The sequence below is a fragment of the Nicotiana tabacum genome, chromosome 12, assembly GCF_000715075.1.
Source record: "Nicotiana tabacum cultivar K326 chromosome 12, ASM71507v2, whole genome shotgun sequence".
In the NCBI taxonomy this organism is placed as follows: domain Eukaryota; kingdom Viridiplantae; phylum Streptophyta; class Magnoliopsida; order Solanales; family Solanaceae; genus Nicotiana; species Nicotiana tabacum.
Genome location: NC_134091.1, coordinates 72291138 through 72363226, shown reverse-complemented (window position 1 = coordinate 72363226; position 72089 = coordinate 72291138). Strand labels below are relative to the sequence as shown.

Sequence of the window (72089 nt, the reverse complement as noted above, 5' to 3'; positions counted from 1 at the left end):
AAAAGTGTGGTCGAAACTTGCAAAAACTAAAGGCCCATACAGAAGAAAAGGAGAATAAGAGCTTCTTTTGATAAATAGGAGACAACCACCTATTTTTCAGGTGGAATGAGGGAAATCGGGGAATTATTGGCTGAAAAGTTTGTTTCCATGGAGGAAAAATTTGCAAGAATGAGGGAAGAAGTGAATGCTAAAATTGATGGTGTAGTAAATAGGTTGATGAAGAAATTGGATAGGCTGGAGAATCTTATAATGCAGGAGATGATATATAGTACAACCACGACTTGGGCTCTAGCAAATTTTACGCAAAGAATGGCTCGACAATGGAATTACAATGAGCCAACAACTTTTCCACCATTTGAATTCGTAGATCCGTCTACTTGCCCGATACCAAAATGGTACTCACTTGCAGATTTGGAAGCTATGACGGGCATAGAAAACTCGAAACTACCCCCTCACACAGATAGAGAAAATCCACCACCACCTACTGCCCTTGTTGTATCCGATCATAGCAGCGAAACCTTCTTCAATATCCACCCCTAACTGCTGTTTTTTCAATATCCTCTATGTGATGACCCGATAAGTCATCTAGAGTTTTAAACTTTAATTCTATATTTCGAAGCCTCCAATAGCTTCTTTAGGCCTTCCCCGAAGGCTTCGTATTTGCGATAGTTTATAAACAATTGTGGGGTTCGCAATTGCGAACCCCAGGTTGATTGTGACATTTATGCCTGATCAAAATCTGAGTCAGACGGGATTTTCTCTCATTCTTCAAATTTTTAAATTTAGAAACCCTAGAGGCGATTTTTCCAAGAGTTCTTCTTCCCGTGACGTATTTATCACTGTATGGTGAGATTGAGAGTAAAAGCACGAATGATGATGTCGTGTCATTATTACTGTTTCATGGTGAGGCTGAGAATAAAAGCACGAAGGGTGATGCCATGCAGCTTTATTCATTATGTTTTGTTCATTTTGTTGGTTGAAGGTTTATTGACTGATTCTTGTTATCATCTCCTGCTATAGTTACCGTATGTTGTACCCCTTTCGCTTGTCCCCTCCCAATTGTACTTGTTAATTCTTTATCTGTTGTTATTTTGTACGTATATTTCTGTCTGTGTAGGTTTAATTTATGTAGGTGTCCTATCATAGCCTCGTCAACACCTCGTCGAAGTTAGGCTCGACACTTATGAAGTACATTGGGTCGGTTGTACTCATACTACACTCTGCACTTCTTATGAAGATTTAGGTACTGGTGACAGCTGTCCGTGAGGCGTACCAGCTCGGATTGGCATTTGGAGACTCGAGGTAGATCTGCTGGCGTCCGCAGACCTTGAAGTCCCCTTCCATTTCCCCTATTTACTGTTCTTTTCATTCGAGACAGTGGTATTTATTTCAAACCCTATTTTGTAGAGATTCTAGAAGCTCGTGAACTTGTGACTCCAGATCCGGGTTGTACTTAGATATTATTGGTTCTATGTCATTTATATTTCGTTTTAGTTTCTCTTCGGCTTAATTGGTTTTACTTAATTGAATCGATTAAAAATTGGCTTAAAGATCCTCTAACGTTGGCTTGCCTAGCAAGTGAAATGTTAGGCGCCATCACGGCTCCGAAGGTGGAAATTTTGGGTCGTGACAAGTTGGTATCAGAGCACTAGGTTACTTAGGTCTCACGAGTTACGAGCAAGCTTAGTAGAGTCTGAAGGATCGGTACGGAGAAGTCTGTACTTATCTTTCAGGGGCTATGAAGTTTAGGAACAAATATCACTTCTATTCTTCTCTGTCGTGCAATTTTATTCTATCATTGCTGATTGGACTCTTCTATTTTTGTCCTCCCGCATATGGCAAGAACATGTGTTACATCTTTAGTTGGAAAGCAACTGGAGCCCCCAGTGCCCCCTGTACGACTGGGGACAGAGGTCGAGGCCGAGGTCACGCCAGAGGTCGAGGCCGAGGTCGCGCCAGAGGCCGAGGCAGAGCTCATCCCAAAGCTCGAGCACTAGCACCAGCAGTGGAGCCTCAGGTGGATTTGGATGAGGAGGTTCCAGCTCAGACTGTACCTGTTGGACCAGCTCCGGTCCCGGAGGGGTTCATCGCCACCCCAGTGCTTCAGGACGCTCTAGTCCGTTTGGTAGGCCTTATGGAGAGTGTGGCCCAAGCCGGTGCATTTCTTGTGGCACCATCCGTCTCTTAGGCTGGGAGAGGAGTACAGACTCCCACTACTCACACTCCGGAGCAGATGGCTCCCCAGTATCAGTCTCCAATAGCCCCGCCAGTTGGGGTAGTTCAGCAAGTTATTGCGGTACAGGCAGGTGATAGGCCCTCCATGTCTTCTGAGGGCTTATTGAAATTGGACAAGTTCACAAAGCTCTTCCCAGTTCACTTCAGTGGTGCATCTTCTAAGGACCCATAGGATTATCTTGACCGCTGCCATGAGGTGCTGTGGAACATGTGTATAGTTGAGACCAATGGGGTTGATTTTGCTGTATTTCAGATGACGGGTTCCGCCAAGAGGTGGTGGAGAGATTACATGTTGATCAGACCAGCTGGGTCGCCTACACTTACTTGGGAGCAGTTCTCACAGCTATTTCTAGAGAAGTTTCTCCCTATCACTTTGAGAGAGGAATACCGCAGGCAGTTCGAGCGTCTCCAACAGGGCAGTATGACTATTACTCAGTACGAGACTCATTTTCTGGATCTAGCCCGTCATGATCTCCTTCTGCTTCCTACTGAGAGAGAGAGGGTGAGGAGGTTATTGATGGAATCACTCACACTATCAGGCTACAGATTGCCAAAGAGACCAGGAGTGAGATTTTCTTTCAGACGGCTACTAATGTTGCTAGGCGGATCGAGGTGGTTCTTGCCTAGGAGAGGGGGCAGTGGTCTGATAAGAGGCCTCGTCATTGCGGTGGGTTCAGTGGTGCCTCGTCGGGAGGCAGGGGTACTTTTGGTAGAGGCCATCCTCCTATGCCGTATCATTCAGTGCTCCAGGCATCTCACAGTGCTTTAGGTGATTGCGGCCCTCATATGTCTCATCCCGATTAGCTAGCCTATAGTGCACCCCCAGCTCCTATTAGTGCTCCTCCGCTCCAGAGTTTTCAGGGTGGTTACTCAGGTCAATAGGTTCAGTTTTAGGGTCAGTTTTAGGGTCAGCAGTCACAACAACCGAGGTCATGTTATACTTGTGGTGACCCGAGGCATATTGCTAGATTTTTCCCTTTGGCACTGGGCAACTCACAGCAGCAGGGTTCTCGTTCTATGGTTCCGGCACCGGTTGCTTCACCGCCTGCTCAGGCAGCTAGAGGTAGGGTTCAGGCTGTTAGAGGTCGAGTTTAGGCCGTTAGAGGTGGAGGCCAGCCAGTTAGAGGTCGTCCCAAAGACGTGGTTTAGAGTAGTGGGGGCCAGCCCCGATGTTATGCTTTCCCAGCCAGGCCTGAGGCTGATTCATCTGACGCTGTTATCAAAGGTATTGTTTCAGTTTTCCATAGGGATGTTGCAGTTCTATTTGATCCGAACTCTACTTATTCCTACGTGTCATCCTACTTTGCTTCATATCTGGTTGTGCCTCGTGATTCTTTGAGTGTTCATGTGTATGTGTCTACACCTGTGGGAGATTCTATTGTTGTAGATCGTGTCTATAGTTCAGGTGTGGTTACCATTGGGAGTATCGAGACTAGCATAGATCTCCTACTTCTTGATATGGTTGATTTTGATGTCATCTTGGGTATGGATTGGCTGTCACCTTATCATGCTATATTGGATTGTCACTCTAAGACGGTGACCTTAGCCTTGCCGGGGTTGCCCCGATTAAAGTGGAGGGGGACTCATGGCCATTCTACCAGCAGGGTTATCTCTTATGTGAAGGCTCGACATATGTTCGAGAAGGGGTGTCTAGCTTATTTGGCTTATGTCCGCGATTCTAGTGCGGAGGTTCCTTCCATGGATTCAGTACCAGTTGTTCGTGAGTTTCCAGAGGTGTTTCCTGCAGATCTACCGGGGATGCCACCCAACAGATATATTGACTTCTGTATTGATTTGGCTCCAGGCACTCATCCTATTTCCATTCTGCCATACCGTATGGCCCTGCTAGAGTTAAAAGAATTGAAGGAGCAGTTGCAAGATTTGCTTGATAAGGGCTTCATTAGACCTAGTGTCTCGCCCTGAGGTTCTCCTGTGTTGTTCGTGAAGAAGAAAGATGGATCGATGAGGATGTGCATAGACTATCAGTAGTTGAACATAGTCACCATCAAGAACAAGTATCCATTGCCGAGGATTGATGACTTTTTTGATCATCTTTAGGGTGCCAAGGTGTTTTCGAAGATTGATTTGTGGTCTGGCTACCATTAGTTGAGGATTAGGGCATCCGATGTTCCTAAGACAGCTTTTCAGACTCGATATGGGCATTATGAGTTTCTAGTGATGTCATTTGGGCTGACAAATACTCCAACAACATTTATGGATTTGATGAACCGAGTGTTCAAGCCCTATCTGGATTCTTTCGTCATTGTGTTTATTGATGATATCTTGATCTATTCCCGCAGTCAAGAGGAGCACGAGCAGCATCTTCGGATTGTACTTCCGACTCTGAGGGATAGCCAATTGTATGCCAAGTTTTCAAAGTGCGATTTTTGGTTGGACTCGGTCACTTTCTTGGGGCACGTAGTATCGACAGAGGGGATTCAGGTTGATTCTAAGAAGATTGAGGCAGTTCAGAACTGTCCTAGACCCACTTTAGCTATGGAGATCCGGATTTTCTTGGGTTTGATAGGTTATTACCGTCGGTTTGTGGAGGAGTTTTCATCTATAGCAGCCCCATTGGCGAGATTGACCCAGAAGGGTGCCCCATTCAGATGGTCAGACGAGTGTGAGGCGAGCTTCCAGAAGCTCAAGACTGCTTTGACTACAACACCAGTGTTGGTGTTGCCCACAGGTTCAGGATCTTATACGGTATATTGTGATGCATCTCGTGTTGGGCACGAAATAGTATTGATGCAGGATGGCAGGGTGATCGCATATGCGCAGCGGCAGTTGAAGGTCCATGAGAAGAATTACCATGTTCACGATCTAGAGCTGGCAGTCATTGTTCATGCGTTGAAGATCTGGAGGCATTACCTTTACGGCGTGTCGTGCGATGTTTTCACGGATCATCAGAGTAAACAGTATTTGTTCAAGCAAAAGGATCTCAATTTGAGGCAGAGGAGGTGGTTGGAGCTATTGAAAGACTATGATATTACCATCTTGTATCACCCTAGGAAGGCTAATGTGGTGGCTGATGCCTTGAATAGAAAGGCAGCGAGTATGGGCAGCCTTGCGTACATTCTAGTCGGTGAGAAACTGCTTTCATCAGATGTTCAGGCTTTGGCCAATCAGTTCGTGAGGTTGGATATTTCAGATCCCAGTCGTGTTCTAGCTTGTACAGTCGCTCGGTCTTCTTTGTTTGAGCGCATCAGGGAGCGGAACTATGATGACCCTCATTTGCTTGTCCTTAGGGACACAGTACGGCACGGTAGTGCCAAGCAGGTTACGGTTGGAGATGACGGAGTTTTGAGGATGTAGGGTCGTATTTGTGTGCCTAATGTAGATGGACTTCGTGAGTTGATTCTTGAGGAGGCCCACAGTTCCCGGTATCCAGGTGCCGCCAAAATGTATCAAGATTTGCGGCAACATTATTGGTGGAGGATAATGAAGAAGGATATAGTTGCTTATGTATCTCGGTATTTAAATTGTCAGGAAGTAAAGTGTGAGCATCAGAGACCTAGTGGTTTGCTCCAGAAGTTAGAGATTCCTAAGTGGAAGTGGGAGCGTATCACTATGGATTTTGTTGTTGGACTTCCACGGACTCAGAGGAAGTTCGATGCGGTATGGGTTATTGTGGACAGGCTGACCAAGTCAGTGCATTTCATTCCTGTGGCAGTTACCTATTAGTCAGAGCGATCTATCATTTCGGATCGAGGTACGCAGTTCACCTCGCACTTCTGGAGAGCGGTACAACGTAAGTTGGGCACGCAGGTTGAGTTGAGCACATCATTTCATCCTCAGACAGACGGACAGTTCGAGTGCACTATTCAGATATTGGAGGATATGCTCTGTGTTTGTGTTATAGATTTTGGGGGTTCTTGGGATCAATTCTTGCCACTTGCGGAGTTTGCCTATAATAACAGCTACCAGTGGAGCATTCAGATGGCACCCTATGAGGCATTATACAGGAGGCGGTGCCGATCGCCAGTTGGATGGTTCGAGCCGGGGGAGGCTCGATTTTTGGGTACAGATTTGGTACAGGATGCCTTGGATAAGGTCAAGATTATTCAGGATCGACTTCGCACAGCTCAGTCTAGGCAGAAGAGTTATGCCGACCGTAGAGTTTGTGATATTGCATTCATGGTCGGAGAGAGAGTATTGCTTTGGGTTCCACCCATGAAGGGTGTGATGAGGTTCGGAAAGAAGGGCAAGTTGAGCCCTAGGTACATCGGACCCTTTAAGATTCTGGAGAGAGTGGGTGAGGTGGCGTACAGGCTCACATTACCACCTAGTTTATCATCAGTCCATCTGGTGTTCCATGTGTCCATGCTCCGGAAGTATCATAGTGATCCATCCCATGTGTTAGACTTCAGGTCAGTCCAATTGGACAAGGATTTGACTTATGAGAAGGAGTCGGTGGCTATTCTAGCCCGACAGGTTCGACAGTTGAGATCTAAGAGTTATCCTTCAGTTCGAGTGCAGTAGAGAGGTCAGCCCGTCGAGGAAGCTACTTGGGAGTCTGAGTCGGACATGCGAAGTAGATATCCACACCTTTTCACTAGTCCAGGTACTTTTCTATGTTTGTTCGAGGACGAACGGTTGTTTTAGAGGTAGAGAATATGATGACCCAATAGGTCATCTAGAGTTTTAAACCTTAATTCTGTGTTTCGAAGCCTCCAATAGCTTATTTATGCCTTCCTCAATTTGTGTGCGCAGTCCGGGTATTTTTTTTCCGGAAGGCTTTTATGTTAAAAGTTGATAAAACATGAAATTTTGCTTTACAAATCCATTTAAATTAACTTCGATCAATATTTTGAGCAAATGGACCCGGATCCATGTTTTGACGGTCCTCGTGGGTCCGTATCATGATTTGGGACCTGGACATTTGCCCGGAATAAAATTCGGAGGTCCCTAGCTCGAGTTATCATTTTTTGTCAAAATTTTAAAGTTTAAAGGCTTAATGAATCTAAAGGTTTGACCAATGTTTGACTTTGTTGATACCGGGTCCGTATTTTGGTTCCGGAACTCGGTATAGGTTCATTACTATATTTATGACTTTTCTGTCAAATTTGGTGAGAAACGGGGTTGGTTTGACGTGATTCGGATGTCCGGTTGTTAAAATAGGAATTCTAAAGCTTCATTGAAAATTTCATTTGATTTGGTATTCGATTCATAGTTCTAGGTGTTATTTTGGCGATTTGATCGAGCGAGTAAGTTCGTATGATATTATTAGACTTGTGTGCATGTTTAGTTTAGATCCCCGAGGGCTCGGGTGAGTTTCGAATAGGCTACGGGTGGATTTGGACTTAGAATTCATAGCTGATGCATTGGGTTTCTGGTGTCTGCTGAAGACTTCGCAATTGCAAGGTCTGGCTCGCAAATGTGAGCCTCGCATTTGCGAGCAGGGGCATGGAGGGTGGACTTTCTCATTTGCGAGATCTGGGGTTGCATTTGCGATCCCCTCAGTTTCGCATTTGCGAACATATGGTTCGTATTTGCGATGGCAGCAGGAATGTGAAGGCTTCGCATTTTCGATAGTTTATTCGCATTTGCGGGGTTCACAATTGCGAACCCCATGTCGCAATTGCGACATCTGTGCCTGATCAAAATCTAAGTTAGACGGGATTTTCTCTCATTCTTCAAATTTTCAAACTTAGAAACCCTAGAGGCGATTTTCCCAAGAGTTCTTCTTCCCCAATTCTCTGGTAAGTGATTCTAACCTATTTTCTTTCAATTTTCCATTTCATTTCATAAGAATTCAACCTAAAATCTAGGATTTTCATGGTGAAAATTGGGGGTTTGGGAAGAATTAGGGATTTTTGTAAAATTGGAATTTAGACCTCAAATTGAGATCAGATTTCAAAACAAATTACATAACCGGGCTCGGGGGTGAATAGTAATTGGGTTTTGGTTTGAATTTCGAGTTTGGACCAAGCGAGCCCGGAAGTTGACTTTTGTTGACTTTTTCAATAATGACATAAATTGAACCTTTTTCATTCGTGGGTAGTTCCTGAGGCTTATTTTGAATCGTTTGGTTGATAATTTGCTAGATTTGGTTGGTTCGGAGGCTTGTTTGAAAGGCAAAGCCGTGGTTGAGCTTTGAGTTGATCTTTGGGAGCGAGGTAAGTGTCATGGTTAACCTTGACTTGAGAGATTAGGGCTTGTTTGCTATGTGCTACTTGTTTAAATATTGGGTTCAACGTATATGTGAGGTGACGAGTACTTATGCGTTGTTGTTGGGTTAAAGCATGCGGGTGGGACTTGTTTCTTATCATTTATTCTTTCTTTGATCATGATATCCATGCTTAGACTAGTTAATTACTAAATTGATCATTCTTTCCGCATTTATGGTCTATCTATGATAACTGAATATTGTTTCTGAAGAAGAGATTGTTGTTATGGAACCATTGTTGACATAAGACTTGATCTTGCTTATTCTATCTCCTTGTTGTTATATGTTCATTGTTACATGGTAAGGGAGAGTGTTAATGCACGAAGGGTGATGTCGTGCCGTATTCGAGAGTTAATGCATGAAGGGTGATACCGTGCCATATATGAGAGTTAATGCACGAAGGGTGATGTCATGCCGTATTTATTGTTTCATGATGGAATTGAGAGTAAAAGCACGAAGGGTGATGCCGTTCCATATTTATCATTATATGGTGAGATTGAGAGTAAAAGCACGAAGGGTGATGTCGTACCATTATTACTATTTCATGGTGAGGCTGAGAGTAAAAGCACGAAGGGTGATGTCGTGCAGCTTTATTCATTATGTTTTGTTCATTTTGTTGGTTAAAGGTTTATTGACTGATTCTTGTTATCATCTCCTGTTGTAGTTACCGTATCTTGTACCCCTTTCTGTCACGACCCAAACTAACCCTTGTCGTGATGGCGCCTATCGTGGAACTAGGCAAGCCGACTCCTTTTTTCAATACAAACTGATATTTTTATTTCAAAGATAATCTCAAGGCTATTTAACATAAAAACCTTCGTAAAGGAGTTCAAATCAAAATAAAAGTACGGAAAAGAAAAGCCCGGCATCGGGATGTCACTAGTCATGAGCATCTAGTACAATTTGTCTGACAATACCGAGACTAACATAGTCTGGAAAATAGCTAAATACAACTAAAGGAAGATAGCTTTTTGTTATTATTGGTACAACTCAGGCAAGAAAATATTTATGTTCTTATCATCACTAATTGTAAAATATTTAATTACACTAATCGGAAGAGGTGTTTTTAGATAGTTACTTTAAAGTGAAAAAATATAATTGTATTAGGAATAAGCAATTATTCTTTCGAGAAATAAGTATTAGTGTTTGAATCATATTATATTAATCTTATCAAGTGGCTTCAAGGATTCCCAATGCTTTCTTATTATTTCTACTCAATTAGTTCTTTGCCTTTAAAAATCTTAAAACTTTCACTCACTCATAAATTCGATTCTCCTAAATAGTAATTAAGATAATCTAAATCCGTAGCATAGATGTTCCAATCTCTGTGGGACGATATGTTATAATTTGACAAAGCACGAGCAAGAATTCCTATGCACATTGGCCTCGTCGATGTTCAGTAGAGAAAATAAGAAGTTCCATGACTGAGCAGTTGAGTAAGAAGGTTGCTAACAGACTTTTCACTGTTCCTATTTCATGTATTCTCAAGGGAAAAATAGAAGGCTATTATATAGAGCAAGAGTTTTCTCCTTACTGTGTTCTCCAAGGCTTACTAGTGAACCTTGCAAATGCCAGGTTAATTTTTTTCTTCGGACCAAAGTAATTGGGTGGTATAATGTAGAGGATATTCGTTTTGGTAATCAGTTTATGCGCTTGACAAATGATAACAAGTTCTGCTTGTTTCCAATGATCAACTGTCTTTGTTCATGCAAGCTACTGTGATAGTGACTATGATTGCTCTTATTTGGGCACTACTTCAAATTTGGTTGGTAGTGGTAACTTTTCTTAATACTGTTCACTTTCTCTACTTTGATCATCTTTTAGCCTTATCATGGGAACACGTCAACCATTTTTTCCAACTCCATAATGTATTAATTTCTAGCATACTGGGACTTGTCCAGTTGCTCTTAATTTTCAGAACAGTAGGATGCTTGGTTGAAGATTTTGTCTGTCTTTGATGAACGGAGAATTGTTCGTCAAGCAGAACTTGTGTCATTTAAACAAGTATCCATGGACCTTTAACCTTTGATGATTGTTGTGGCTATTGAACACTCTAAGATAACAGATGAGTTGTTGGGAAAAATAATAATGTCTCATGCTTTAATGAATTTATTAGCAGGTGGAGTTCTCTTTGTGATAATTAGGATGAAATCGGATGGTGGCTTCACTGATGCATCGGGTTGCAAGTGTCACCTCTATTTGGGAGTAAAACTGATGCATTAATATTTGGTCATCCTTGTAGAGATAATTATTATTTCAAAATATACGGTGCCCTGACATCTTCAAATAGTGCTGCCATAGCTACACATAGGATTGGGGCAACAGTGCAACAATGCAAGATGATGATGATTCCTCCTGCGTTAAAACATATTGGTGCATTGGCCTTAGCAATTGGAGTGATGTTTTAGAGCATATGTAGGTGTATATAAATATCATTAAATGGGCAACACAAGTTCAAGGAATCCAGATCTATGAACCTTGAGGACAAGGTTCTGTCAAGAGGGATGGAATATAATGATAGAGATGGATATCGAATATAAATACTGGTCTTTAGACATTTAGTCTCTAAGGCTTAATTAATTACAGTTCTTGGGTCATTAGTTTACTTATTGTCAAATTCAGTCCTTAGTTATTTGTTGTTAAGAAGTGTTTTTGCATTCCTTTATATCCTTTTGTACTCGTTGCTTTTCCAGCTATGTTAATGAAATTGTTATCTTCTTCCATTGTATTTTTCTTCAGCTTTTCTTTTTCTTTTCCTTTCAAGTTTCATGACGATTCCACCATGGGAATCGTTACAGTTTGTGCCTTGTTTTGCCCCACAAATTCTCTCCTCATAGCTGTCTCATTCAACTAATACTCTATATTGTTCATATCTTCATTGGATCCTGTATCTTAGGACCAAAATAGGGACATAATGGTTCTATCCTACGAGTTAGTAATGTCCGCATGTGAATCGTTATCATCACTAGAGTCATGGTATGTTTATTCCTGACAAAAATCCGAACAAGAAAAAAACGAATGTGTTTATTAATAGTCATTTCATCAAATACATGCATTAAAATGAAGAAAAAAACGGATGTCAATAGGCCAACTTTAGAAACCAGGACAAATTCTGGTATAATTTTAGATATGAAGCCTTTGATATTTGGATCACACCACATTAGCAAAGGTTCTCTTTGATTAAACCGCTATTACCCATAAGAGAATTATCCCTCAGCTTTTGTTGATTCGAGTTAAGAATTACCCATAGATGGCATTGCATGCATTACACCGGCATTTTCTAAATCCACTGTGGAAATCAATCAGATCCAACAAACAGAACAAGGCAGCAATCAGAAAAAAGAAAGTCAAAATAATGTAGACCGCCATCCGTTTTGGAAAGAGTAGAAGTCAATCAAAGTCAAAATGAAGAGGACAAACCATCAGATTTTGAACCAAAACTAATCCAAAAAGAAAGGATTAATTTTAAGAATTGTTTAAAAAATAGGAGGATATCAACCACACGATTCATCATTGCTGATCAGTCAAAGCATTGAGTATGAAAGTGTACGTAAAGGCATCCTCCTGGAGCTTCTCAAATCTGCACCAGACAAGGAAGTAAGTTTAAAACTGTGACAAAACTAGATGTATGATTTTCTCTATGTTTCTCCTTTTTTGAAAAAATTTCTTGTATGACAATTGCTAAAAGAGAATGGAACTCTATAGATTTTAGTTTGAAAGTGGAATGAAAATACGAAAACCACATGCAATGATTATGAACTATATCGTGAAACTGGGTTCTCACAATCAAATTCTTGTTACTCCATTTTGTGCCTTAAACACAGAGAGTTCGGCAGGAAACTTGGGCAAATGGAAATATGAATGACTTGGAGAAGCTATTTACGAATTATCTCACTCAACTTTGTGCATTCTCCATTTTCCATCGGACCATTTACAAATTTTCAAATTGTCATAATGCAAAAATAACAGACAGTTAAGAATTAGGAATTTTCTTACTTATAAAACCCGAAAAACTTTGAAGGAATTTCAATGACTTCGTCCGTCCTAAAAGAAAGATATTTAGTGAATCTTTTTTATTGGTATAAAAAGAACATTGTAGATAATGTTGTATTTTGCCTGAATTGTACTTCTGATGAGATGTACTTCTTTGCATGCACTGGATGCATATCAATAAAATTTCATTACTTCATCAAAAAAAGAGAACACCGAAGCATTATCTCAAGAAGGGAATCCAAGTCCTTAGATAGGAAAAGGCCTTTTTTCCTCTTTTATATATTCTTTAACCTTTTAAAGTCAAAATGGAAAAGAAAAAAAGACATCGGTTTCGGCCCTACTGTATGAAGAGCACGTTTACTTTGAAGTTGCTTCGCTTCACCGGCGTGGAGCGAGGACCCCTCACTTATGCTTCATTGCTTTATGTGTCGAATAGATGGATTTTAATAGCATTAGTATGAGACTATGATCTTAATTCCAGAAAGCAGAAATATACTTCAGATCCAGAAAAAATCTTGATAAGCCATGTATCTTCCATACATATTCAAAGAGGAAGAAGCAAAGAAATATAGGAGAAGATAATGATCTGCTTCTTCTCAAATTCCTGGAGCTTCCAAACATGGAGGATTAAGCAGTTTCCTACGGTTATTAGAAGAAGCTATTTGTTAGCAATTTATTAAGGTTAGTAGAAGATATCTATCTTTATCCTAACTTAGTTATGGAATAGTTATGGTCAGCCTATTATATAAATAATAGATCTTGTAATGTGTAGGTATATGGTAATTATCCTTTATATGTAGACAGATTGTTCTGTAAAATATGAGATGTTTGTGTCTCTCTATTATTAATAATATCAGTGTATTTTCTTTCTCTATTTCCATTATAAAAATCTCTGCTCCTATCATTGGTATCAGAGCAGTAAGATCTGCCATGGTGAACACACGGACCAACGCTCCCACAGCAAACTCATCATTCTGACTGTTGATCCGATCACCCAACAATTGACGACTATAGCAACGAAATTGGAGGCCACAGATGCTTTGGCCACTGATGTCGCTGTCTTGAAGGCACAAAACAGTCAGAACCAGCATGGTGCAGGCGATAACAATGGAGATCACAACAATAAAAGGGAAAGCTAAAGCACCAGAGGATGGCGAGGTTGATATCACTTGGTGGCATCGAGAAACTTCCCGTCATTCGCAGACAAAAATGGAATTTTCGAAGTATGAGAGAGGTGATCCTCGAGGTTGGATTCTGAAAGCAGAGAAGTATTTTCAGTACTATCAAATGCCTAAAGATTGCAAGGTTGATGTGGCTTCTATATTCTGGAACGGTGCTTGAGTATAGGCAGGACTTTGCAAAACAAGCCTTCAGCTTCACGAACATCCTCAACAACCACTCGAAAGTTCTTCCATTCTCAATCAACAACCACTTTGAAGCTTCAAGGCACTCTTTGTGGGCGTAAAGTGTTGATGTTGGTGGACACTGGCTCTACGCATTATTTTGTAGCAAAAGGAATTGTCACAGAACTTGAGTTGGCTGTCCAAGATCTTCCCACCTTTGTTGTTCAGATAGGCAATGGTAAAATTGTCAAATGCAACAGAGTTTGTAAGGGCCTGTAAGTAGAGCTTTCTGATTTGGCCATCACGCAAGATTTTTTCCCCTTTTTCTTTGGCGGCACAAACATTATGCTGGGTATACAATGGCTAGCATCCCTGAACACAGTACAAGCGAATTGGAACGAGATGTTTCTAATCTTCCAATAAATGAGAAAAAATACTAACGGCAAGGTGTTCCTCATAAAACAGACACAACAACATATTTTCAATCTTTTTAGGTAATATCCCTACTTCACAATTGATGCAACAGCTCCTCATTGAGTTTAACAGTGTGTTTTCATAACCTAATTCCCTGCCCCCTTTTTGCAATTTCACCCATTCTATCCCTTTACTTCCTAACTCAAAACCTCCCAATCTACGTCCATATCATTATCCTTTCTCCCAAAAATCTGAAATTGAAAAACAAGTCTCTATCTTGTTGCAATCTGGATTCATTCTTCCTAGTTCCAGCCCATTTGCGAGTCCTGTCCTATTAGTTAAGAAAAAAGATAATAGTTGGCGTATGTGTGTTGACTACTGCAGCCTTAACCAAATCACTATCCCAGATAAATACCTTATACCCAACATCGATGAACTACTTGATGAACTCCATGGGTCAACCATATTCTTAAGGTAGATTTACGTTCAGGCTACCATCAAATTCGTGTAAATCCTTCGGACATTCCTAAAACTACTTTTCGCACTCATTCTGGCTACTATGAGTATATCGTCATGCCTTATGGCTTGATAATGATCCATCTTCATTCCAAACTGCTATGAATGATCTTTTCTGCCCCTACTTGCGTAAATTCGTTCTTGTCTTTTTTGATGATATTCTAATCTATAGTCCTACCATCCAGCAACACTATGAACACCTTCGAACAACCTTTAACCTTCTATCTAGCAATTCTTAATTTGCCAATCCAAAAAAATATCTATTTGGCCAACCTCAAATTGGATTTCTGGGTCACACTGTTTCCCTTGCAGGAGTGGCGGTTGATGACAAGGTTGTTGTTGTGTTACATTGGCCATTGCCTAAATGTGTTAAAGAGCTACATGGTTTTTTGGGTTTGACTGGGTATTATCAGCGCTTTGTGCGTAACTATAGCATGTTGGCTCGCCCTTTTACTGAATTGACTAAGAAAGATGCATTTCATTGGGACAATCATACTATTGCTGCTTTCCAACAGTTAAAAAGTCTTAATTTCAGTTCTTGTTTTGCGTCTTCCAGATTTTACCCAGCCTTCTACGGTGGAGTGTGATGCTTCCACCGCAGGAATTGGTGCCATTTTGTTGCAGAAGGAATATCCCATCGCATATTTCAGTAAAAGCTTGTCCTTTTCTAATAGAATCAAATCTGCCTATGACAGAAAACTCTTAGCCTTGTTATTGGCTTTGCAGAAATGGAAACATTGTTTATTGGGGCGTCATTTCTTTGTAAAGAATAGTCTGAAATAGTCTGAAATACTTGTTGGATCAACGAATTACCACGACAGAACAACAACGCTTTTGCTGAAGCTTCTGTGATTTCACCATTATTTATAAGTCTAGCGTGAAAATATTAGAGCAGATGCTCTTTCTCGTAGGCCTCATTTTGCAAGTTTTTTAGCTTTAGCTATTCCTGTTTCAATGGATTTCGGAAAGTTGCAAGCCAAGTTACACTCAAATCCTTACACGAAAGAGCTCTCTTTACAAAAGCTTAAAGATCCGATTTCTCTTCCGGATTTTCAGGTGTCGTCTAATCTTCTATATACAAGTCTCGCCTGATCATTCTTGATGATGCTTCTCTTAAAGCTAAGATATTGTCTGAGGTTCATGATTCTCATGTTGGAGGACATGGCGGTTACTTAGAAACTCTTAAACGGGTTTCAGAGGGTTTTTATTGTCTCCATTTGAAAGAAGGAAGTCAAGCATTATGTCACAAAATTGAGACTCTAGCTCCAGCTGGCCTTCTACAACCTCTTCCTGTTCCAGAGCGTGTTTGGGAAGATATTTCACTAAATTTCATTGTCGGCCTTCCAAAATCCTGTGGAATTGATACGGTGTCGGTGGTAGTGGATCGCTTCAGCAAATACAACCATTTCATTGGCTTGTCTCATCCATTTACTGCTAAATTTGTGGCTGGCCTTTGTTGCAAAGAAATTGTCCGGCTTCATTGCATCCCGCGTTCTATTTTGTCTTATCGTACCATTGTTTTCCTTAGTTCTTTCTGGCAGGAACTCTTTCGCCTCAGTAATACTCGTCTTCGCATGGGCGCTTTCTATCATCCTCGATCTGGTGGTCAAGCTGAGGTCGTCAATCGTTGTTTAGAGTCATACCTGCGTTGCTTTGTCCATGACCAGCCTCTCCAATGGAGTAAGTTTCTTGCTTGGGCTGAATTTTCCTTCAATACTAGGTATCACACTTCAACTGGTTATTATCCATTCAAAATTGTGTATGGACGAGACCCCTCATTACTGCATCCTTATCATTCGGGCGACACTAATATTGCAGACCTTGAAGAATAGATGCCGACTCGAGATGCTAAGATGAAAGCACATGCAGATTCTCTAAGCGCAGAGATCTCTCTTTTAATGTTGGTGATGCTGTCCTTTTATGTATTCAACCATATCGTCAAAAGTCCTTAGCCAATCGCTCATTTCAGAAGTTGTCGCCTCGTTTCTTTGGCCCTTACAAGGTCATTCGCAAAGTGGGTCATGTTGCCTATGAACTTGAACTCCTAGCAAGCTCTAAAATACATCTTATCTTCCATGTTTCTCTCTTAAAGCCTGCGCTTGGTTCTGATTTGCCTTCCCAGCCACCGGAACTACCATTAAATTATGAAGGCAAGCTCATTCTTTCACCCGAACAGGTTCTTGATCATCATTGGGGATCACCAACAACTAATCTTCAACTTGAATTCAATGGGTTAGTCGACCTCTCGAAGAAGCTAGTTGGGAAAATTATGATCTGTTAGCTGCAAAATTTCCCGACTTTTCCCTTTAGGACAAACCCTCTTTCCAGGAGGGTGTACTAATAAGCCACAAGTTAGATAGTTATGCATACATAATTCTAGTACCATATGTAATAGGAGTAGAATATGTATTTTATAGAGGGGCTCATTGTATCATTGTTAATATATCAATAATATTGTTCCCCTATATTATTTCTCACATGGTATGAGAGCATCGGTGAGAAACTCCGGAAAGGTCGGACAATCGCTGTGCATCAACTTCCGGCGACTTTTTATAGATCTGATTGCATCACCTCTTTGTCGGTGAGTGTTGTGCTAAAACCAATACCACCAACATACTCGGAAAGCCCCAGCGACCAAATCCTAAGAAACCAGTCCGGCAAAAACACTCCCATGCGCTGTCACGCGCGGCTAGAAGCTCTAACGTCGGCGACGCGTCCGTCACACGCGCCGGCGCGTGGACCCTATTCCGGCCAGTTTTTGACGAAAGTCCTTTTGGACAGTGTGTTCGCCCATCAATTTCGAGCCTACTCATCATATTTTCTTTTTATTCCGATCACTTCAATTTGTTTCGGCAACTATAGTGATTTTTCCGACATAAATAGTGATTTTCCGGCAAAAACATTGTATCCTTCCATGTTTCAGCGAGATACAGTTGATTAATTTTATTATTTGTTTCTAGACCTCTCTCCAATCCAACGATGTCTTCGAGATTTGATGTACTTGGTTCTAACAACACATGTTCTGGAAATTCAGCCTTTATGATTACTTCTGAACCCCTACTTGGGTGTTCAAATTATTTATCTTGGGTTTCGGCTGTCGAGTTGTGGTGTAAAGGTCAAGATATTCAAGATCACTTGACAAAAAAGGCTAGTGATGGAGATGAAAAGGCCAACGCACAGTGGGCAAAGATCGATACGAATTTATGTAGTATGTTGTGGCGATCTATTGATTCTAGGTTGATGCCTTTGTTTCGTCCATTCCAGGGATATCATTTAGTTTGGGAAAAGGCTCGTAGTTTATACACTAATGACATATCTCGTTTCTATGATGTGATATCGCGGATGACAAATATAAAGAAATAGGAATTAGATATGTCTACTTACTTGGGACAAGTACAGGCAGTTATGGAGGAATTTGAGAAGTTAATGCCAGTTTCTGTTAGTGTTGAAAAGCAACAAGAGCAACGACAAAAGATGTTTCTAGTTCTTACACTCGTTGGACTTCCTAATGACCTTGATTCAGTACGTGACCAGATTTTGGCTAGTCTGATTGTCCCTACAGTTGATGAACTATTCTTTCGATTACTTTGCTTTGCTGCAGCGCCCAATCACATAGTGATCTCACCACAAACAGCTGACTCCTCTGTTCTAGCATCCCAGACAATGGAAAATCGGGTCTCACAGCCTATGGAGAATAGACGAGGAGGTCATTTTGGAAGGTCTCGACCCAAGTGTTCTTATTGTAGTAGGCTTGGACAATCTCGTGAGGTGTGTTACTCTATGCATGGTCGACCACTTAAAAATGCTCATATTGCTCAAACAGAGACTGCAGGTAACCGGAGGTTTTCTTTATCTGAAGGGGAATATAATGAGCTCCTTCAGTATCAAGCAAGTAAGCAGACACCTCCACAAGTAGCCTCTATTGCTCAGACTGATACTTGTGTTACTGGTAAGTCCTTTGCTTGTGTTTCCCGGTCTACTACTCTTGGACCGTGGGTCATGGACTCAGACGCTCACTTTTGTCAAATATTGTTTAGTCACAGTCTTTTCCCAATGTTACTTTAGCCAATGGAGTCCAAAAAAAAGCCAAAGGAGTTGGACAAGCTAATCCCTTATCCTTTGTCACTTTAGATTCTATTCTTTATGTCCCTGATTGTCCTTTTAATCTTGCATATGTTAGTCGGTTAACTCGTGCTCCCCATTGTGGTATATATTTTATTGATGACTCTTTTGTTATGCAGGACCGCAGTACGGGACAGACGATTGGCACTGGGCATGAATCACAAGGCCATTACTACCTTGACTCACTCAATCCTTCCACAACATGTCCAGTTACAGATCCTCCAGATCTAATTCATATACGCTTAGGACATCCAAGTTTATCCAAGCTTCAAAAGATGGTGCCTAGTTTATCTAGTTTGTCTACATTAGATTGTGAATCGTGTCAACTTGGGAAACATACCCGAGCCACCTTTTCGCGTAATGTTGAGAGTCGTGCAAAGTCTGATTTTTCTTTAATTCATTCTGATATATGAGGTCCGAGTAGAGTCAGTTCAACCTGAGAATTTCGTTATTTTGTAAGTTTCATTAATGATTACACAAGATGTACTTGGATTTTCCCAATGAAAGATCGTTCTGAGTTATTTTCTATATTCCAGAGTTTTTGTGTTGAAATAAAAAATCAATTTGGCGTTTCTATTCGCATCTTTCGTAGTGATAATGCCTTAGAAAACTTATCCTCCAATTTCAACAGTTTATGACTTCCCAAGGAATTATTAATCAGACATCTTGTCTGTATAACCCTCAGCAGAATGGGGTAGCAGAGAGAAAGAATAGACACCTCATTGAGACTGCTCGCACACTTCTAATTGAGTCTCATGTTCCACTGCGTTTTTGGGGCGATGTAGTTCTCAGGGCTCGTTATCTGATTAATCGGATGCCTTCATCTTCCATCCATACTAAGATTCCGTATTCAGTATTATTTCCTCAGTCAACTTTATACTTTCTTCCCCCTCATGTGTTTGGGAGCACATGTTTCGTTCATAACTTAGCTCCCGGAAAAGATAAGTTAGCTCCTCAAGCTCTCAAGTGTGTCTTCCTTGGTTATTCTCGAGTTCAAAGGGGATATTGTTGCTTTTCACGTGATCTTCGATACCTAATGTCAGCTGATGTCACATATTTTGAGTCTCCACCTTACTTTACCTCTTCTAATCATCTTGGTATATCAGAATTCTTACCTATATCGACTCTTGAGGAGTTTACTATAACTCCTTCTACATCTTCCCCACAGAAGTCTTACCCATACCGACCATTGTGGAATCTAGTGTTGCTACTCCTAGATCCCAGCCACAGGAACAACACTTTTGACTTACCATTGTCGTCTGTGTCCGTCCTGCACCTAATCCTTCTCCTACTGCGGACTCGTCTCCTCCAAGTCCATCGATTGCACTTCGGAAAGGTACACGGACCACACTTAATTCTAATCCCCATTATGCCGGTTTAAGTTATCATCGTCTGTCATCACCCCATTATGCTTTGTATCTTCTTTGTCCTCTGTTTCCATTTCTAAGTCTACAGATGAAGCATTGTCTCATCCACGATGGCAACAGGCTATGATTGACGAGGTGTCTACTTTACATACGAGTGGTACTTGAGAGCTTGCTCCTCTTCCTTCAGGTAAATCTACGATTGGTTGTCGTTGAATTTATGTAGTCGAGGTTGGTTCAGATAACCAGGTTGATCGACTTGAGGGTCGTCTTGTTGCCAAAGAATATACTCAGATATTTGGGCTCGATTAAAGTGATATTTTCTCTAGTGTGGCTAAAATAGCATCAGTTCGCCTTTTTCTATCCATGGCTGCTGTTCACCATTGGCCTCTATCAATTGTACATTAAGAATGTTTTTCTTCACAGTGATCTTAGGATGAAGTTTATATGGAGCAACCACCTGATTTTGTTGCTCGGGGGAAGTCTATTGGCCTTGTATGCCGCTTGCGCCGGTCACTTTATGGTCTAAAGCAGTCTTCTCGAGCGTGGTTTTGTAACTTCAGCACTGTTATTCAAGAATTTGGCAGGACTCATAGTGAAGCTGATCACTTTGTATTTTATTGGCATTCTGCCTCAAATCTCTATATTTATCGGGTGGCTTATGTTGATGATATTGTTATTACCGGCAATGATCAGGATGGTATTACTAGGTTGAAGCAACATCTCTTTCAACACTTTCAGACTAAGGATCTGGGCAGATTAAAGTATTTTCTGGTATTGAGGTCGCTCAATTTAGCTCAGGTATTGTGATCTCACAAAGGAAGTATGCCTTAGACATTTTTTAGGAGACAGGAATGACAGGTTGTAAACATGTTGACGCTCCAATGGATCTGAATTCTGAACTTCTACCAGGACAGGGGGAGCCGCTTAGCGATCCTGCAAATATAGGTGGCTGGTTGGTAAATTAAATTACCTCATTGTGACTAGACCAAACATTTCCTTTCATGTGAGTGTTGTAAGTCGGTTTATGGATTCTCCCTGTGATAGTCGTTGAGATGCAGTCGTCTGCATTCTTCGGTATATAAAGTCAGCTCCAGACAAAGGGTTATTATTTGAGGATCGAGGCCATGAGCAAATCATTGGATACTCAAATGTTGATTGGGCAACGTCTGGATATTGTGTTTTAGTAGGAGGTAATTTAGTGTCGTAGAAGAGCAGGAAACAGAATGTGGTTGCTCGGTCTAGTGCAGAAGCAGAATATCGAGCAATGGCTATGGCAACATGTGAGATAGTCTGGATCGAACAGTTGCTTAAGGAGTTGAAATTTGGTGAAATTGGCCAAATGGAATTTGTGTGTGATAATTAAGCTACCCTTCATATTGCATCAAATCAGGTGTTCCATGAGAGAACTAAACACATTGAGATTGACTGTCACTTCGTCAAAGAAAAGATACTCTCAGGAGATATTACTACAAAGTTTGTGAAGTCGAATGTTCAGATTGCAGATATTTTCACCAAGTCCCTCACTGGTCCTCGTATTAGTTACATGTGTAACAAGCTCGGTACATATGATTTGTATGCACCAGCTTGGAGTGATAGATAGTTATGTGTAAATAATCCTAGTACCATATGTAGTAAGAGTAGAATATGTATTATATATAGGGCTCATTGTATCATTGTTAATACATCAATAATATTTTTTCCGTGTATTATTTCTCACACCACATATCTTCCATACTTCTTTAAGGAGGAAGAAGCAAAGAAATATAGTATAAGATAATGATCTACTTCTTCTCAAATTCCTGGAGCTTTCAAACATGGAGGATTAAGTAGTTTCCTACAGTTATTAGAAGAAGCTATATGGTTAGCAGTTTGTTATGGTCACTAGAAGTTATCTATATTTATCCTAACTTGGTCATGGAGTAGTTATGGTCAACCTATTATATAAATAATAGATCTAGTAATGTGTTGTGTGGTAATTATCCTTTATATGCAGACTGATTGTTCTGTGAGATACGAGATGCTTGTATCTCTCTATGATAAATAATATCAGTGTATTTTCTCTCTCTTTTCCATTATTAAATCTTTGCTCCTATCACGTCTCACACTTTGGTTAGAGCTTTCATATTTACATTTTTAGGATGGAGTAAAATTTTCTCAAAAAAGAGATGTTTGCTTAAGACCCGAAACGATCTCCTGGGTTTTCTGTCATTCCGGTATCATACACACATCGGAGACTCTATACTAACTAAACAAAAGGCCCGAACAAAGAATGTAAGTCCCACTGGTAGGAAAATCCAGTCATAAATCTAGGGCAAAAATAACTAATAGAAAAGATTGCGGTCATAAAGCTAGTTAAAAAATCATACCTTCCAGATTTTGAAAAATGTCCTGCACCCATTTCACATTTGAGCAAGAGTAAATTATCATCCGTCTTCATATCTCTCAACTTGGCTACAAACTTGGCTGGCTCAGAGTACATAACACGTGGATCTGTCACAATTTCAGACCTCATGTTAAATCAAAAGTAGAAATATCTACACAAGTGACTGAAGATTAATCCTTTATTTCATGGTTATTCCACAAAATTTGTGTTATGGTAGATATAAGCCAATATATATCAGTCTGATCTGATCCATTTCTGATTGCATCCATATTTATAGCCAAGCTTCCTTAGTCCCTATAAAAGACAAGTACATACTTACGGACTATAAGAAACTTACTCTGGAACTAGGAATTCTCCATATCTCATTCTTTTCCTTACACTGACATACAAGTCTACACCTAAAGACACCTGACATACACTGAATCTATGTAGATGTACCAACGACAAACCAACCTTAATCCCAATTAGTTGGTTTTACCTATGGATACTTTGCTTTCACGTACTCCATTCTTCCCTGAGTTCCTCATGGATTGTTACTAAGAAATTATAAACAATGTCCCTCATATGATTTTACGACTACCTCATTGAATTTTAATACTACTAATTATCAGTGTCACACACACAACAAATGACTGACGCATTCAGATGTCCGCATAGGACATAACAAAACCATCTAATGCGACCTATTATTGTATATCCTATACGTACTACCTTAGACCTTCTATTAGATGTGTTCATCTCTATTATTGTGTGATCTGGTATGATCACATATCCATCCTAGCAGCATTTCTATGATACTCGCTGTGCAGATATGCTGAGCCTCAAATTTTTACACAGCTCATATTGTAGATACATTCGGCCTTAGAGGTCCAACATTCCATGTAACATCACTGTCTAACAACTCTTAATGGAGCCAACTCCATCCACAATTCAAAAGCATGATAGAGGAAATGAACATCACTAAAGCCTTCTTCCCCATTCCCATACACTTTTCCCCTTTCTATCATATAGCTTCAAAACTGTGAACTGCTGCGCGGGCTTGCTTTGCACTTACCATTCAAACCAGCTGTAACGAGAATGTCCGGATAGTTCTGTGCTTTGACCTGTGAGAATAAAAAGGACAAAAGAAAAAGCCAAAGACAAGTTGAGTTGACAACATAAGAAACTAAAGTGTACTTTCCTGATTGACTTGCTCAATGCACGAACCTTAAAGTATTCTCTTGGGAGGGTGTATATATTACTTACATTATCAACAGGGGAATATGACTTTATATAGGAATAGAATTCTTCCTTACGTGGATCACCCCATTCCTGTGGCAAATGAAGAGATTAAATGTCAATCACAAACTTCAAGATAATCAATCTTCCAAGTGCTTCAAATGTTAATTAGAGCCAAGGCATCATAATTCGATTCTCCCAACTCCTCAAACACACCTTAAGCACATTTGGATCTCACAACTCCTTAAACACATTTGGATCCATGTTATTGTAAAAATTTACTACTACAATTAACAGTTTCGCCACGGGGAAAACATGAAACATAAGTCCCAATGCCTCCACCAAAGTGCACTCTCAGATACAATGTCGTTAACACATCCTCATAGTTATCATCTAAATAAATTTCAGATGGAGAATCCACACCAATGAACGTCATGCCACTTAATATTTTTCAATAAGTTAGACAAACAGATTTTTAAGTAGAGATCTAACCACCCACTCTGAAGTTGTTAATGGAATAGTTGGATCAAGCATTGTAGTTACAACATCTACAAAAGGAACCCCAGCAACAGCGGCTTTAAACAAATCAGGCCGCATATTAACAACAGCACCGATCAGCAATCCACCTGCACTTCTTCCATTGATACAAAGTTTTTCCTTGGAACAGTACTTCTTGTCTATTAAATACTCCGCACACGCAATGAAATCTGTGAAGGTATTTTTCTTTTTTAACAGTTTCCCATTTTCATACCATTGCCTCCCCATTTCACCACCTCCACGAATGTGAGCAATAGTATAAATGAAACCCCTGTCTAACAAAGACAACCGTGACGCCTTGAAAGTGGGATCAATACATATCTGTTAGGAATATGACATTTGCAGCGTCAGTGAAGAATGGTCAAGCTAAAAGTATTAAACAGCAAATTAAGGGCTATAACCTTGCAGAAAAAACAAGAAAGAACAAATCTTCAGGAATTCGAATTCCATATTTGACAAACAGCAGAATTTACATCAATTCAATTAGAAAGCCATGAACTGTTGGTGAACTTTCATTTATACCGAGGACGATATGTCTGCTTTTCTTGTACTCTATTTTAAAGAAGGAAAAAACGAAAGTTTTTGTTCGATAGTATAACAAAGACTTCACATTAAAACCACACGTGAATACCCATAGGCTACATAATCAAGCCATTCTTTAAAAAATTGACATTTTGACTCCTAAATTCATGTGTGCATTGTATTATCAATCTTTTCATATAACAACATTGCATTTTTTACCTGAAATATTTTTCTGCAAAGAGTAGCCTGCTCAAACTTTTGCTCCATTTATACAATGCTCATCCGTACAAAAAGTAATATGATACACAACTTCTCCATCTAAGATCGGCGAAATTCCATAAATGTCCATAAAAGCAAAAAATCAAACACGACTAAGTGCAGTTAAACTAACACGACAAAGAAATATTGACATTCTTCATTCAAATAAACAAGGAACTGAAGAAAAAAGGAAAAACGTACAGTAGTACTCCACATTTAGTTACACAATAATATATTAAATATTCTTTAATGGATGAAAATGGAAAATTTCTTAATCCCAATCCATGTCGTAACATTATTTAACTGTATTAGCAATTAATCACCTCGTAGGATCCATAACCATAAAGAAGCAATGGATCTGAGCCATCAAGCTTTACAAGATCTTTTCGATAGATTATTGATATAGGTATCTGTATGCCATCTGAAGCAGTAGCCCATTGCCTCTCAGTTACATAATTTGATGCATCAAAGCCTCCCAGTACCTAAATAAGAGAGTGAAATGAACCATTACAACTAATAACGAAATTTCAATAACCATTAGTTGATGATCAAAAAAAGTGAAAAAGTTCCAAAAACGCAAATAACCAAAAGAGCTTACATAAGACTGCTATATCTCTCATATTCCAAGTAAGATATTTCAAAGAGATGACCAAAAAGTTCTATTTTTAAAGATGATCAAAATGTTCTGAACATCAGAAGCATGTAATATGCATGCAAATACTTCTAATCACATCAGTAAGCAACCAAAAATAAGCTAAAAGAATGAAAATTTCAAAAACTTTTATGACATAAAATCGGAGTGAGAACACAGAATATACGTGTGTATCTATTTCTACGTATTAAAAAAAGTAACAATTTCCAAGGCAAGGAGATGATTTCTGAAAAGTACTACTCCCTCTGTCCCAATTTATGTATCATACTTTCCTTTTTAGTCTGTCTCAGAAAGAATGTCATACTTCCTTATTAAGAAACATTTTAATTTTGAAATTCCTACTTTACCCTTAATGAGATAATTTATAGCCACATGTATATTTATGGTTTGCTTTAGACCACACGTTTCAAAAGTCCTCCTTTCTTTCTTAATCTCTATGTTAAGTCAAACACTGCCACATAAATTGAGAAGAAGGGAGTATCACTTTTCTGATGCAATCTTTCAATTTGATGCACAGGGCCTTTGCTTATCTGAAACCATAAACGGTTTCTTTAGTCGCACTTTACTCTTAACTCATTTTGATGAGGGCATTAGAGCAATTTTTTAGATCAAATTCAGAAGCTCGGCCTATAGGCTCATTTTTGGACTATTTTGCTACGTTTTTCTTACATAAATCCTTGTACAATATTTCACCACTCAGTGTCCATGGCAAATACAATCTTTTATTTGATCATACTCGAAACAACTGGAATTTCCAAGAGTAAAAGCATCAAGAGCTACAAATGTTGGGCAGTCATTCAGGTCTTTTCTTTACGCAGATGTCTCAAAACATTTAAAAAGAAAAAAAGAAAAACTATGAAAAATGGAACTGTATGCAGAAAAAGAAGAAGAGAACATAACATAGCAGCAAAGTGCAAGAATGTCCTGCAACTTGAGCATCTAGAGCATGAATTACGAGACCACAAAAGATTAAGGTGATTATGCTTCAGTGGAGAACGTAAAGGATTCTAAAACCTCAGCTAGAACGAAACATAGGTAGATTTTTTGTGAATCCAAGAAAGAGTGAAATTGGAAAAAGTAAGACAACAGGAACAAACATACCACTTCCTTATCATTATGTGCCTGCCATTATCTGTCCAATCTCTAATGAAAAATTGTTTTACTGGAGATATTCTGCCAAGTTAGTATTATACTCAAACAAGGCATTGTTTCATAGTGAATCACCATGTTGTCTAATCTCATTAGCTTTAACGGACTTTTTCTTCGATAAAGTAATATATTTTATCAATGTTTGAGCAAAAACATGCTCGTATACAAGAAGTATACCAAAAAGTAGAAAACCAACAAAAAGAGATGGTTTCCTATAAACGACACCCTATCTCCTAAACATAAAAGAACCTTATGGGTGCACCAAAAGGAAATAAGAGATAAAATACTACTCCTTATATGAACAAAGTTCATCTCTACACCCTCAAAAGCACTCTGATTTCGTTCCCTCCAAACTAACCACAGAAGAGCTAACAGTGCAAAACTCCATGCATGCATCTTCTCCTACTACCATAACTCCAACTGAACATTACCTCTTTCATCATGCCTCGAATCACCCAAAATATACCAAATCAGCCTATAGGCTCCTTTTGGACTATTTTGCTACGTTTTTCTTAAATAGATCCGCGTACAGTATTTCACCACTCAGTGTCCATGGCAAATACAATCTTTTATTTGATCATACTTGAAACAATTGGAATTTCCAAGAGTAAAAGCATCAAGAGCCACAAATGTTGGGCAGTCATTCAGGTCTTTTCTTTAAGCAGATGTCTCAAAACATTTAAAAAGAAAAAAAGAAAAACTATGAAAAATGGAACTGTATGCGGAAAAAGAAGAAGAGAACATAACATAGCAGCAAAATGCAAGAGTGTCCTGCAACTTGAGCATATAAAGCAAGAATTACTAGAGACCACAAAAGATTAAGGTGATTATGCTTCAGTGGAGAACGTAAAGGATTCTAAAACCTCAGCTAGAACGAAACATAAGTTTGTGAATCCAAGAAAGAGTGAAATTGGAAAAAGTAAGACAACAAGAACAAACATACCACTTCCTTATCATTATGTGCTTGCCATTATCTGTCCAATCTCTAATGAAAAATTGCTTTACTGGAGATATTCTGCCAAGTAAGTATTATACTCAAACAAGGCATTGTTTCATAGTGAATCACCATGTTGTCTAATCTCATTAGCTTTAACAGACTTTTTCTTGGATAAAGTAATAAATTTTATCAATATTTGAGCAAAAGTGTTCGTATACAAGAAGTATATCAAAAAGTAGAAAACCAACAAAAAGAGATGGTTTCCTACGAACGACACCCAATCTCCTAAACATAAAAGAACCTTATGGGTGCACCAAAAGGAAATAAGAGATAAAATACTACTCCTTATCTGAACAAAGTTCATCTCTACACCCTCAAAAGCTCTCTGATTTCGTTCCCTCCAAACTAACCACAGAAGAGCTAACAGTGCAAAACTCCATGCATGCATCTTCTCTTACTACCATAACTCCAACTGACCATTACCTCTTTCATCGTGCCTCGAATCATCCAAAATATACCAAATCAGCCTATAGGCTCCTTTTTGGACTATTTTGCTACGTTTTTCTTAAATAGATCCGTGTACAGTATTTCACCACTCAGTGTCCATGGAAAATACAATCTTTTATTTGATCATACTCGAAACAATTGGAATTTTCAAGAGTAAAAGCATCACGAGCTACATATGTTGGGCAGTCATTCAGGTCTTTTCTCTAAGCAGATGTCTCAAAACTTTTAAAAGGAAAAAAAGAAAAACTATGAAAAATAAAGCTGTATGCAGAAAAAGAAGAAGAGAGCATAACATAGCAGCAAAGTGCAAGAGTGTCCTGCAACTTAAGCATCTAAAGCACGAATTACGAGAAAACAAAAGATTAAGGTGATTATGCTTCAGTGGAGAACGTAAAGGATTCTAAACCTCAGCTAGAACGAAACATAGATAGATTTTTTGTGAATCCAAGAAAGAGTGAAACTGGAAAAGGTAAGACAACAGGAACAAACATACCACTTGAAAAATTGCTTTACTGGAGATATTCTGCCAAGTTAGTATTATACTCAAACAAGGCATTGTTTCATAGTGAATCACCATGTTGTCTAATCTCATTAGCTTTAACAGACTTTTTTTCGATAAAGTAATAAATTTTATCAATATTTGAGCAAAAACATGCTTGTATACAAGAAGTATACCAAAAAGTAGAAAACCAACAAAAAGAGATGGTTTCCTACGAACGACACCCTATCTCCTAAACATAAAAGAACCTTATGGGTGCACCAAAAGGAAATAAGAGATAAAATACTACTCCTTGTCTGAACAAAGTTCATCTCTACACCCTCAAAAGCTCTCTAATTTCGTTCCCTCAAAACTAACCACAGAAGAGCTAACGGTGCACAACTCCATGCATGCATCTTCTCCTACTACCATAACTCCAACTGACCATTACCTCTTTCATTGTGCCTCGAATCACCCAAAATATACCAAATCATGTAAGAATTTCCCATCATAATCTCGATGCCACCTAGGGGTGGGCATAAAATTCGAAAATAACTCCGAACCGGACCGAACTAATTCGATATTTCGGTATCGGTTTATTCGGTATTTCGGTATAATTCGGTATTAATTTTTCGGTTATTCGGTATTCGGTAAGGTCCTCGATATTGAGGTTCTGATATTTCAATATACCGAAATACTAAATTATTTAAGTATACCTGTGCTTCCTAGTCCTACACTGCCCAACCCAAAATTTTATCTTTGTCTTTCTTGGCCCAAAATTTCAACTTTGTTATCCCTAACCCAATAAGACTAAGCTCAACGCCCAACGCCCGAACTTTGCCCAGCCCAAAATTTTAACTCTTTCCTTTGTTTCTAATAACGATAGGAATTAGGAATAAGGATCTAGGTTTCTCTCAAAAAACAACCATCGTCTGCGTGTTGTGACTGCCGAGTGCCGACTGTGCGAGTGTGATAGAGATGGTGACTTCACGACCTCGATGCCAATGACTCTCTCCTCTGTGACTACTTGTTTCCTCATTTTTTACCTTCATTCTTCATTCTTCAAGTCTTCAACAGGTTCACAACTTCTTCATTCTTCAATCTTCAGTTTTCATCATTGAATCAATTTAGCATTTGTTTTTCGATGTCGTGCAAAACTTTGGTTGATGCGTCTTTGTATGATGTTGTAATGTTTGTCTTTTGGCTCAAACTTTCGGATGTGTAAGATTGTAATGTTTCATCATTGAAGATGTTCCATTGATAGTTTTTCTGTTTTGAATAAAGAAAAGTCGAAAATAGAACAGAGCCAATAAGTATTGTGTGGAAGAGTCTTAAAAACATCTTCCTATTGTTTTGGCTTTTGTGTGTGTGAGTTCGCATTATTTATATTTCTGGTGCCTTCATCAACTTGCTCTATCCTATATATTTGGATTTTGAAGAAAGAACTTTTACATGATTTGAACTTTGAACATGAAGAGGAAGTAAATGGCTCAGGATCGAAGTTGCAATTCAGTGGTTGCAAATTCACCTTGGACCATTTAGGACATAGTTTTATTTCAATTATCAGTTTACCTTCCCTTCTTTGCTATTCATGGTCCATTTCATTCAAAAAGTGACAATAATAAATAGAATATGAGCTTTGTGAGAATGCACGGGAGAAAAATCTTATTGATCTTCAATTTAATTATAATACAATGTGCCTTATTTATACAATACATATCATACTCCTATTCTATGTGGGACTAGGACTAATTCATATTATTTACATAACTATCTAACACTCCCCCCTCAAGCCGGTGCATACAAATCATATGTACCGAGCTTGTTACATATGTAACTAATACGAGTACCAGTAAGGGACTTGGTGAAAATATCTGCAAGCCGATCGTTCGACTTCACAAACTTTGTAGCAATATCTCCTGAGAGTATCTTTTCTCTGACGAAGTGACAGTCAATCTCAATGTGTTTAGTTCTCTCATGGAATACCGGATTTGATGCAATATGAAGGGTAGCTTGATTATCACAAACAAGTTTCATCTTGCTGATCTCACCAAATTTCAACTCATTAAGCAAATGTTTGATCCAAACTAGCTCCCATGTTGCCACAGCCATTGCTCGATATTCTGCTTCTGCACAAAACCGAGCAACCACATTCTGTTTCTTGCTCTTCCAAGACACCAAATTACCTCCTACTAAAACACAATATCCAGACGTAGAACGTCTATCAAAAGGTGATCCTGCCCAGTCAGCATCTGAGTACCCAACAATTTGCTCATGACCTCGATCTTCAAACAATAATCCTTTGCCTGGAGCTGATTTTATATATCGAAGAATACGAACAACTGCATCTCAATGACTATCACAAGGAGAATCCAGGAACTGACTTACTACACTCATAGAAAAGGAAATGCCAGGTCTAGTCACTGTGAGGTAATTTAATTTACCAACCAGCCGCTTATATCTTGCAGGATCGCTAAGCGGCTCCCCCTGTCCTGGTAGAAGTTTAGAATTCGGATCCATAAGAGTGTCAACAGGCCTACAACCTGTCATTCTTGTCTCCTGAAGAATGTCTAAGGCATACTTCCGTTGTGAGATTACAATACCTGAGCTAGACTGAGCAACCTCAATACCTAGAAAATATTTTAATCTGCCCAGATCCTTAGTCTGAAAGTGCTTAAAGAGATGTTGCTTCAACTTAGCAATACCATCCCGCTCATTGCCGGTAATAACAATATCATCAACACAAACCACCAGATAAATATTGAGATTTGAAGCAGAATGCCGATAAAACACAGAGCGACCAACTTCACTACGAGTCATGCCAAACTCTTGAATAACTGTACTGAACTTACCAAACTAGGCTCGAGGAGACTGCTTTAGACCATAGAGGGACCGGCGCAATCGACATACAAGGCCACTAGACTCCCCCTGAGCAACAAAACCAGGTGGTTGCTCCATATAAACCTCATCCTCAAGGTCACCATGGAGAAAAGCATTCTTAATGTCCAACTGATAAAGAGGCCAATGGCGAACATTAGAAATGGATAGAAAAAGGCGGATTGATGCTATTTTAGCCATGGGAGAGAAAGTATCACTGTAATCGAGCCCAAAAATCTGAGTATACCCTTTGGCAACAAGATGAGCCTTAAATCGATCAACCAGGCCATCTGGACCCACTTTGACTACATACACCCAACGACAACCAACAGTCGATTTACCCGAAGGAAGAGGAACAAGCTCTCAAGTACCACTCATATGTAAAGCAGACATCTCGTCAATCATAGCTTGTCGCCAACCTGGATGAGACAGTGCTTCACCTGTAGACTTAGGGATGGAAACAGAGGACAAAGATGATACAAATGCACAATGGGGTGATGACATACGATAGTAACTTAAACCGACATAATGGGGACTAGGATTAAGTGTGGACCGTATACCTTTCCGTAGTGCAATCGGTTGACTAAGAGGAGAAAGGTCCGCAGTATTAGCAGGGTCAGGTGCAGGACGTGAATCAGTTGGGCCTGATGCTGGGCGCGGATGACGATGATAAGTCAGGAGTGGTGGAACTGTAGAATGTTGAACTGGACTAGGTGGCGAAACTGGAGCTATAGGTGGTGGAGCTGCAACTGGAGCTGTAGGCGGTGAAGCTGGAGTTATAGAGGAAGATGAATGGGAGATAGTGACTAAATCTCCAAAAGATGGAACTGGTAGCACCTCAGAAATATCTAAGTGATTACCTGAACCTGTGAAGTATGATTGGGTTTCAAAGAAGGTAACATCAGCAGACATAAGGTATCGCTGAAGGTTAGGAGAATAGTATCGATATCCCTTTTGCGTTATCGAGTAACCCAAACATATGCCCTTAAAAGCACGAGGAGCTAACTTATCTTTTCCTGGAATAAGGTTATGAACAAAACACGTGCTCCCAAAGACACATGGTGGAAGAGAGAACAAAGGTAAGTGGGGAAACAAGACAGAGAATGGAACTTGATTCTGGATGGCTGAAGATGGCATACGATTAATAAGATAACAAGATGTAAGAACTGCATCCCCCCAAAAACGCAACGGAACATGAGATTGTATGAGTAGGGTACGAGCTGTTTCAATAAGATGTCTATTATTTCTTTCAGCTACCCCATTTTGTTGGGATGTGTACAGACAAGATGTTTGATGAATAATCCCATGATAGTTCATAAACTGTTGAAATGGGGAAGACAAATACTCTAGGGCATTATCACTACGAAATGTGCGGATAGAAACCCCAAACTGATTTTGAATTTCAGCGTGGAAGGTCTGGAAAATAGAAAACAACTCAGATCGATTTTTCATCAAAAATATCCAAGTGCACCTGGAATAATCATCAATGAAATTGACAAAGTAGCGGAATCCCAAGGTATAACTAACCCGACTAGGACCCCAAACATCTGAATTGACTAAAGTAAAAGGTGACTCTGCTCGATTACCAAGACACCGAGGGAAATGGGAGCGGGTATGCTTACCGAGCTAACATGACTCACACTCTAGAGTTGACAAGTGAGATAAGCCAGGTACCATTTTTTGAAGTTTTGACAAACTGGGATGTCCCAACCGTTTATGTAATAAATCTGGTGAATCAGTAACAGGACAAGTTGTCGAAAAAAGACAAGATGTGAGTTCATGTGATTTTGCAAGGATAACGTAATAAAATCCATCCGATTCACGCCCGGTACCAATGATCCGCCCTGTATTGCGTTCCTATATAAAAACAAGGTCATCAAGAAATAAAACAGAGCATTTAAGTGATTTGGCTAAGCGGCTAACGGCTATGAGATTAAAAGGACTACCGGGAACATAAAGAACTGAATCTAAAGGTAAGGAAGGAAGTGGACTTGCTTGGGTCGGAACCTTCGCCGGAAAAGTTTCTGTTGCCGACGCATGGAGGCGCGTGGCAGCTTTTCTGCCAGAGAAATTTTCAAGGGTTGGTCGGCAGAGGGTGATCTACCTCGTGGTGGTGTTGGTTTTTGCACAACACCGACAGAAAGTAACTTTCACGTAGACAGGCCTTAGGTCACCGGAAAAATTGCACGATGACTAAGTTCTTTCTTCCCGGTTAACGCTGGAATAACGCACAGCGATCTTTTCTCACTAATGCTCTGATACCATGTGAGAATGCACGGGAGAAAAATCTTATTGATCTTCAATTATAATACAATGTTCCCTATTTATACAATACATATCATACTCTTATTCTATGTGGGACTAGGACTAATTCATATTATTTACATAATTATCTAACAAGCTTGTTCAACACAATTCTTATTTTTCTATTTAAACTCAACTCTAGTCTCAATTTGTGTTTGTATCTGTTTTAATTTTGTATAGATGGCGGATGAAAGTAGAGTAAGTGATGCTGGTTCAACTGAAAGCTTACCTATTACTGAAGATAGCAATCTCACACAATTGATACTCAAGATTCTAAGAAAGAAAAGCCATAGATCTTAGATCCATTGTTTGGAATCATTTTGATAAATTTGAGGAAAATGGGGTCGGTAAAGCGAGGTGTAGATATTGTAAGCAAGCTTATGCTGATATTCATCCAGGAATGGAACAACAAGAATGAGAAATCATTTAATTAGATGCAAAGAATACCCCCTAACATTGATAAAGATAATAGTCAAACAAGGATAAACTTTCAATCTTGCCAAAAGGATGGAGGATCGCTTTGGAAATTTGATCAAGAAGTGGTTAGAAGGGCTTTAATTGAGATGATAGTTCTTGATGAATTACTATTTAGCTTTGTAGAAAAGGAAGACTTTATGAAGTTTATGAGAATAGCTCAACCACTATTTCGTCTTCCTTCTCGTAGAACAATAACAAGGGATTGTTATGAAGTTTACGGTGAATTGAAGCAAAATCTAAGGTCTTTTAGAGAAGCACAACCAAAAATTTGCTTCACAACAGACACATGGACTTCATTGCAAAGAATAAATTATATGTGTTTGACAGCCCACTTCATTGACAGGGATTGAAAGTTGCAGAAAAGAATACTAAATTTTTGCCATATCACTAGTTATAAGGGTGAAGAGATGGCTAAAGCTATTTGTAATTGTTTGCTTGAATGGAAATTAGACAAGGTGTTCACTATTACCGTGGACAATGCTTCTTCAAATGATGTCACAATCATAGAATTGTCTAAAAAGTTAGATATGTGGAAAATTAATATGATGAGTGGTAAGCATCTTCATGTGAGATGCATGACTCATATACTTAATCTAATTATGCAAGAAGGTTTGAAAGAAATTGCTGTTTCTGTCACACATGTTAGAAATAATGTGAGGTATGTGAGATCATCGCCTGCAAGGACCTTAAAGTTTAAACAGTGTTGTACACATGTAAAGGTAGAATGTACCAAAATATTGTGTTTGGATGTTCCTACTAGGTGGAATTACACCTATTTGATGTTGGATACGGAGCAAAACTTTGAAAAGGCCTTTTACAAGTTTCATCTTTTTTATGATGGATTTTCTGTCTATCTTTGTTCTCATCTTTGTGAAGACGGTAGTAGTGCAGGTCCTCTTGAATCTGATGATTGGGTGAATGCGAGGAACATGATAAAGTTTCTTAAGTTGGTGGAAAACACATGCTCCTAGATTTCCTATTCTTTCAGAGTTGCCTCGTGATGTGTTGGCCATTCCAATTTCTAGTGTGGCGTCGGAATGTGCGTTCAGCACCGGTGGCCGCATTCTTGATTCATTTAGGAGTTCATTGACTCCTAAATGCGTGCAAGCTCTTGTTTGTGTTCAAGATTGGCTTAGAGAAGAGAAGAATTTTATTAGTGTTGAAGAAAGTGTGAGTATCTTGAGGAACTTGAACTTGGTAAGCTTTAATAATTTGTTTGTGTTTTAGTTCAAAATAATATATTCCACTTGTTTATGTTGTATGACATATTTGGTCGAATTATCTTTAGATATGGAAAATAATGGAAGCATTACTAGCATTGTTGATGTATAGTTGCAACTTGAGTGGTAAGTTTAATACTCTATTTGTTTGGTGATATACTTTTGTAGTTTTGTTCTTTTATCATCAAAAAATTATATTCTAACTTATCATTTTATCTTATTTTTTGTTAGGTTCAAGTTCAATCATGCTCCGTGCTCCTAAAGTGCGCTCACATGTTTGGAACACTTTGAGGTGGTACAAGATAACGAAGAAGTTCGCAAAGTAGAGTGCAAGCCATGTGGTCGAGTCTTTAATGTTCATCCAAAGAGGGATGGCACATATGGTTTAAGGAAGCATGTCAGGGGTTGTCTTGAGCGTCTTCCAGAAATTCGTATTTAAGTTGATTTGAGACAAGTTGTGTTATTTTGAATTTATTAGACTTATTTAAACTTAATGTGTTAGTTTATTAGACAATTTGCTCTTATTGTCAGTAGTAAGCATTAGCACTTGACTGCCTTGTTGGCTTGTGATATTTGTTATGTTGTTGACTGCCTTGTTGGCATGTTAGTTGTTGCCATTAAGTTTATTTGTTGTGCTGCTCTTTATGTGTTGGCAGTGGTATTTGTTAACTGGCAGTGGTATTAAGTTTTTGTCTGGCAGATGTTTGGTCGGAGCCGTTGTACTGCTGTAGTTTACTAGTTTACTAGTTTAGCTGTTTAGTTGCAGGGAAAGCCTTCTTAGTTTAGTCGTTGGCAGATGTAGTTTACTGGCAGTGGTATTATTAGTTTAGTGAGTTCATAAACTCCGTGCCCAGTCAAATAGGTTCACACAAATTGAAACGCAGGGAGTACAAGTTAACAGATAGTAAGACTGTGTTTGATGTAAAAGGTGTGCTCATAAACAAAAACAAAATTTAGAAGAGGCAAGTCTATAATGAGTAAATACATTAGACGCATAATAAAACCAACTCGATTTACCATCACAAGTCAGTAATCACTCATGTAACTCACCGTCTCAATCTTCTTCAGCACCGAAACCCCTGTGTCCATATCATAGTCATATACAGAAAGCGGGGTTCTCATTGAGCTATAAGAAAACCTGAGTACGCTGGATTCGAATTCTGATTCTAATGGATCCGCAGAGAAAACAGGATCAACAAAATCAACAGCACGACCACCTTGAAGTCTTTCTAGTGGCTCTCCAACAGCAGGAAGGCGATATACAGTTATTCTAGGTAGACCATTTTCACGTTCATGAACAGCAAGATGGTCCGTAAAAAGTTGTATGTCCTGGAGCTTGACACTGCACGACAACCAAATTTAATGAGCAATAATCATGAAATTGCACTATAATACTTTTTACTTGAAAAATAGAGCATGAAGAAGTGGAATATCTTTTCCAACCCCTTTGCACATTTCCTATGGTTTGAAATTTACAAAAGGACTTTGCCCAGGTTTGTTAAGTTAGTGGAAATCTAAGCTCAACAGATATAAAATGACTTTTGGGGAGCTTTGGATAGGCAGGGATGTGCCTAAATTAGGTATCAGGTTGTAACGACGTAAAGTTGGATAGAGCTTTGGTGATGCTACAGAAGACGGCAAAATAAGCATTCATAGCAGGTTTCCGGGGCAGATGCAGGGAAAGAAACTATAGACCTTTGTTTTCTTATTGGCACTTCTTGAGGAGTAATAGCGGCCAATCAAGCACCAAAAATATGCTAGAATTGATAAGATAGTGGAAATTGCATAAAAGAATCAAAGTTCTGCTCACTCCTGGAATTCATAGATCAAACCAAATACAAAAGAGCATATCAGATGGAAGACCTTTTGAGATTTCGAGCAAACTGAAAGCACACGATGATATTGCCTCTTTTGAGATTTTAGTCTGTTTTGAAAAGAATACCTCTTTCTATATTTAGTAACTCTTTTAAGTCCAACATTCCACATGCATATTTAAGACCACAAGATTAAAGGATATTTTGGTACATTATACACATCTTTACTTTAAGACCACAAGATTTAAAAGTTTTTCTTACTTTTCTTAAACTCCATCTGAGTCAAACTAAGACACATAAATTGAAATAGAGGAAGTAGAAGATATTTACAGTATTTCCATGGTTCAGTAGAGCTCACTAAGCTTATCTAATTATCATGGTAAGAACTAAGAAAGAACAAGTAAAAAGAAAAAACATACAAATTGACAATTAGAACTCAACAATTCCTGGAAGTTGTTTTGAAATGTCAACAAACTGGTCATCTTTCTAAAAATTACCTTGGACGGTGAGGAAGGAGAACAGTGGTAGCAGATATATTTTCCACAGGGCATGCAAGTAATTCTGAATTAAAACATTCATCACTTCTCCTCTGGATGAAGAAATGGTCTCCACGATGACTAGCTGATGTGTCAATGCCAGTCATACGTGGTGTTAATACCAACAAATTATTTTCAGGTTTTGAAGTGTCTAGATAAAAGACAAATCTTGTATTTTTACTCTCGGATGCAACAAATAAATATTTCTTGCTCTCGGATGCCTGAAGATCCAAAGAAAATGTCTCGTCCTTTTCATGATAAAGGCAAGAGTCATCTGACTGGTTAGTTCCCAATTTATGCAACCAGGCCTGTCAAAACTAATATAAATCAGGAGAAAGAATACCTGGATAAGCAAAATTAAGATGAATTCCAATCAGACGAATCCATAAAGCTCGTTATAAAGCCAACAGAAAAGATTTATCAAGTAGAACATTGATGGAGGTTGAGGTAGTTGAGGTAGTGGCAAACAGAAAAAACATAAGTTTTACATCTCACCAAGATAAGCAAGCCAAACAAAAACAATATACTGTCAATGATTTTAGCAACACTGTTAGATCTTTTCAATCAACTTTCTCTAAATAAGAATCCCTTTTTTGATGGATAACTAGCTTCTATTTTGACAACAATAGATATCATTGTTAGCTCAAGAGATTTAACCAAACTAAACAACAATCATGGAGCATAAAAACAATATCATTATCAAAAATTATACCAGCCGAAAGTTGGGAACTGGATGTTACTGAAGGAATAAATCACTTAGTATTTCCTAAGGGTCCAAGATGAAATCAAAACCTTGTCTGGTCGAAGGATCCCATCCATTGTGATGTAAACTAAGGCTTCATCACCTGCCCATTCAAGATATGATGTAATGGCACCAACCAGAGGTTTCCCAACCAAAATTCCTGACTCTGCATTGATAACATAAACAGTGTATATCTCATCTCCTTTGGTGTCCTCTGCATATGCAACTAACTTGTTATTTGGACTGACCTGAAGAGAGGAAAATTACTATGAAATAAGATAAGAAGCTATAAAGCAACAATAGACAAGGAATAGCTATAAACATCTGCACAAAAGACATGTTCTTACTTTGAAACTACCAATGCTGTAGTATGTGTGCTCTAGCGCTTTGACATTCTCATCCAAGATGATATGCTCTGGAGGAGCATCAGGTCCAGTTGGCATTGTATCATAAACAGATGTTGGAGCTGTACTTGTAGGCACAGAGCATCTACAGTGTTGGACATATTCCTTACCCTCCAAGTTCCTCCTGTAGTAGTAGTATGGTCCTCTCCGCGATGGTGCAGATATGTCATCTTCTTTAATTCTTCCTCTTATCTCAGTATAAATACGATCCTCTAATTGTTTGGTCCCTAGAACGTGATCAAACCATTTATAATCCCTTTCCCAAGCAATTGAGAATGACTTGATGAAAGAATAAAGAAACATTGAGAACAAATGAACCAAACAAATGTTTTGACATGAAGGCAAGTATGCAACAAAAAGAATTATGTTCTTTTTAAATATAAATTATTGCATATCAGCTAGATAAAAATGGCTAGATGCAAAGTTATCTTTCAGAGAACTTCAAAAGTGTGTACAATGAAAATAAAATAACAAAGTAAAGACCAGTAGAATTTCCTCAAGCTTCAAACTTTAGCTCTTTTCAAAATATGTAAGGATTACAATGACATTCAAACAATCAAATAAAAAAGGATTCCAATGACACTGATAAGAAGCTGGGCAGTTCACAATTCTAGAGACCAGAGTAAGAGAAACACTTTTTTTTCGATCGGTAGCAGAGTAAGGGAAGCATAACCTCAGCCATGTGACATTGTTAGCTGAAGCAGAAGTTATTTGTATCCCCTCCTCCTTTTCAATACCATATCAGCAAATCACTCTCAGTTAGAACTTTTCAGTCTTCCCTTATCTTTTAAAAATACTGCTGCTTCTGGCAAGATCCTTATCTACTTATCAAGACTATATCAACATTACAAGCTAGGAATGCAATACCCCTACCCCGAGTAGGCTTTAAATTTAAGTTGCTCGGACACGGGTGCGGGTGTCCGACACGGGTGCGGATCTAGAGGTCGGATCCTTCGCGATATAAATTTTAAGATTCGGGGATATGAATCCTAGTACGGACATGGGTGCGAGGATCCGGCTAAAAATAATTAAAAATATGTTACGTATAGCTTGTAAAATGTGGATTTTTTTTTATTCTCAAGTTTTAGATAAGCAAAGGATTGAGTTCATAGATAAGGTATGCTATTTTCTTAAAATTTATCATAGTTTTGGTTCTGATTTCGTGAATCAAATTGTATCTCGTCTCGAATTTTTTCGTCCGTTGTCAACAAAGTACCCAAAATTATTTGACCAAATCCGGTACGGATCCCATACCCACACCTATACTAGTGTCGTGTCGACACGGGTGCGACACCTAAGCTGCCGTGTCGGAGCAACTTAGCTTTAAATACTATTGGGATACCATGTTGAACTCCAAACAAGAATTAACTTGAAAAAAAAAATACTTTTCATTTCCTCACAAAGGATATTTTCTCAGGAAAATGACGACATGCCTACACCCTCTTTTTTCTGATATTGAAAAAAGAATTTACACACTATGCTTTTAAAGTTTTTACTTCCACAAAATAATATCAATAGAAGATGGGTATAAGAATTAATTCTACAAAGAGATCATTTATTAACAAATAATGAGTTGGATAGATTATTTAACAAATACAAATGGAATGCAAGAAATGGAGTATTTTAATAGCAAAGTAAGTTCAAATTGGGGAACTCACCTCTAGAATGGAGACCTGCTAGTAATTTTGTCAACTGTCCAACTATAACCGAAGAAGAGAAGAAGTTGTCGCAAAGAAATTTTGACGAACAAGAGGTACTTGGATGCCTAAAGATGTGTGCCATGGACAAAGCCCATGGTCCTCATGGTTACACAATGGGATTCTTTATCAAATGTTGGGATGCGGTGAAGTAGGACTATGGAAGCTTTCTATAATTTCCACTCACATGGAATTTTTGAGAAAAGTTTTAGTGCAACTTATATAGCTTTGATTCGCAAGAAGACAGGAGCGAAGGAGATGAAAGACTTTAGGCCTATAAGCCTAATAAGTAGTGTATACAAATTATTCTCAAAAGTTTTAATAGAAAGACTCAAAAGGGTGATAGATAAATTGGTGGATTCTCAACAGATGGTTTTTATCAAAGGAAGACAAATAATGGATGCTGATTTAATTGCTAATTAAGTTGTGGACTCTAGAATTAAACAGATGAAGCCAAGAAATCTTTGTAAGTTGGAGAAGGCGTATGACCATGTCAACTGGAATTTCTTGCTGAAGATTCTAGCAAGAATGGGCTTTGGGAAAATATGGATCAAATGGATGGAACATTGTATTTATACTGTCAAATTTTCCATTCTCATAAATAGATCTCCTGAAGTTGTAGATGTTTAAGACAGAGAGATCCCTTGTCTCCTTTTTTTTTCACCTTATGGAAGGTCTGAATAACATGGTCAAGATAACAAAAGTCAATGGGTTGATTAATGGGTTTGAGGTTGCCAAGAATGAAAACATCATCCTGGAAGTAACAAACATTTGCATTATGCTGATGACACCTTAGTTTTTTGTGATGCTGAAGAAACACAGTTGAGGTCTCTGAGAATCATTCTGGTTCTATTTGAAGGCATGTCTAGACTGCATATCAATTGGAGAAAAAGCTTCTTATACTCTCTCAATGAAGTACTTGACATGGAGCAATTGGCATTGATCTTGGGAGAAGTAGGATCCTTGCCTACTATTTATCTAGGAATGCCCTTGGGTGAAAAAATTTAGATCCAAGGAGATATGGAACAATGTAATTAAAAAATGTGAAAAGAAACTGTCCAGGTGGAAATCTCAATATTTGTACCTTGGGGGTAGACTCACCCTTATAAATTCAGTTTTAGATGCACTCCCAACTTATATGATGTCTCTCTTCCCTATTTCTTCTACGGTTATTCAGAGACTTGACAAGACTTGACAAACACAGAAGGAATTTCTTATGGCAAAAAATGTTCTCTCTAACTTTTCTCTCCGACTTGGAAAATGGGCCTTTTCTCTCTACTCACCACTGAAACTCTCTCCGGTGAGCTTTATTCCGACAATATTTTTCTTCATTATGGGGGACAAAACTTTCTTTATTTCAGGGAAAAATCTTTTGAACTTATCAACAACGGGGATGCTTAGTTTATGCTCATAGAAAGAAGCAACTGATTCACTATCATAATTAATAGAGATGATAGCAAAGGGGGAAGGGGGAAGGGGGTTTCTACAGAAGATGGGGAAGAACACAACAACAATTTCTTTACAGAGTCTACCAAAATTACAACATTTATGGCATATTCCTAAGAGTTGAGGTATGGCAGGGAGAAAAAAAGAACGCAGTGATTATCCCAGAAGCTAAATACAACAGTGGCTGGTCCGACATAGCTCAGAACAACCTCCGTTTTCTCGGCAACTTCGAGAATCAAAGAACATTACATCCACCAGTTCCATTACTCAGGTCTTATTTTGAAGCAGCAAAGATAGAAAGTTGGCCGGAGATCTTGATCCCTACATCGAAGGCTAAGGACAACGCACACCCGCTCGGCAGAAGTTTAATCGGTACCTTCAATGATCTATTCAACATCAGCCCTAACACAGACACCACACACAAGTGGTTTCTAAATAGATGGAATATCACTCCTGAACTAGGAGTAACACCTATGGACCACAATCGCTTCCTCTTCGAGTTTCCATCCAGAAGGAGGCTGCACGAACCATTGCGGGGAATTGATTCTGGAATGGAAGACATCTCTCAACCATAGGCACAAACTTGACTGGTAGCAAGCCGGAATCTATTTGGGTAAAGATCTTTGGTATTCCTCTTCATGCATGGACACCAGAGAATTTCATTTCAAAAATATTGGTGATAGATGTGGGGGATTCATAGGGGGTGATGAGAACACAAAAAACAGAAATCATTTTTCCTAGGCTCGAATCTGCGTCAAAAATTCCGGCAGAAAACTTCCGACGACTTTGGAGCTTGACCTGCAGAGTTGGAGATTTGAAACCTCGATTTTGGCGGAGGACCGACGCCGACCAACCCCAAAACCCATCAATCTTTACACAATACCTTTTGCAGCAGAGAAGCAGGTAGATGTCGTCTTGGTACCATCGAATCCTGCACCAAAAAGCAGCACAGTGCCAGAATCCAAAAATGTGCAAGTGAGGGGCCCAGCTTTAATTATTAAAGAGCCGGTCAAACCAGCTCCAACAGGAACCCAAACTTTTAAAAAGACTTGGGCCAAATGAAAAGGGAAAGGAATTAAAAAAAGTGGGCCAGGCCAACAGTTACTACTCTAGCGGCCAAAAAAGGGGAAGAATCATGTTGGGCCTAAACATAACACTCTCCGGGATGCTGCGGGCTATAAACATGACCCATGTACTTATAAAGCCTTTTTGTTAGAACTACGAAATTCCTTCGATCCTCTCTCAGTTGAAATACAGGCTTCCACTTCCATTGCTCATGAAGAAAACGACAATGTTTCCCACTTTCAATTCGACGCCGACGATGAAGCAGACCCATCTCGGTTCCATCTATTCCAAAAATGCTCCAATTTCCGAACACCCCAATGGCCAGTGATTCGGAATCCGACCTCTCCAATAACTCTCTCAATGAATTTCTTCCCCTACCTTGGCACGATAGAGAAAACTTAAGCATGCAATTGGTGGATGAACCTTCTGTGGTTGATACTTCAAAATGGACAAAAATTACAATGCTAAAAGCATACAAAGCACTGGGAATTAATGCAGTAGACTTTGAGCGTGATATATTGGGGATTGTCTTAAGGATGGACGAAAGAAGGAAAATGCAGATCCATCTACAACCTGAGTCACCTTCTAGTTCTAAAAAAGGAAAGTCCAAAGGGGAAATGGAACTCAACAAATTGAAATGGGGTCTACCGGAGGGCAGCGGTAGGAGGGCAGCGGTAGCAGAAAAACCAGGGGCAGGTCTCAAAAAGCTCATTCCAAATGAAGGTATAAATCCTTAGTTGGAATGTGTAGGGTCTACATGATAAGAAAAAAAGTACTTTGGAACTATATTACTCGGACTCTTCAAAAATGTTGTTGGGTGCGTGTCGGATCCTCCAAATTTAGTGCATTTTTGAAGGATCCGACACGGGTGCGGCAGCTAGGGGTGTTCAAAACGAAAACCGAACCGAAACCGAAGCTTAATGGCTTATTGGTATTGGGTTAACGGTTTAACGGATGGGGAACGGATTGAAAACGGTTTATCGGTTTGGGGGCGGATTATTCAATTTTCTTAACGGATAATCCGTTAACCCGTTAAAATATATATATATATATATATATATATATATATATATATATATATATATATATATATATATTTATTTTTATCCATATTACTGCTTTGGACAATTGTACGAAGTGCAAAGTAAATTGTACTGATTGCTTGGAAGTATCTAATTGGCCATTGAGTCTCCTCCCTACTGGAGACCAATAATCAGTATTAAACTATTAACATTTACACTTTAGAAACCTTAGCATCTAAACCTAGCAGCCAACCCTCTCGCATCTCCCTCTCCCTCTCCCTCTCCCTCTCCCTCTCCCTCTCGCCGTCTCGCCTCTCCCTCTCGGCTTTCGCCGACTCGCCTGCCTTTTCAATACTTAAACTGGTACTAATTGGTACAAGTTTGAATTAGAAACATAAGGTCTTGAACTAATTTTCAAAATAAAGGTGGCTAACCGGGCTGCCTTTTCAAATTTCAATGAATAGCTTCATCAGTGACGTTACCTTCCTATGTCAAGAAATTCTCAAACAACAACCACACACACACGCATAGCCAGCAGAGCAAGGAAGAAGGAAAGAGGAAGTCAAAAAATGTATGGCCATGTTTTGCAAGTTAAAGATGCATAATCTATTCTAATCATTCTTTTCTTCACTTCAATTGAAAATCAGGTTGATATTCAGTTAAAGGATGTTATAACACAAGCCTGGATAATATTTGAGTTGATAAATATTTGGTTGATATTAAGTTAAAGAATGAAGTTTTTCTATATAAGTTGATAAATAGGGATAGTTTTTCCATTACTTATTAGCAAGATCTTTAACTGAATTTTCTCAAACTAACTATTGTTTATGTCTTACTTATTTGGATTGAAGGGATGTGTTGAACTAGTGACATTAAGTTCAATCTTAACCAAGTTGTGATTTTTGTTTTTTAACTGTCTTCATCAGTGACATTACCTTACTATGTCAAGAAATTCTCAAACAACAACCACACACACGCATAGCCAGCAAAGCAAGGAAGACAGAAAGAGGAGGTAAAAAAATGTATCGTCTGTTATTTTCCAATAAGGTATTTCGCCCAAAGTAATCTTTCATCATGGGTATAGTGATGGATCTCTGTAGATTACTTCTCTTTTGATATCCAGTATTTGATTCTAGTAATATGGCCTCATGGTGTAATTTAGTTGATATATATGTATGAGAAATGTTGACTATATTGTTGTCTCGAGGATGTACTCCCCAACACTATGTTGAAGTATGTTAAGTTTCAATCAACTGAAACTAAACCGATAACCGCTCGATAACCGCCCGATAATAGCTAAACCGATACTAATCCGCCCGATATCTTATCGGGTGGCTAGCGGATTAATACATTTAAAAACCGATAACCGATAAGCCAAATCGTTAAGAGTAAATAACTGCTCGATCCGCCCGTTAAGCAGCCCTAGCGGCAGCACTTTTGGAGAGTCCGAGCAACATAGCTTTGGAATCCCTTTTAAGGAAATGGAGGGTGAATTTTTTTTGCCTACAGATAACTAAAATTGAAAACTGGTGCATCCCATGGATTAGACAAATTTGGGAAATAGATGGGTCTCATGGGCTGAACTCAAAGCATGGGGAAGCAAAGGAGGAATAATTATCATGTGGGATAGAAGAACCTGGCAATGTGTTGACACCCAAGCTGGAACTTACTCAATTTCATGCAGATTTGAAAGCCTCGCAGAAGACTTCAAATGGGTATTTACAGGTGTATATGGCTCTCATACCAACTCAGAAAGAAATGTACTTTGGCTTGAATTGGCATCAATCAAGGGTCTTTGGTCCGATAATTGGGTAATTGGAGGTGACTTCAATGTTTGTAGATATGAAACTGAAAGGCTCAATTGCACAAGGAGATCCAGGGCAATGAAGAACTTTTCAGATCTAATCTCAAACCTGAAATTGATTGATCTCCCATTACAGGGGCGCAGTACACATGGTCAAGAGGAGAGAACCAAGCTTCCAGAATTGACAGATTTTTAATCTCTAATGAACGGAGTGATGTGTTCAAAGATGTAAAGCAGAGTGCAATGGCTAGGGTAATCTCAGATCATACACCTATTATATTTGAATGTGGAGACTAGGAAGCCACATCCTCATATTTCAAGTTTGAAAATATGTGGCTTCAATCTGAAGGCTTTTTGGAGATGGTCAATGACTGGTGGCTCTCATACACAGTCAGGGGTACACCAGATTACATTTTGGTTCAGAAACTAAGGCTCTTAAAGAAAGACATCATAATATGGAATAGGGAGGTTTATGGAAAGGTAGATACCAAGAGGACCAGGGCTCTTGAGGATTTGATTCTCCTCGACCAAGCTGCAGATCAGAGGCCTCTGACTACAGAGAAAAAGCTGAAAACTTTCAACCTGAAATTAGAATTGCAACAGATTGCATTGGCAGAGGAAATATCCTGGAGACAAAAATCCAGGAGTCTATGGTTAAGAGAATGAGACAAAAACACTAAATACTTCCAGAGAATTGCGACCACTCACAGAAGGAACAACTCTATTGACAGACTCAAAGTGGGGGAAGAACTAATTGAAGACAAAGTGCTGATCAAACAAGAAATCTTGGAGTTTCATCAGCAACTTTATGAGGAAAGGGAACCCCGGAGACCTACAGCGAATTTTGAAGGGCTATCTACACTTACTTCACAAGAAAGTGAAGAACTAGAGCTTACGTTTGATGAAGAAGAGGTCCTTGCCTCTTTGAAATCTTGCGCCCCAGGCAAATCTCCTGGCCTTGATGGGTATACCATGGCTTTTTTCCAGAAGACATGGGATTTCATCAAGACAGATGTTATGGCTGCTCTGAATCATTTTCATATGCATGGACATATGGTGAGATGTTGCAATGCTTCTTTTATTGCACTTATTCCAAAAAAGAAAGGAGCAATGGAGGATTACAGGCCAATCAGTCTAATTGGTAGTGTGTACAAACTAACAGCCAAGGTACTGGCTGAGAGATTAAAGAAGGTCATTGGCAAGTTGATCTCTGGCCAAAAAAGTGCATTCATCAAGAAAGGCAGATCACTGATGCATCCCTAATAGTTAATGAGGTCCTGGACTGAAAAATTAAAAGTGGTGAATCTGGCATTTTGTGCAAACTAGATATTGAGAAAGCATTTGATCAGTTAAACTGGTCTTTTCTTACCAGCCTGCTAAAGAAGATGGACTTTTGGAGACAGATGGATAATGTGGATTCAATTTTGTATTTCAACAGTCAAATTCTCAATCCTAGTCAACAGAAGTCTTGTCGGGTTCTTTTCCCCTCAGAAAGGTCTAAGGCAGGGAGATCCAATTTCCCCTTTCTTATTGAAGACTGGTAGAAGAGCAAAAGAACTAGAATGGATACAAAGTTTCCAGGTTGGCAGAAATCCCACAAGCTCAGTCAATGTATCACACCTGCTATATGCAGATGATACATTAATATTCTGTGGTGCTGAGAGATCACAGGTTACTCAACTTGACCTCACTCTTCTACTTTTCGAAGCACTATCTGGGCTACACATAAACATGTTGAAGAGTATTATGTATAACTTATAGCAAACTTTTCTACTGGAATTACTTTTATTTATGCCGCCAACGAAAGGGTCTGCTTGGATGGAGACATTTAGAATTAAGAGGGGTTTAAAATTTATATGGTCCATCTGGATGGAGGTATTGGTAGGGAATTTCAAATTTGTGAATTTCAAAATTTCAAATATTTTCAAGGGTCACAAACGATGGGTTGGGTTATATTCTTTCCCTTAAAACCGAGAAATTGCCGAGGGTGTCAACTCGGCAGATAATGGACCGACCCCTCTCCTCGTTTAAATACCAGATTGCTTTCTGTTGCAGGGTTTGGACCCATGAATTGCACCTAGCCCGATCATCACAAGCTACGCTTGCATCACGAGACCAAAGGCCTTGCGGCAGGATGGATTGAATTATATTGTGATTTCGGTTTGCATTTTAAATCCAAATTTAATTAGGTAACATCCAAAGTACTAAAAAGGATTTAATCCTACCAATTTGAAATACGTAGGACCAAATGCATCCATCCAAATGAATCCTATTTGGATCTCAAGGCATCTTTGGTATATTCCATGGAACTAATGTTTGATACACATTGCAATTCCATGAGCTAAAATATTCAAAGAAGTAAGGAAATGTATGATGAATTTATTTTAAGAAAGGAATACGGACGCACCAGACATTACAGAATCAGTGTAAGCATTTTCTTGGTGGAGATAAGAGAGGACCTCTGGGTCAGAGCGAGAGTCGTCGCGGAGCCAGTAGTAGTTGTCCACTCTAACGTCCCCGAACATCTCCATTTCGTGCCTCACTTTCTTCGCCGACGGCATGGTCTTTGCCATGGCTCGCTGAGAGAATGGGGAACAAGATCTGGAATGGAATGGAATTGACAGCTTAGTCCTAGTAGTGATAGCCGGAGTAGAAACCAACACTAAAAACAATGCTCGCCCGACGCACTGAATCATTCAAAGTGACGTTTTGGTTTGGTGACTTTTTTTAGCATAGAATTGCGTTTTAATACCAAGATTGATGGATGATATAGCATTTGTAAATGGGAAAAGGGCCAACAATGCCCCTCAACCTCAACTGTTGAAAATAATAAAGTAATTTTGTCCTTATTTTGAATTAGAGCCAAATATGGTCTTATCATCAGTAGGATTAGTTTAAATTTGCCTCTCAACTATACAAAATAAAATATATTTGCCCTCCATTTGACCTTGGTCCCAATATGCCCTTATCATAAGTGGCCTAGCTCATATTTGCCCCTCAAAACTAACAAAATTTATTTTTTCCGATCAACCCTTTTATTTTAGGGTCCAAATTTTATTTGACTTCTATTTTTTTTTTAAACAAGAGGAATAAAATAAAATAAAATAAAATAAAAAGAACTAGTAAAAATAAATTTGAAAATATACGTTAAAAGCAGTAAACATTTTATTTTGCTCATAGGATAACTAATAAGTCTTCTCTTCAATTTTGTGTTTTTGAATATCAATACTCTCTTATTTATGCAATTGCATAAATATAGCTCAAAATAAATAAAATTATTATTATATAAATTATATTCCTTCTGGCATGGTAGCAATCACAAATTCTTCACCAAATCAAAACTTGTTATTAAGTGTACATAATAAATTCCTATAATTTTCTCATTTACTTTTAATTATTTCCCATTGATTTAAGAATTTCAATTCGTATTTGGGTAGTTGAAGATTATTTATTTTTCTATGAAACATAATTAATTTTTTAGAATTATGTTCTATTTAATTGTTGTTAAATTTAAATGCATTAAAAAATTTAACAAGGGAAAGACATGAATATGATAAGCAAGTAGATGTTTTCAGCTCTATTAACCATTTTGGGTCTTTATAATTTTTTTGGTTAAAAGCTTTTACAAGGAAATTTAAGGTTAAGATTATCGTCTGGCAAGGTGGATTTTCATCTTAATAATAAAATATATTTTAAATTAATTTTCATCTTAGCTAGCATGTACGGCTTCTTCTTCCCACCCTTGACCTCACGTTTATATGAAGAACTGGAGGTCAAAGGTTGGGATAAGAAGCTATACAGGCTAGCTAAGGCGAGAGAAAGGAAGGCCCGGCACCAGGATCAAGTGAAGTACATTAAAGATAAAGACGACAAAGTATTAGTAGAAGGGGCACATATTAGACATAGATGGCAAATATATTTCCATAGACTCTTGAATAAAGAGAGGGTACAAATATTGTGCTAGGTGATTTGGAGCACTCAGAGAGTCATTGTGATTGTGGATATTGTAGACATGTAAGGGTGGAGGGGGTTGAGGGGCTATGCGCAAGATGAGTAGGGGTAGAGCGACCATGCCACACGAGATCCCGATGAAATTTTGGAAGAGTGCAGGAAGGGCATGTCACGACCCCAAATTTTCCTCCGTATGACGTCGTGATGGCATCTGGTCTCTAAGACTAGGTAAGCCTAACAATTTGCGGAATAACAAAAAGAAATAATAATTCCTACTTCTGATGAAGATATCACCACTTACGTGAAAGGGTTTTTGAATGTGTATACTTACCCTTTCACGTTCGGTCCCCTCGATTCTGTTATTATTGATTTCTGTCGTCAATACCAAATAACGCTAGGCCAGGTCCATCCTTCTTTTTGGCGGATCGTTATCTTGATCCGATACTTTCTGAACAAAACCGAGGGGATGTCGTTCACCCTCGACCATCGTATCTGATTGTACCGTCCTCGACTTTTTCGAGGATGGTTAATAAAACTGCAGTGTCGGGCTACCAAGGCTCTGTTCTCGAGCATTGACGAGGATAGGGATCGGGGCTGGATGGGTAGGTTCGTTTGAGTGAGGACTTCGGACCTGATTCCGACCAAAAAGATGCCCTTTCCCAAGGAGTGGAATATGAAACGTAAGTGTGATCCTGCTGTTACTTCCTTCTATTTTGTTCTTTTATTTCTTTTCTCATCGATACTCTACTTTTTGTGATGCAGCGGTTCCTTGGATTCCCGGAGCAGTTCCCGATCTCAAGAACTGGGTACGAGCTCATGTTTCGACCTCCACATACGCCGAGCGCTCATGGCGTGATTTGTCAAAGGGTCGGTGGGAGGCCAAAAATCACGGTAAGCCTCTCTCTCGTACACTTTGATAATTCGAACGAGATGCCTTCCAAATATTTTAATAAAATTTTCCATATGTAGGTTTAGGCAAAGATGCAATTTTGAGGCCCTTGTCCATCGAGGAAGAAACTTTGGCCTCTGTCCCAAAGCCGGTGAAGGAAAATAAAAGGAAAAGAACCTCCGTTCCCGAAGGTCCAAAACCGAAGAAGAGGACGGCTCGTAAGCCGAACAAGAATGCCATTCATTTGATCGTAGAATCAGTTTTGCATCTAGGGGATGAAGATGAAGAAGAAGAATAAAATGATGGGTCCATGCTGGCGGCCCAAACGAAGAGAATAATCGATGCCCCATCGGCAGCTGGATCGATGATGCTTCATGAGGCTCCACCTCGAGCTGAGGGTATACAAGAGAAAGATTCGGGCGGAGTCCCTGAGTTGTCAGAGATCAAAGACGCATCCCATCGGAGCCAACGGAAGATGGGATATGTCTGAAGGGGCCCATCTTGAATCCCTACGAACTGAAGAGAATGCTCCAAGTGATTTATTTGGGGCAGCAGCAATCGAATATTCGCCCACCTTTCCCGCTTTTTCCGTAGGGGTGATTCGGGAAGCCCAAGCTTTGGGGGCCCTCGATCTAGACAGGCCTCATGATGGAGAGGATCCCTTTCGTGATCTGTTTACCGGTATCGAGGACGTTGTCGGTACTAGTGATGAATCGAATCTTTTTCACGGGGTAAAGTAGGCTTTGAATCAGGTAAGCCTTAAAATTATTTTGTCGGTACTACCTTTATGTTTACTTTTCGTTTCTAACTTCGTTTCTAGTTTCTTTGCAGGCAGCGGCAGTTCATCGAGAAGCATGTTCTTGATCCCAAAACAAGTTGCGTCGATACGAGGCTGACCTTCAACGGGTTACTGATGAGAGGAACTCCCTAAAACTTCTCTTAGGGCAAAGGGAAGAGGAAATAAAAGACCTCCGAGCTGAGTTGGCCAAGGCTTATGTAGATCAGACTGATCTGTTTGAGCAAGTTAAGATACTTTTAAAAACCTATGGGCTTGATATCAGAACGATGGCTAATTTTTGGTCTCACAGTTGCAGCAAAAAATGAGATGATCGGGAAGCTGCGTGAGGAGGTCGATGTGATAAAAGCGGAGTCTTTGCTGTGGAAAGAAGGTATGGACCGCTTTGCTGCAGAGAAAGAAACTGCTCGAGCCCGGTTATCATCGGCCGAAACCCAACTTCAGAGAATGAAGGCAAAAGTCCTGGTTCAATAAGAAGAATAGAGGAGCTTGAGGCTCGATTGGCCTCTGCACTTGCCAAGGCCGAATCTGATGCCGAAAAGGCAAAGGCCGATGCGGATGCACTCGTGGCCGTCTATCGGGCCGATGCTGAAGCTGCCCAGGTCCAAGCAAGAGAGGCAGTCAAGACCGCCGATTCTCGAGCACATTGGGTCGATGAACTTTCTAAGTGCCGATCTCGGAGGGAAACCCTCGAGGAGATCCATGCTCATGGTTTCAAACTCGCTGAAGAGATAAAAAGGGCCAAAGAACTCAAAGCTGATGTTGAAGCCTTAGTTTCCGATGACGATGATGATGACAATGATGATGACGATGGGAGTAAGAGCAGATCCGAGAATGGTGGGAGCCTGATAGAGAAGAGACAGCTCCTGGGGATGACCAGGAAGCTTAGTCCTTAATTTTTACGTTGTAATCAATCATGTAAACAATTTTGTATATAGAAATATCCCATTTTTTTGCCGACTTGCTTCTGTTTTGTTTCCGGTCTTGTGAAGACTTTATTCACGCCTTATGAATGTTTTCACAAGGATTTAAACAACTTAATCAAATTTGGACTTCGTGGCCTCTATAATCGAGCGAGCGCTTATTCAAAATTGAAGTGATGTAGCCTTTAGGCTTATTAGTTGAGTCAATGATTCGAGCTCGAAGAAATATAGCCTGTAGGCGTAATGGTCGAGTGAATGCTTGCTTGAACTCGAAATAAAAGTAGCTCGTAGGCTTAGTAGTCGAGTGAATGATTCAAACTCGAAGTAATGTAGCCCGTAGGCATAATGGTCCACTGAGTGCTTGCTCGAACTCAAAATAAAAGTAGCCCGTAGGCTTAGTCATCGAGGGAATGATTCGAACTCGAAGTAATGTAGCATGTAGGCGTAATGGTCGAGTGAGTGTTTGCTCGAACTCAAAATAAAATTAGCCTGTAGGCTTAGTAGTCGAGTGAATGATTCGAACTCGAAGTAATGTAGCCCGTAGGCGTAATGGTCGAGTTAGTGCTTGCTCGAACTCGAAATAAATGTAGCCCGTAGGCTTAGTAGTCGAGTGAATGAATCGAACTCGAAGTAATGCAGCTCGTAGGCATAATGGTCGAGTGAGTGCTTGCTCGAACTCGAAATAAATGTAGCCTATAGGCTTAGTAGTTGAGTGAATGATTCTAACGCGAAGTAATGTAGCCCGTAGGCGTAATAGTCGAGTGAGTGCTTGCTCGAACTCGAAATAAATGTAGCCCGTAGGCTTAGTAGTCGAGTAAATGATTTGAACTTGAAGTAATGTAGCCCATAGGCATAATTGTCGAGTGAGTGCTTGCTCGAAATCAAAATAAATATAGCCCGTAGGCTTAGTAGTTGAGTGAATGATTCGAACTCGAAGTAATGTGGCCCGTAGGTGTAATGGTCGAGTGAGTGCTTGCTCGAACTCGAAATAAATGTAGCCCATAGGCTTAGTAGTCGAGTGAAAGATTTGAACTCAAAGTAATGTAGCCCGTAGGCGTAATGGTCGAGTGCTTGCTTGCTCAAACTCGAAATAAAAGTAGCCTGTAGGCTTAGTCATCGAGTGAATGATTCGAACTCGAAGTAATGTAGCCCATAGGCGTAACGATCGAGTGAGTGCTTGCTCGAACTTGAAATAAAAGTAGCCCGTAGGCTTAGTGGTCGAGTTTATCTTAATTCTGTTTGCGTAATAAATCTCCAAATAGAGGTATTTTTCTTGGATATAAGATGCCGGTAAAAAGGAGAACTTTCTTTGCAGGTCATTATACATGTGTTCATGTTTCGCGTCTGGGTTCGGGCCAACTACATGAGCATGGTTCATTTTGACCATTTGGCTCTTACAACTTTTCCTATTGGAACCCCGTTGTTGCGAAATAACTTTCTTGCATCAGAACTTGATATATTTGAGGGCTAATGCCCCCCAGTATTCGAGGTAACTTTCTTGCGGGACCTCAGATATTGTCGTAAATGCTGCACGATCAATGGTTGCCTCATTAAAAACCTTGTCGAAAAACCCATTTGGGATAAAACCGGTCTAAGGAAAAAAGAGTGCAACGCGTGCTTTTTAGCGAGAGGTCCGTCCCTTGTTCGGACTTCTGCAGAGCTCCTGATCGGACTTCTGCAGGGGTTAGTTTTGAAATGTAAATAAATATGGGAGGGTCATACCTTAGCAGTAGTATCGTTTTAGATATGACACATTCCAATTGCTTGATAGTTGTTTGCCGTTTATAATGTCGAGCTTGTATGATCCCTTTCCGACGTTCTCAAGAACCTGATATGGTCCTTCCTAGTTCGGTCCTAGTTTTCCTTCGTTCGGATTTCGGGTATTGAGGGTGACATTCCTTAGCACTAAGTCCCCGGGCTTAAAATGGCGGAGCTTGGTTCTTCGATTATAATATCTTTCAATTCGTTGCTTTTGGGCGGCCAATTGGACGAGAGCAGCTTCTCATTTTTTGTCCGATAATTTGAGGCTAGTGTTCATAGCCTCGTTATTTGATTCTTCTGTTGAGTATCAAAATCTGGCACTGGGTTCGCCGACTTCGACTGGTATCAAGGCTTCGGACCCATATACTAAGGAGAACAGGGTTGCCCCCATACTAGATTTTGACGTTGTTCGATATGCCCAAAGGACTTCGGATAGGATTTCTCTGCATTTTCCTTTAGTGTCGTTCAGCCTCTTCTTTAGGTTTTGAATGATAGTTTTGTTCATTGATTCGGCCCGTCCGTTCCCACTGGGGTGATACAGTGTTGATAATATCCTTATTATTTTGTGATCTTCGAAGAATTTCGTCACTTTGCTGCCAACAAATTGTTTCTCATTGTCACATACTATTTCGGTGGGTATCCCGAATCGACATACGATATGATCCTAGATAAAGTATATAACTTTTTTCTCTCTTACTTTCTCGAACGCATGTGCTGCAACCCATTTAGAAAAATAATCAGTCATAAATAAAATGAATTTAGCTTTACCTGGGGTTGATGGCAGAGGGCCGACGATATCTATTCCCCATTTCATGAATGGCCATGGGTATAGGTCTTAGTGAAGTTGCTCTCCGGGTTGATGGATCAGGATCGACTTCGCACAAGTCAGTCTAGGCAGAAGCATTATGCCGATTGTAGAGTTCGTGATGTTGCATTCATGGTTGGAGAGAGGGATTTGCTCCGGGTTTCACCAATGAAGGGTGTGATGAGGTTCGAAAAGAAGGGCAAATTGAGCCCTAGGTATATCAGACCCTTTGATATTCTTGAAATAGTTGGTAAGGTGTCCTACAAGCTTGCATTGCCACCTTGATTATCAGTAGTTCACCCGATGTTCCATGCTCCAGAAGTATCATGGTGGGCCGTCCCATGTATTAGATTTCAGCTTAGTCCAATTGGACAAGGATTTGACTTACGAGGAGGAGCCGGTGGCCATTCTAGCACGGTATGTCCGGAAGTTTAGGTCTAAGATTTATCCTTCTATTAGAGTGCAGTAGAGAGGTCAACAAATCGAGGCAGCTACGTGGGAGTCCTAGTTCAATATGCGGAGTAGATACCCCCACCTTTTCACCAGTCCAAGTACCTTTCTATATTCGTTCGAGGACGAACGTTTGTTTTAGAGGTGGAGAATGTGATGACCCGATAGGTCATTTTGCATTTTGGCCTTTATTTTCGAGTTTCGAGACCTCGACTAGCTCCGTTTATCATTCCTCGCTTTGTGTGCGCAGTCCTATCTTATTCCAGAAATTCTTTATGTGAAAAATTAAAGTAAGTGTGGATTTCTTCCTTAAAAATGATTTGAGTTGACTACGGTCAACATTTTGTGTAAATGGACTCGAATCAGTATTTTGACGATCTAGGTGGGTCTGTATCGTGATTTGGGACTTGGACGTATGCCCGGAGTTGAATTTGAAAGTCCCTAACTTGTTTTGACATGATTTGTTGAAAACTAGTAATTTGAAGGTTTAAGGAATTCCGAAGTTTGACCGTAGGCTGACTTTATAACTATCGGGTTTGGATTTTTGTGATTGGATGGGGTCCCGGGGACCTCGGGTGTTTTTAGGGATGGTTTCAGATCATTTCTCTATGTTTTGCAGCTGCTGGTTTCTGGTGTGTTTGGTTTGCATCGCGATCGCAGAAGTAGGGTTGCGATTGCGAAGGGTTAACTGGACTGGTGGAGATTTTGTTCATCACGATCGCGATCGCGGAGCTGGAGCAGGTAGTACTTCGCGTTCGCGTGGGAAGAGTTATGAACGCGATGGGTTGTGGAGGCAGGCCTGTTTAATGCGATCGCGGATGGGGTCACGTGATCGCGTAAGAGGAAATTCGCTGAGGCTAAAATTTGGCCTTCGCGTTCGTGTTGATGGGCTCGCGTTTGCGAAGGCTTGGGGCAGGCTACGCTTCACGATCGCGAGAAGGACCTCACGTTCGCGTAGAGTAATTTCTTGGGCGAGGCTGGTTGGCCTTCGCGATCGCGAAGAAGGGTCGATGGGAATAACACCTCTAAAAATCGAGTTTTGGTTCATTTCATCTCATTTTTCTCATTGGAGCCAACCTTGGGGGCGATTTTTGAGTGCCATTTTCATAATCTATCATGAGGTAAGTGATTCCCACTTGTTATAAGTTAAATACATGGTTTATATATATATATATATATATATATATATATATATATATATATATATATTTAAACATGACAATTTGTGAAAATTGTGGGATTTTTGAAGAAAATCCTAGAAATGGTAATCTTGGATTTTGATCCCAAAATTGGATATGCAGTTAGGAATAAATTATAGTATATTTTAGTTCGTGGTGCTAAGGGTAATATTTATCATCGAAATTTTTTGGAATCCGGGCGCGTGGGCCCAAGGGTTGACCATGTTGACTTTTGGATTAGAGTTGGGAATTGGTTATAAATTGTTGAATTACGAGTATTTGAGTATATTTTGATTAGTTTGCATGTTGTTTGATTAGTTTCAGATCGCTTGGCATCGGTTTGAGGAGTTAGAGAGGCGTTGGAGTTAGTTATTGGATTTCAGAGCGATGTAAGTCTCCTGTCTAACCTTGTGAGGGGGCAATTACCCCGTAGGTGTTATATTTGTTATGTGCTACATGTTATTGGAGCTACACACGTATGAGGGAGGTGACGAGTGTCTGTGCGTATGCTAGAATTCCTGATTATGTCCGGGTAGACTTAGACTCACGCCATGCTTTAATTGTACTATTTGAATTATTCTTGCATGTTTAAAAGCTTTAATTCACATTATGACCTGAGACTAGACTTACGTAGAGTAATTGACTTGCTATTTTAGATACTTGATGAGCTACTTGATTAGCCATAGAAATTGTACCTCCCTTACGGATTTCTCTCGCGTTGTGCGTATTCATATGAAAGTTTTCTTAAATTTCATAACGCATACGTATATTTGTGAGTGGGGTCAAGGACCCGTAAAAACTTCATATTCTAATGGGATCGGGCAGAACGCCTCATCAGTCCTCTTATGGGATCGGGCCATTCACCTCGGCAGTATGATGTATATATTCTTATGGGATCAGTTCGTTCGCCTCGACAGTGTCTTGTATCACACTCTTATGGGATCGAGCCTTTCGCCTCGGTAGAATATGGTAACACACCCTAATGGGATCGGGTCGTTCACCTTGGCAGGATATTGTAACACACTCTTATAGGATCGAGCCGTTCGCCTTGGCGATTTTATGAAACACTCTTATGGGATCGGGCCGCTCGCTTCAGCAGAATCATGCGTAATATTTGATAAAAAATCAGTGTACCCCATGAGTTTTCCTTACTTGAGACGTGATATGTTATCTAGTGTTGACCATTATGTATTCCATTCAAGGTAGTATTCGATATATGAGGACTTTGCGTTTACTGTTCAGTTGAGGATCGTGTTATGTACTAATATCTGTTTTTACTGTTCTTACTTGCCATGTTTCGTACAAGTCTACTTCTATTATTATACTTGATTTATTGAACCACTAGTAAGTGTCGATGTCGACCTCTCGTCACTACTTCTCTAGGGTTAGTCTAGATACTTACTTGGTACACGTTGATTTACATACTCATGCTACACTTGTGCACTAATTATGCAAGTACTGAGACATGTATTGTTGGTAGTCATCTTGGCACATAGGCACAACTGCGGAGTGAACTTTATGGTGAGTTGCATTCTACGATTTCGATCCACAGCACATAGAGTCTCCATAATATTCGTTTATTTTAGCCTATCTAGATTGTATTCCAGACAAAGGTTATATTAGTATTGTACTCCCTAGTAGATGCTCATGTACTTGTGACACCGGGTTTTGGGGGTGCTTGTGGTTAGTGGATACTCACAGCTGTATAAAATATTATTAGTATCACTTCGCCTTATGATTTATTCGTACTCGGTAATTTGGTTAAGAAGAACATATGTCTCTATGAGATCTAGTTTAAAAAGTTAAAGTGGATTATTATGTTTGGAGGTTCACGCATTGGCTTGCCTAACAAATTGTTGGGCGCCATCATGACCTGTTAGGGGATTTGGGTCGTGACAGCTTGGTACCAGGGCTCTAGGTCACTTAGGTCTCACGATTCATGATCAAGTCTAGTAGAGTCTTGCGGATCGCTACAGAGACGTCTGTATTTATCTTCGAGAGGCTACAGAGCTGTTAGGAGAACTTCCCTTTCTTGAAACCTTGTCGTGCGATTTGATTTCGTTGAAGCTTATGTATTTGGTTCATTCCTACTCATTCTTACGCGATGTCGAGCATTCGGTCTCAGTTGGGCACCTGCGAGTTGTGGAGATGCTACAGATACGGTGCGGGTCGTCTTTCCATGCGTATACGGGCGAACTATTATCGTTACTTTGTGGAGGGGTGTTATGTCGTTTCAGCCTAGTGTTAGTGTTTCCTATGATTTCGAGGCTATGCATAATATATTGTGATGTTCATGCGTTGTTATCGCGAAGTACTGGTGTAAACGGTAGGGTTCTTACGTATGTGTTGCGGCAGTGAATGACTCGAGAGGAGGTTTATTCGGTTAATGGTTTAGAGATTCAACATTTAATTCTAGCAGAGGAGAGGCAAATGGACTATGGATGTTCAGGCTTTGGTTGACGGAGTAGCGAAATTGGATATTTTTGAATTTGGTGAAATTCTTGTTAATGTTGTGGTGTCACCGTCCTTGATTGAACGCATTAAGGCTCGTCGGTATGTTGGTCTTCATTTGTTTGCCTCTGGGAACGGTGTTGTGAAATGGTACCTAAGAAGTAGTTAATAGAGATGGTGGTGTGTTGCGACTTTAGTATCAAATCGGTGTTTCCAGTGTTGATGGTTCGAGGGAGAAGGTCCTTGAGGTGGTTTCTATGCTTAGGAAGTTCGAAGGTGACGAGAAGGGCTTGATCGGAATGTTGGAAAATATGAATATTTGATTATTGTTTGGGATGCAATATGGCTTCGAGTTTTAAACATATTGTTGGACCTTCGGGCGATGTTAATGAATGAAGGGATTCTTACGGATGGCAGATGCGTGTGGACCCAGGGAGATTAATTGATTTCATGATGGATGTTGTTGACGACTAATTTTGACCCTCTCTTTAAAAATTAATTTATTTATACTTAATAGTTTACAATGTATATTTTGAATATATTTTCAATCAATAACACCTATTTTTACAAAATTAATTTGTTATTAGTAATTCTGAAATTGATAATTTAATTTTTTAATTGTAATTATAAATATATCATACTTACTATTTTACGATTATTAAAATAACCCTTATATATATTATATAGACCTTACAATTAGTTTAATTAGTTATTCTTTGATTATTAGTTAATTGGTCTGTCATTTCAACAATTCAATACTAATATCACAATTTGGGAAAATAGATTATTTTATAACTAATTATTTTACAATAATTAGTAGTGTATATGATAATTATAATATTACTATATTTTTTATTGAAAATAATTAAGTTTATTTAATTTAATTTTAAAAGGGATTAAATGGGCTAAATGCTATAATTGCAATTCTCTATTAAATACAAAGTGGCTATCTTTTAAATTTATTGTGGCCCAAATGACAAGCCCAATCCAGAAAATACCCAATCCAAACAACCCCCCTCCACTTTGGCAATCCATGCCACTCCCATTAGACCAATCAGAGATTGCCACATCACCCGTCCCAATCCACTCACAAAACAAACATAGCCCATCCTGGCCGTTGATACATATTATCAACGGACCAGGATTAATCCCATTTTTCCATTTATTTTTAAGGCCCATCTCGTTTTATCTCCGCCGTTGGATCATAAGAATCCCACGACCATCAAATTTTGTAAATAAATCATTTTTAAAACACCCAACTCTCAAAGTAATCGAAGTCGTTGATCAAATGATCCAACGGCTCCCATTCCTTTTCTCATTCTTATCCCTAGAGACAACCAACCCCTCCCTCAAACCCTAGAATCATTTCTCTATTGACTCTGCCGCCTCTCTTTTCCTTTCCTCTCTAAACGCTCTCGACCTTCCATGAATGAATCAACCACAAACCTTGCACAAATTTGTGCAAGGCCACAAATCTTGACCCAAAATCATTCCTTATGCTTCCATATCTGGGATTCTTGCTGTTGCTTTCCCGTTTCGTCATAGAGAATCAAATTCTCGAGTTCTCTGACCCAAACACAAATATGAAACTTCAATCTTTAAATCTTTTGATGCTGCGATGAAATTAGAGCATGCATGAGCTCCTCATGATGATTATTCTAAGCAGAGGTCAAATGCAATAACCTCTGGACCTCCGGTATTTGTCCGATGGGTTCTTCACTAGTAACAACTGTCGTGCACTTAGATAAGAGTCTCACTTATTTCTTTTCCTCTGATTCACTCTGATTTCACCCTCTCTGCTATCGTCATCTGTCCTTCGTCATCTTGTACTATTGATTTGAATCTGAAACCTTAGGGCTTCACAACCACTATAAATTGGGGCTTTTAATGCCTTCACCTAACATACAACAAGATATACCTACTAGCTACACCTAACTTCTGAGAAGTTAATGCGCAATATAGTGTTTAGGAAAATTTCGATTCAGTTGATTTCTTGGTCAATTTTTTCTTTTCTTTTTCTCTCTAATTCTGAGTGTGTTACTGATTAAGAGATTTAGCTCTTGGCTTCCTAAAGTCTAATTTGAACACTCGTTTGGTTTGCTGCCCCAAAGGAGGTCGGTAAAACCTCAACCTTGTTCTTCTTTTACTAGTTTAAATCCCTGAATATAAAGTGCTTTACTATTTATGTTGATTGATCTTATTGATAATGCGTTCGTGTCTTTTAGCTATTTTATGTGCTTGTTAATGATTGCCAAGTAGATTCTGCAACCATGAACTTCTTTAAGATATTTGAATGCTGTCATTGATACGCATATGATGACTCATGTCTATTGTTAACTCCGAAAGGACCAAAGACTTCTTAATGTCTAGTTCCAAACCTCTCTCTCTTATGTTCTGTTAACATTGTCATGACGCTTACACTAATCTGTCTTGAATATCATTTTACCATTCTACATTGGTTCATTCAATAGCTTAGAATACAATATAGCATGATTCTATTAGGTGTTGAGAATCATGTTGTTATTATGGTACTGATGCATTAGCTTATGACATTCAAATCTATTCTTACCTCTTTAATAGATCTCTGTGATTCTGTCAGTTACTTGATTGAACTCATGACTATTTATATAGGCATATCTTGAGTTAGTTGTATCTTCATGCTACGTTGTGTATGATTTCGAGATTGCTTTATATTGAATCTAAGTTATGAAGAGCTGTTGAAATATACTTGAGTTATGGTAACACATTTGTTCAGTTAGAACACTGCTGCTAAGTTTCCTTTGTACCTGAAGCCTAATCCCAGACATGCTTAGCATGTTTCCCTTAATGTGATGATATCTTTATCCTTTTCTTGGACCTCACATGATGGTATTGTTAGTAACACTCCCATGATATGATCTCTGCTAAATGCCTTTTGTGTGTGTTTGTGATCCTGTGTTCAGTTGTGTTATTCAGTGTCTCTATTTGTCCTTCATGACTACATACATGCCCACACTGTTTTGAAACCTCATAAGTTCTCTGAAGTATACTAGACTTAACTTGTGAACTTCAAAGAAACCCCTTTTGTTACGACTGCTTGGATACGACATCCTGCTTTATTCTAATGGGATTAGTTTGAAGTTAAAAACTCTTAAAAGAAGTGAATATGTCATTAATTCTTAAAGTTAAGTAGAATTGATGGTTTGAGATCCTTTTAAGTACTCGTAGAATATCTAATTGGATTTATGAACTTGTGACCTTGTTAATATCCTTAGAAGTTATAATTAAAGTTTGCTAATTTGTGATCCTGTTAATCTCCCTAGAAGTGCTGTTCTAGGATAAAATCTGTGACCCTGTTAATGCTTCAGAAGTCCTAGTTGTAGTTTGGTATCTGTGGTAGTACGAGTGGAAGTTCTGATTATGGTTACTGCTTTGAACTTCTATCAATAATTCTTGAATGTCCTATTTAAAGTTGTCAGCCTGTGCCTCTTGATTAAGGCTTCTGATCTGTATTTATCGTTGAAGCTGTTTGGCTTGTGTATGTATTAGCATTCTTTGGAGAGCATCAACTAAAGTAATTATCCTGTAATGTTGTTAACACTCTTCAGGGGTTTTAATTATAGCTATTAATCTACCTTCTCCCGATCCTCTTTAGAAGTTAATTGAAGCTATTGGTTCATATCTTTGTTAATACTTTGAAAGTCCCAACCAAGACTGTTAACCTAAGTGTACTAGAGGGCAATACTTAAAACCAATCTGTTAACTAGTGTAAATGAGGGCTATTAAGACAAATGTGTTTGTCTTCTGTTGCAGACTTGAGCCATGTATTTTTTCTATCTTAAAATACTTAGCCTTAGGTGTTTGTTCTTAACAGTAGTTTGATAATATCTCTGCCTCTATGTATGTTTGAAGCGTATTCCTTCTGAACATGCTTAACATGTTTATCATCCATTTAGTTTGGAAATGTGTTTATGACAATACAGATAAACTGTCTTGTAGTCTTATAATGTTCTATTTTGGCCTCATGAGAAAAGCATATACTTTTGTGGTATGGTATTACCGTAGTGATTGGATTTACATTGAAAGTGCCTCATTGGAACTTAAACCTGTGGGGAAGAGTGAGTGTGAGTGGTTAGGGGTATTTGGGAGTAGAGTTTAACTCTTGGTTGGGTTGGTCCATTGACACAAGCATTGCTTTGGGCCTTGAGACCCTTGAGAACTTTGAAGTGTCAGGGGATTCAAAGGGAGATTTGACCTTGAGTGGAATTCTACCTTTAGCCTCTTATCTATCGACATTCATTACTCCTTTTAGGTTTAGTTTTTAATGACAACAAAAAGTTTTCAGTGTAAATCACTTTACCATATGTGACTCCACATTAGTATAACCTTTCATAATATTTAATTACTGTTGGTTGTTATATTTTGTTCAAGTAATTTACTTACATATTTCATGCATGGTTGTATGTATAGAGTATTATATAAAATGATCTTCTCTCTTTCTTTTTGAACATGTGCAGTAATTGGGCCTGCTGAGTTTCTCAAAGGAACTCAGGCCCAAACCTTGTACCAATGCTTCTGAAAGTTAGAGTTCACTGTTGTCCGTTCCTGCTGATTGCTGGGCCTACCTCTTTCAGACCCAAACCAGAGTCACTCCTCACCCTTTTACTGCTTCATTATATCTTATTATTTATGTCCTCTTACATGTATATGATGCTGCTCTCATCATATTTGATTTAATTGTTTTACTTTACCTTTTCAATTACATATACAACTTAGGCAAGCCTTAAAAGACATAGGGTTAAAAGAAATACTAGATAGTAACCAGTTCTCAATTCGTTAATCATGTACTATTCACATTATTAATCTTTTATGTTTTACTAAGCTTTCATTAAGATTTTGAAGGCGAAATAGCTTAGCAAAAGACAGTGCTCCCGCTCAGCAAAGATTTTTAAAATGATTCCCTTAAGTCTAAGATTTAATGATTTCAGAAGCCAAGGTATATCTTAGGCTCACTTTATTACAACATCTTTATCTTATTAGAATTACATGAACATCAATTCTTTTGAAAACAAAGTGTTCTATAACTTAGCCCCTTTCCACATGTTTATAAATATTAACTGCTCATGTACATATTTTTAACTCTTTCAATTATACACACCAACATTATATTCCAAGACTCTTTATAAATTCATACCCCTTTAAAATCTCGCATCCCTTTTGTTAATATCATATTCTCAGTTAGATATACAGTAAGCCGTACTCTTTAACACTAATTAAGCAGAATTCAAACAGCTAACCCTTTAAACCTAGTCTAAGTCATATGGAGTTACCTCAGGTAGATTTTAAGGGGTGCCTAACACCTTCCCCTTAGAAGAACAAGAACCCTTACCCAAAATCTCACCGGTTAGCAGACTAATAAAGAACATGACTTTGGTAATTAAATAGGTACCCTATATACCTTTAAATATTAGGCGTCGACTCTCTTTTATCAACAACAGAGAAACCACAAGTTGAATCTTGTTTTGACTCATGCAAAATAGGGTGCAACAACATGGCGACTCTGCTGGGGATTTCACACTTAGGTTCTGTTCTTAGCAGACTTAGACTATACTTAGAACTTAGATTTGTTTGTACACTGCTTTAACTATGTTTAATTTGCAATTATATGCTTACCTGCCTTACTTGCTCATTATCATGCCTGTTTACTTATCTTAGACTGTTGTTGTTACATCACAATATGTGACCTCTCTTTATATACTGTCTTCATACTTCTTCCTATCGAGTCTTGGCCATACACTATCACACACAATGGTATGCGAGGGTTGTCTTTTACACCCCTCCGAACCTTCTTTCCAAAATTTTTTAGTTTCAGAGAATGGCTTTGTCAGGTCAACTGACATAACTTCTTGAAGTTTTCAGTCCAATCAAAATTAGAAAACACTCAACTTTAGCAAACATAGGTCATATTGCATAAGCCTTAGGTGAGTCAGTCCTTCGCATCGACACACAATTAGGAAAGCCACCCTAATGTCAATGGGTCATGCACCCAACAACATAACTTATGTGGAAAGACGAACCAACCATGACAAGACACTTAAGATCCAAAGCAAACACTTATCAAACCCTTCTTTCTTTACCCACTTCAGAAATGGAAATCAACCAAAACATCCCCGAGTTCAATATGGTAATGGGAGAACCACACAAGCTGAAGCAATGGTGGAAGAATATCTGCCTAGAACATGGAGACGAAATCAGGACACATCTAGGAGCACTGACCGCTTTGCTAAACATCCAAGCTAACAAGGTGCTTACTCGCCTGCTGATAGAGTTCTGGGACCTAGCCAAGGTGGTGTTCAAATTTGTTGATTGTGAGTTAGTGTCCACGTTTGAAGAAGTTACCAGTTTCACGGAGTTGCCATTTACAGGGAGGAAACCGATACTACCAGTCACCATGCCTGACTACAGGTTTCTTGATGCTTTGGGTCTAGCAAAAAGTCAAGGTTTGAGAAACATCGAGGATGGATGGGTAAGCCTAGACCAATTATTTGACAGGTTCGGATATTGTGAAAGCTATGAATGGTACTTGGGACAATTTCAATGTGATCAGGCAATGTGGGAGTGTTTTTGGCCCATAACCTTCTCCTTGGAGTGTTTGGGACTACTGGTTTTCCCGCAAAGAAGAGGGCGGATCAATGTCAACTTGTTACTCGTGGTTCTGGCGACATTCCGAGGCAACCTCCAAGCCACTTTGGTACCCATGGTATTAGCCGAGATTCTCAGGGCATTGTCCGCATGTTCTCGAGGATATGATTTCTTCAAGGGTTGTAACTTACTGCTTCAAATTTGGGCCGCAGAGCATTTCTTTCAATGAGAGGCAACAATTGACTAGTTTGTGGGCGTCAACAACATGATTCGAAGCCATAACGAGAGGATGAGACATTGGATCTCCCCATACGGACATGAAGAGTGGAGAGAGATGCTGACTGACCTAAGTGGAGAATGGGTCAATTGGAAGCTATCATGGCTAGGAGGAAGAGCAATCCTAAGGACTTATCAGAAATACTTCATTGAGCTGATAGGACTTGAGGGCATCCAGCCATACCCACCCCTACGTGTTCTTAGATAGTTCAGATTGATTTAGAATATGCCTATCTAGATGAGGACAACACTATATGAGGACGAGTACAACAAGCAGATCCCAATACCAAGGACAAGAAGGCTCCAAGAAGAGTGGAATGATCTGGTCACAATGCCAATGGGTCAAAACTTGTGGTGCACTCTGGAATATTATGTGTGGATCAACTAAGAATATGAGCTTGCTCGACCAAGCAGGGAAGGAATAGCCTGGCTAGAGGACGCGGTGGCGGCTTTGCAAATCTATCATGAGATCTTGCCACATTATCTTGTGACTACCGCCATGCACCGCCAAATGGTCTTGGGGTCAATTGATCACATGATACCACCCACCGAAGATGATGATCGAGTAGTGGAGTGTATCCCGATAGAGTCCGAGATATAGTCGGAGGATGATCCAGAGGAAGAATTTGAGTTCGATGACAATGGAGAGGAATTTGGAGAAGATCCAGAGGAATAACCGGAAGAAGAAGGAATTACTTGTATAAATGACGAAACTCATTTATGTTCTTTTCTTTTTCTTTCCTTTCTTTTCTTACTTTATTATCATTCCCCAAAGAAAAGTTGGTTTGTGTCGACCCAAAACTGGCAGAACCACAGTACAACCTAAGATCGAAAGAGAAGATGTATGTGATAGATAACCCGAACAAAAATGCTCTGGTAATAGCCGATAGCCCGGGGCGATCGAGAGAGAAGAATGATACAAGGAAAAACACGTGGCCAGGATAGCCCAGGAGTTGGTATCTTTGAGGGAGGAAGTACAACATATCCGGGAATTGGCACATCTGGTCGTGGTGACTCTCCCACAACCACCCCATTTTCCTTCTCTAGATTTGATCCGCGACCACTTTTCGTCTACCACACACCAAGACAACTACACCCCAACTTCGGTCCCTACCTCTCAGATTATACCTCTGGTAACCCTTGCAAACCCACCAAATCCTCCTATACACACTCCCTACGTACCAAATTATGTTCAAACACCACAAAACCCACCAGTTATCGCCAATACAGTTCACACCCCTCCTCGTGACGGAGTCACCTGTACCACAAACCAAAACTAGCACATACTCGTGGCACATACCACTGCACATGAGCGATATGTTCCTCCCGTATATGCCATTTCAGAACCCACCTTCATAGCGCCTGTCACAGTCAGGGTGCCTTATAAAATTAACCAGTATGCCGAAAGGGAAAGGGAAGCTAGGCATAAGGAGGAGGAGTAATTATTTGTGCAATTTCAAGCCTTGAGAAAACAAAAGAAGAACATTCAAGTCACTCGAGGGAGTGAAAGTCTAGACTATGAGGATCTATGTATCCATCATGATGTAAATATTCCAGCAGAGTACAAGCCTCCAAAGTTTGATATCTTTGATGGGACAGGTGATCCCCATGCACACTTAAGAGCCTACTACAACAAGTTAGTTGGAGTAGGAAGAAATGAGAAGTTGAGAATGAAGCTGTTCATAAGAAGCCTGACCAGGGAAGCACTTACTTGGTATACTCGACAAGATCCGTGAAACTGGAGGACATGGCAGGATATGGCGGAAGATTTCATGAATCACTTCCGATTCAACACAGAGATCACTCCCGATAGGTTTACATTGGTAAACCTGCAAAAGAAGCCGTCTGAATAATTCCAAGAATATGCACGTCGATGGATATCAGAGGCCGCTAGGGCACTACCTCCGTTGGACGACAGTGAATTTACTAAGTATTTCATCAGGGCTCAGGAAGGGATTTACTTTAAAAAAATGATGGGCATGATGGGACAGAAATTCCCTGAACTGATCAAAATGGGATATTTCTTAGAAGAAGGTATAAAATCCGATAAGGTACAATCCATGGTTGCATTGCAAGTAGCCAGTAAAACAATTCAATCAGGGTCAATAGGTAGCGAAAAGAAGAAAAATGAATAGGTATCAGCAGTCGTACCTCATTTTTAATCTAATCCACATCATGGAAACACCTATTATTCTCCAAATAACCATTCCCCACAACCACCTGCTTATGCTCCAGTTACCAGAATCAAGGGGCTAACGTGATCACCCTGAATGAAGAATATGACTTAAAAGGAACCATTGTCATGATAGGAAACGCTGAGGTTGCATGGGTCCTATATCAAAGGACTCCGATGATCACTGTACAATTTAAACCTACGGTGATGGTTCAGACTTACCAGCAATGGCCCACCGCTGCTACTAAGGACAAAGAGGATCGGGAATACAAAACAGTCCTGTGGACATATCAACAGAAATGGAAAGCCAAGATGACAGATTCCACATCGGCTCACAGTATGACTATGTCGGGCAGGTGCTTATCTCTTGAGGATGCGAACCGAGGGAATCTAGGGAGGGAGTAGATTCAGAGAAGAAATATAACAGATCCCGAGGCCGCAGAATTCTGGAAGAAGATGTCAACCAAAGAATACTTCGTGGAGGAACAACTGAAGAAAACTACGACACAAATATCAATCATAGATTTATTAATGAGTTTTGACAGTCATAAAGACGCCCTGATGAAAGTGTTAAGTGGGGTGAGCGTGTTGATCAACACCACCAGTGAGGCACTGGTAGCAATCATTGGGAAAGATGGTCGAAGCAAATATGATTACTTTCCGAAGAGATGAGCTTCCTATCGAAGGCGTGAGTCACAACAAATCTCTACACATCACTGTTAAATATGGAGATAAGGTAGTGTCCCGAGTACTGGTCGATGGAGGATCAGGAGTCAATATCTGCCCGCTCCCTACTCTACGAGAGTTGGGTATCCACCTGAGAGAAGTCAAGGAAAGTCATGTGAGAGTAAGGTCTTTTGACAGGTCGCAGAAGGATGTCATTGGAGAAATTTACTTGGCTCTGCAGATTGGACCAGTTGATTTTCCCATACTATTCCAAGTGATGTATATTTCATCTTCATACAACTTACTACTAGGAAGACCTTGAATACACATGGCAGGGGCAGTCCCATCCACCCCACACCAGTGTATGAAGTTCAAATGGAGTTGTCAAGAGATCGCAATCCACGACGAATGGAGAAAATCAACTTATCTGGAACATGCAGTCCCGTTCATGGAAGGATTAGACAACGTCGCTTTCCACGTAGTTGAGATAATGCAGACCACCGAAATAGAAAAGTCTGAGAAAAAATTGGGTATGCAGTCACTGTATAGATCAAAGATGGCCATGAGGGAAATGATAAAATACGGATACAGACCAGGAATCGGGCTGGGGGTCTGATCAGACGGGATAACAGAGCCGATTGAGCCAAATGGGCAAAAAGGAAGAGCCGACATATGGTATCAGCCTCCGATTGGAAAAACTTGTACCAGTAGCTTCAGGAAAAAGGATTTTGTGCCAGAGTATGTTTAGGGTATGGGGTAGAGCTCAACACCAGAGGATGACATCATCGATGGGATGGGAAGGCTGTTCGTGACCATGATCGAAGAATGCTGTGAAGGAATTGATATCAAGACATCGATCATTCGGAATATCGAACCAGGAGAGGACCTGCAGAATTGGATCGCCAGCCCGTATTTGGTTTGCCAGGAGTCTTGGTAGCGTGGAATTGTAAAGTGTTTTTAAAAAAAAGAGCACACGGTCAATTGAGGCCTGAACCGTGTTTGTACCTTTTTGTCATTTGCCTCTTTGAATGCTCAGATGTTCCTCTTTTGATGAAATAAAAAGAATTGCTTTCTTAAAATTATTGCAAATTTATTTACCGCTTTATTTATTCTTAGTTTTTATTTTCAGTAATCAAAACGATAAAAAACCGCATTCCGCGATTATGACATGCAACGAAATCCTTAAGCAAAATGATCCAGATTATGAGGAATACGACGAGAGTATGATTCCAAATAACCTCCCACAAGAGATCGAACAACTGGAAAGCCAGAAAAAGCCTAACCTTGAAGAGACATAGTGGTCAACCTCGAGAACAAAGAAGATGTAAAAGCATCCCGAATCAACATCAATCTAGAAGCTGAGCAGAAGTAAGAATTGGCCGAGTTCTTCCGATAATACATCGATGTGTTCGCATGGTCGTATGATGACATGCCATGGTTAAGTACTGATATCGTTTTGCATCAATTGCCTACCGATCCCGCTAGACCGCTAGTCAAACAAAAACCTAGAAAATTCAAGCCTGGCCTAAGTTTGAGGATAAAAGAAGAAGTAACCAAGAAAATAGAGACGAATGTAGTGAGGGTCACCAATTATCCCACATGGTTGGAAAATATCGTCCCAGTACCCAAGAAAGATGGGGAGATCAGGATATGTGTGGATTATCGAGATCTCAACAAAGCCAGCCCGAAGGATGATTTTCCTTCACCAAATATTCATATCCTCATCGACAACTACGCGAAGCATGAACTGCAGTCATTCGTAAATTGTTTTGCTGGGTATCACTAGACCCTGATGCACGAAGAAGATGGAGAAAAGATAGCCTTCACTACACCTTAGGGAGTTTATTGCTACAGAGTCATGCCGTCCGGTCTCAAAAATGTTGGTGCTACTTACATGAGGGCCATGACGACCCTCTTTCATGACATGATTTACAAAGAGATCGAGGTATATGTGGATGACATCATCATCAAGTCTCGGAAGAGTTCAGAACATTTGGACAACTTGAGGAAGTTTTTCAAATGTTTGCGGAGGTATAGTTTGAAGTTGAATCCTGCAAAATGCGCATTCAGAGTCCTTGCTGGAAAATTGCTAGGTTTCATCGTAAGCAGGAATGGGATAGAATTGGATCCTTCAAATATCAAAGCCATTCAAGAGTTGCCACTTCCCCAGAGCAAGAAGGATGTGACGAGTTTCCTGGGTAGACTAAATTACATAAGCCGTTTTATAGCCCAGTCCACAGTAATTTGTGAACCAATCTTCAAGCTACTGAAAAAGGATGCTTCCACAAAGTGGATAGAACAGTGTCAGAAAGCCTTCTACAGAATTAAGGAGTATTTGTCTAATCCATCAGTGTTGGTTCCTCCGGATCTCGGGAAGCCACTGTTGTTGTACCTGTCGATCTTGGATAACGTGTTTGGTTATGAGTTGGGACAAGACGACGAAAATGGAAGAAAAAAGCAGGACATATACTACTTAAGCAAGAAGTTCACACTGTGTGAGGCCAAATGCACTCTGATATAGCGTACTTGCTATGCTTTGACTTAGATCTCCCAAAAATTGAGGCATTACATGTCAGCATACACCACGTATTTGATGTCTCGGCTTGACCCGCTCAAGTATATCTTTCAAAAGCCGATGCCTACAGGAAAGCTAGATAAATGGCATATTCTTCTTAGCGAATTTGACATTGTGTACATAACACAAAAGGCCATCAAAGGACAAGATTTAGCTGACCACCTTGCGGAGAATGAAGTGGACAAGGATTATGAACCGCTCACTACGTACTTTCCTGATGAGGAGGTACGTAGAAGATATTGTAGAGTCATACCTTGGATGGAAAATGTTCTTCGGCGGAGTGGCAAATTTCAAAGGAGTAGGAATTGGGGCAGCCCTAATTTCGGAATCAAGACAACACTATCCAACATCAACAAAGATAAGGTT

At 39.5% G+C, this 72089-nt stretch overlaps 1 protein-coding gene across 4 annotated transcripts; it reads right to left on the bottom strand.

The window, feature by feature from the left end:
• Nucleotides 1-11680: 11680 nt before the first annotated feature.
• LOC107828831 (uncharacterized) lies at nucleotides 11681-49006 on the bottom strand. Of its 4 annotated transcripts, XR_012697361.1 has the most exons (12): nucleotides 48616-48999; nucleotides 39118-39401; nucleotides 38821-39018; nucleotides 37990-38336; nucleotides 36729-37020; nucleotides 25401-25559; nucleotides 24253-24618; nucleotides 23788-23853; nucleotides 23597-23645; nucleotides 22526-22649; nucleotides 13542-14112; nucleotides 13210-13453 (listed from the first exon to the last, which is right to left on the bottom strand). XR_012697361.1 is itself a non-coding variant. In XM_075226622.1 (11 exons), the coding sequence occupies exons 1-11, from the start codon at nucleotides 48902-48904 to the stop codon at nucleotides 11915-11917; spliced, it is 2244 nt and encodes a 747-aa protein (XP_075082723.1). In that variant the 5' UTR covers nucleotides 48905-49006; the 3' UTR covers nucleotides 11681-11914. The 4 variants fall into 4 exon arrangements, 3 of the variants coding, with proteins under 3 accessions (XP_075082723.1, XP_075082722.1, XP_075082721.1); XM_075226622.1 differs by lacking the exons at nucleotides 13210-13453; nucleotides 13542-14112 and adding an exon at nucleotides 11681-11984 and having other exon boundaries at nucleotides 48616-49006; XM_075226621.1 differs by lacking the exons at nucleotides 13210-13453; nucleotides 13542-14112 and adding an exon at nucleotides 12892-13036.
• Between the last annotated feature and the right edge of the window lie 23083 nt (nucleotides 49007-72089).

Coding starts and splice junctions, on each gene's coding strand:
- LOC107828831 (XM_075226620.1), bottom strand. CDS start 48,904: ATGATTCAGTGCGTCGGGCGAGCATTGTTTTTAGTGTTGGTTTCTACT. Junction 38,337..38,820: donor GGATCCTTCGACCAGACAAG/GTTTTGATTTCA, acceptor TAGTTTTGACAG/GCCTGGTTGCATAAATTGGG. Junction 23,854..24,252: donor TAACAACTTCAGAGTGGGTG/GTTAGATCTCTA, acceptor CATTTGCCACAG/GAATGGGGTGATCCACGTAA.